Raw genomic sequence first — 72,089 nt, forward strand, 5'->3', positions numbered from 1 at the left:
ATGGATCATGGTCAAGAAGACACGATGATGGGGTCGCACCCTGGAGGCTGTGTAACTGCATGCAGCGTTGGATGTTATATCTTGGAATATCTGATGGAGATGATGGTTATATTTATTCCCCGTTAGGCTCTGTCAGCCTTGGTGGTTTTCCGGGTTTAGCATATATATATATTAAGAGTATGAGTGATTGGCGGGTATCGTGGAGGTGATGTTTAAGATAGATTCACATGGGAGGCCTTATAATTATATTAATTATGGAATATAATTCCACTGCATTCAAATGGTGTCGCTTGCTCGAGATACTAATGATATGTGTTTGGGTGTGGGATTAGACTCACTGAGTAAACTAGTTACTCATGACTCATTTGATATGCAGGTAACCAGTAGGTGGGAGACCTTTACTCTAGGACGGGAAGGAACGGCATTAGCCAGCGGTATTATCCTTGCAGTCGTTTTGATATACTTTATCTATAAGGTTTGTTGACCGAAAACCTCAAGGTTAATCTATAAGATTTTGTAAGATTCTTTTAAATGAATAAGTATACAGTGTATAAGGAATGTTTTTAAAGTACGGGTTCAAAATGATATTAGTCCTTGTCCGGACGAACCAACTATTGGGTATTACTCTTAAGGTTGTAAAGCCTCGGGTTATACCTAATAAGATATGTGTACTTAGGCGGTTGGCCTAAGGTACCTGGATTTATTTCGGGAATTTCGGGTTAGTCGTTTATGTACACATTGTGGCTTCTCGGTTTGGTTTCAGTTACGAGTGATCGGTTGTGCATGTTCTTGTTTGTTTGTTGCACGGCTGGTCGAGTCAACTTATACTAAGACCATATCGGTGGTGTCACACATGCACACTAACCGGTCGCTACGTAGCGACCGAGCTCGAGCCAAGCTCGGTTGCTACGTAGCGACCGAGCTCTTCCGAAACGTCGATTTGACACCAGTCCATGCATTCTCGTCTATCTTTCGATGCTATCTCCCGAAGACCGTAGCGAACTCAGTTCATGTTTTTCGCCATTCTAAGTCATCAATCAAACTTTACAGTAAAAACTACGAAAAGTTCGTTCTTTATCGAAAAGAAATCGTAATAAACATTTTGAGTCGGAAGAGGGCCCAAAGGGACCTAAGACACGACTCGAGGCCTAACTTACGATTTCTTAACCAAAAGCTCGTAAACCGTAGGACGGTTTACGCTTGGTGCGCAAGGAAAGATAAATGTCAAGTTTCTGTGGATAAATACAAAATTTTGAAGATAATTACGAAGATCAGAAAAAATAGAATATCTCCATTTTATGCTATGACGGCATAAGGGCAGAAGAGTAAAAGCGTAAACCGACCTAGGAGCGAGTATATAAGGGAGTCCTAGGCGAGAGGCATGGAGGAAAAACTTTTCAGAGCAAACTTAGCACTTAGAACAATTTTAGGCAACTTTCCGTTTTTGATATTCGAGCTGCGACTCAACTAGGTTTTTGTAGTATTAAGGTTTTAGAACTAGGAATCTCGCCGATAGCTCTCGAAGCCCAGGCTCTTACCTTGTTTTTACGCTCAGACGCAAATTCGGAATAAGATCTATTTTGCTCTCTTTTCGATTTCTTATACTTTATCGTTGTTATTGTCATGTTCTGATTGCTTGGCATGTGGTATTAGCAGATATCTGGAACCTCTGGGAAATTAGGGTTTTCCTAGTTTCCTTATTTAAACGGAAATCGACAATGCGAATTTTGGTTCCCACAAAAATGGAGATCTGATTTAAAATGGGACTGCAATCACAACAAAAATAGCCAAGCAAAACAAAAATCCGACTATGCAGAAGATAACATAAATCTTCTCAAAAATAAAATTAAAGTTTAAACTAACTAAATAATAACCACCGCTATAAGGATGGACGAATAGAAAAGAAAACACAATAATATTTCACTCTTAGAGAACTCTTCAAAATTAATGAGGTTTTGAAACCTTAATCTGGGTATGGCAAATACAAACAAAAACCAGTAATAATCATTGTAGAAAATATATCAAAATATAATCTATAATTCAATCATAGATTGAATGTATATCAAATTAAAGTATCAATATTGATCTAATATAAAATGCTAACAGAATCATATGATTGACTCAATTGGATTGAGGAATATACCTATCTCAAACATAGTAGTTTCAATTTTCAATTATTTTTAAATTTTTTAGTTTTAATTAAAATTAAGATAAAAATGTCTTTTCACATGTAGGAAAATGTAGTTATCAAAAAATTAAAAATGTATTTTTCAAATTCTAAATCATAAATGGTATATTTTTCAAATTTACCCAATTTAAAATCTTAGCAATAATTTACGTCTTTTAAAAAATAAATCAACTCAAAAATTAATAAAAGAAGGGACATATCAGATTTTCATATTAGATTTAGGGAATAAAGGATGATTGTTCTCTTTTGACCCAAATGTTCTTCACTGCTCACCACATAAAACCCTAGCTAGATAATCCATACCTGGCCACATCCAACAATTAATAATGGCCACTGCTTCTTCTTTGCTTAGATTGAGTCCGCCTTTGACATATACGCGAGGGCGTCAGAATCATACCACTCTTTTCTACTCAAAACCTCACCTCAAATCAAATTTGTTTCATTTCCAAATCGCCATCAAATACAAACAATCCAATTCGGGTCCTTGTCAGATATGGAAGAATTCATTTGACCAAATCGCAATTCAGATCAAGAAAACGTTAGATTCACTGAAGAAACCCGCTATGGCCATGGTTTTGCTTGGTCTGCTTTTGTTTTATGATCCTAATTCGGCCTTTGCTGCCTCTGGTGGTAAAATCGGCGGTAACTCCTTCCCATCGTGAAGTTCTTCTGCTTCTTCTTCCTACCCCTCTTATTCTGTGCTGAGAACATCGGATCCTAGTGCGAGGTACTCGGCTCCGTGCTATAGACCGTCTCCGTTCAGTGGAGGTCTCTATGTTGGATTTGGTTTTGGTGGATTTTCGAGCTTCTCTTTGATTCTGGTTGGTTTTGCAGCCTTTATTGTGGTGTTTGGATTCCTATCAGACCATTCACAAGGTTCCACTTTAACCGATACTCAGAAAACTAGTGTCCTTAAACTACATGTCACCTCTCCACTCCTTTTTTGGAACTATTTACCTACAGTTAAATGATCTAACACTTCACCCGAATACGGAGTTTGTGAGTAATAATTTGTTTATGTATCGTTTCAGGTGGGGTTGCTGGGTTTAGGGAGGACCTTCAATCGTCTTGCTGAAAATGATGATACATCCACATCGGAGGGTCTCAGCTATGTTTTAACCGGTAACATATACAAACAATGTTAGAAATGCAGCTCTGACTGGATTACAAACAATGTCTAACAATGGCTTTTAAAACATTTGAGATTTATTTAACTTTGTGGTGTTTATCATATTTAGTGAAAAATGTCAATCCGACTTATTACGGACTATCTTTTTCTCGTGCTTAATATATGTAAAAGATGGAGTAAGACATATCTCTGATAAATATCATTTTTTTCTTTCTAACTTTCTTGCTTTTACCTTTTTGATGCTTCTCATTGACCTGCGAAATGTGCGATTCCTAAATGTTTTTCCTTCAACAATTTTTGTCGAACAGAGGCAACATTGGCTTTGCTGAGGTACCCGGACTATTGCATCTCTTGTAATTCATCAGTAAGTCCACTGGTTCTCCCATGATTGATATATTCACCAGTTTTTGCATGGCTCGTATCTCTAGGAGCATTTAGTGGGCATAGATACAGAACTTAACCACTCTGTTTTGTATCATTTATTTTCAGATTGATGTGAGACGGAGTATAAAAGGCGGAGAGAACTAATTTAATCAACTCTCGATTGAATAACGGGGCAAATTCGATGAGGAGACGCTTGTTAACGTGAACAGCATAAAGAGACAAAGCTCAAAAATTTGGACCGCTAGCTGTTTCAGCAATGAATATATTGTGGGACACTTAAAAATTCACAGTGTATACTAGGATAGGGTATTGAATTTAGAAGGCTGTCCCCAAAAACGAATATATTGTCATGTATGTTCATGTAACCATCTTGGTAGCTGCAGAGGGTATCCATAAACTGCAGCCAATAAATGGAACTGCGGATCTAAAGGAAGCCTTACAGAAAATTGGCTCGATACCTAGGAACAAAATAGTGATAAGAGTCTATCTATGAGTTTGTATAACCATGCAAACAAGTTTAATCTTGCAAATGAATGGTGTATTTTGCACCCTTGGGATATGTTGGATAGTAAAGTTAAGAAAGAATTCTTTACATCGCAGAAACTCCTCCATGTGTGTAGTGAACGCCGGCCATTCTGTCGGTGTAGACACCATCTTCACCAATTGAAAACAGTCAATTGCAAACACCACCTCTGAGATTTGTAGGGTCTTCATGCACTCCATCGCCCATATCAAAGCTTCACATTCAGCATGTAAAGCTGATAGACTCCTGCGAATAGACATTGCACCCATCATAGTATCAGTTGATCCACCTTTTCTGTAGACCCATCCCTGCCCCGTGTATGGATCATCTTCCTTCCATGCTCCATCTATATAACACTTGTTGACGCCATGTGAAAAAAAGTTCTCTGCAATATGTAGAGATTCACGATTTCTAGACTCATCTTTCTGGGCTTCAGCCCACAAAAGACCTTCTATCTCCGCCGTCCGGAGAATATCAAAAGGGGTCCTTGTCTGATTCTTAAAAACTTTAGCGTTTCGATTCTTCCAAATATACCACAAAATCCATGTAAAATAATTCAAATCTGGTTCCTTGGGTAACCGCCAGAAATGATAGTCCATATTTGTGAGAAGTGACAGGGTGGGGAAAAATCCTGGGCATGAAGGAATATTGGATAAAGCCCAAGTTTGTAGTGCTATTGGACACTCAAGCAGAACATGATTAATAGATTCTTCCTCAGCGCCACATATTTGACATTGCATATCACATTTTATCCCCTGTGAATGATGATTTTTAGTTACCGGTAGACTACCTGAAAGTATCTGCCAAACAAAATGTTGCAACTTTGGTGAGCATTGAAGCTTCCAAGAATGAGACCTAAGTGGTATAGTGTCTGGCCCCAAAACTCTATCCTGAGTTCCCATATCCGGAAATAATTTATCCGTTCGATAACCTGATTTAACCGTATATGTACCGTGATCCGTAAAATGCCAACTATATGAATCTGGTTTTGGATTATGGCTAATGGCTAAACTCCGTATAATATCCACATCATCCTGGCGAATATATACTTTGAGCAAATCCAGATTCCAAGAAAGATCGACTGGATTAATTAAATCTTCCACCGTAAGTAATGGATTCAAATATTGATTCGGACATTTTGGTATTGCTGATCTCGGGCGAGGAGCAGGGATCCAAGGATCATTCCAGATTGAAATGCTTGAACCATTTCCCACTCTTTTGATTAGCCCTTTATTAACCAGAGATCTAGCTGACGTAATACTTCTCCACCCATATGAGGGAGAATATGATATGATTGGATCCATAGGATCAGATTTCCTATAGTATCTTCCTCTAAAAACTCTTGCGAAAAGAGAATCAGGTTTATCGATTAACCTCCATAGCTGTTTTGCTAATAAAACCGTATTAAAATTTTGAATATCTCAAAAACCAATACCACCATCCGCTTTATCTTTGCACATTTTATCCCATGCAAACCAATGCATACGTTTTGTATTGCCGCTACCACCTAACCAAAAATGGGACACCGTACTGGTAAGTTTTTTTGTAACCGTTTTTGGTAAACGAAAGCAGGACATAACATGAGTTGGCATAGGAGATGCCACCGCTTTAATTAAAACTTCCTTTCCACCTTTCGTTATGAATCGAACTGTCCAATTATAAACCTTATTATTAACCCTTTCATTAAGGAAACCAAAAACCTGTGTTTTAGAGCCACCAAGACTTTCAGGAATCTCCAAATATGTACCCATACCACCAATTGTAGTAATGCCCAAAACCTGTTGTACCTCTAAACGTGCTGCATATGGGACCTTATGTCCAAACTGGAGGGAAGATTTCAGAAAATTAATCTGTTGCCCCGACGCTCTCTCATAGTCTTTCAAAATCTGTAGAATAATCTCACATTTTTGCCTATTGGCTTTGCAGAAAAATAGACTATCATCCGCAAATAATAAGTGTGTAATTGCCGGACTACCACGCGCTATTTTTAGCCCCGTTAATAAATGTTTCTCTTCTTTCTTCCGTATATTCGCTATTAGTGCCTCAGTACACAAAATAAACAAATAAGGTGATAACGGGTCACCCGGACGAAGTCCTCGATTTGGTACAATATATCCTTTTGGTTAACCATTAATCAAAACTTTATATTGTACCAACGTAATACAAGACATTATCGGAGATACCCACCTTTGTGCAAAACCCAGCTTTAGTAGCATCGCCACAATTAAAGGCCATTCAACTCTATCATATGCTTTGCTCATATCTGTCTTTATAGCCAAAAATTTCTCCTTGCATGAATTATTTGTTCTTAATCCATGAAACATCTCTTGCGCAGTTAAAATATTATCTGAAATCAGTCTCCCAGAGAAAAAAGCTGATTGTGTTTCTAATACAAGTTGTGGTAATAGCCTCTTTAGCCGTTGGCAAAGCACCTTCGAAATAATCTTATAACCCATATTACATAGGCTGATGGATCTCAATTACGTCATTCTACTTGGTCTCACTGTCTTTGGAATGAGGCAAATATTGGTCATATTTATCCTCTCATCCAAATATCCAGTCCTAAAAACCTCGTTATCCATACTTGTGATATCTGATTTGATAATCGACCAGGATTGTTGAAAAAATAAAGCCGTCATTCCATCCGGTCCTGGAACCTTTTCAGGATGCATCATGAATAAAGCTGATCTCACTTCCTCCTCTGATGCCCAAGAAGTTAAAAACCTATTTTGATCCTCTGTAATCAAAGTGGGTACCTCGCTTAAAAAATCTTCAAAGCCCGATGGTGGTATCGTTGCAAACAAGTCATTAAAATAATCTATCGCGACTCCTTCTACCTCAGATTCCGATGTTACCCAATTACCATCACTATTATGCAAACCCACAATTTTATTTTGTATACGCCTCCATTTCATCAATCAGAATAATCATGCTCAACATTGAATTAATCCTGGAGTAGAAACCTTCATCGATAACGATACTCATCGCTACACCCAAACCATCTAGAGTTCCCAGCTCTTCGGAACATAATAGTTTCATACCTCTTTTTAATCTTATTTTCGGTTCTATCCTACCCATCTCGTAACGGTAGTCATAACCTTGACAAATGACTATACCACTCCCACACTTGAGGAAATAGACCATTAATGTTATTGCCTTCAAACACGTAAAGCCTCTTGACATCACCTTGTCATAGACTAACCGTATTAATTTCCTTTGAAACGATAATAAAAATCCCTACCCTGCCTTATGTAGAGCATCAAAACAAATAAAGCCAGACCACAACGCTTCGTTACCAAATCCCACCTAAGTAATACATAGCACTGGACACTAATGCAAACAACAGTATCATCTATAGCCCTTTCACGGTTCCCCTTAACTAATAAACATTGTTCAAAAACCATAACAACATGTCCCAACCATACTGATATCAGTGTCGAAATACCTGTATAATAATTTCGAAATCTACCCAAAACATCACACATAACCACCATAATTAAACAAAACACAAACTGAGGGTAACAAGTGAGTCTCTCTCCGGAAACACCATCAAAAACAATAATCTTTTCCTTCATTACCTCAGCGAGATTCTCCACATTATCAGAACACCCAACAGAGGCCACGTGATAACCTATAACCCACAGACCAGATAGATGGGCAAAACGCCTTCTTCTCCACCAAAAACAAACCTCATAAATTATGTAAAACCTTGTTGGGGTCAAAAACGGTCATGACAGAATTAACACCCGAAAACCCTCGGAAATCGTATTTCCGAAAAGATAGTAAAAGAAAAATATGATTTTCGTAAAAATTAACCAATACGAAGTTTTTATGAAGAAGTATCCTTGAAGGCTCAAAGTGGACAAACCAAGCTCGGTCATTGCGCAACTACCGCACATGCACGCTATCCAGTCGCTACGTAGCAACCAAGACCGAGCTCGAGCGAAAGCTCGGTCGCTACGTAGCGACCGAGCGTCCGTCCCGCTCGGTCGCTACGTAGCGAACAAGCTCGGCCAAGCTCGGTCGCTACGTAGCGACCGAGCATCCGTTTCGCTCGGTCGCTACGAAGCGACCGAGCTTTTCCGAAACATCGATACGATACCTGTCCATGCATTCTTGTCGAACCTTCGATGCTATCTCCCGAAGACCGTAGCAAACTTAGTTCATGTTTTCCGCTATTCTAAATCATCGATCAAACTTTGCGGATTGAAACCGCGGAAAGTTCGTTATTTATCAAAAGAAGTCGCAGTAAACGCTTCGAGTCGGAAGACGGCCCAAAGAGACCTAAAACACGACTCGAGGCCCACTCTACGATTTCTTAACCAAAAAGCCCGTAAACCGTAGCACGGTTTACGTTTGGCACGCAAGGAAGGATAAATGTCAAGTTTCCGCGGATAAATACGAAATTTTGAGGATAATTACGAAGATCGGAAAAATGGAATATCTCCATTTTATGCTATACGGCTTAAGGGCAGAAGCGTAAAAAGCGTAAACCGACCTTGGAGCAAGTATATAAGGAGTCCTAGGCGAGAGGCATGGAAGAGGACTTTTTCAGAGAAAACTTAGCACTTAGAGCAATTAGGCAATCTTCCGTTTTTGTTATTTCGAGCTGCGACTCAATTAGGTTTAGCCGTCTTAGGGTTGCTAGAACTAGGAATCTCGCCGACAGCTCTCGAGCCCAGACTTATACCTTGTTGTAAACGCACATACGCAGATTCGGAATAAGATCTATTTTGCTCTCTTTTACGATTTTTATACTTTGTCGTTGTTATCTCGTGTTCTGATTGCTTTAGCAGATATCCGGGACCTCTGAGAAATTTGTGTTTTCCTAGTTTCCTTATTTAAACGGAAATCGACAGTGCAAATTTTGGTTCCCACAAACCTTTATAAATCTAAATGCTGCAGCCTCATACCAACATAGCTCAATTCATTCATCATACCATAACAGTTATCATGTAACCTGTATAGTTTTAGGGTTTGCGTATGAACTCAAATAAAGAACTCTCTTTATTCAACTCTCTTAAGGAAACACTCAAAAACCTTAAGCTTCTCAAACACAAATTCTCTTAGCTCTCAAAGGTATGCAACACTCTTGCAACTCTTTATATAGATATCATATTTCCTAAACTCATTAGGAAACTATCCTAATCCTAAACTCATTAGAATTGGTATATCTTAAAGCCCAAGTTAGCTTCATGTTTATCTCCAACATTCTCCCCTTTAAACTTGAAGTTAACTATGTCTCGAAGTCCAACTAACTCTCTCATCTCCTTGAACTTGATTCTCCCAAGTGCCTTAGTTAAAATGTCTGCTCTTTGCTCCACGCCTGGTACATGTTGAACTTCCACTTGTTCGTTCTCCACACATTCCCTTATGAAGTGATAACACTTGTGAATGTGCTTGATGCGTCCATGAAACACTGGATTCTTCGTGAGTGTTATTGCTGACTTATTGTCTATGCAGATCATGACCCTCTTGCTCGATGTCTCCATGATCTCATCCAAGAGTTCTTGAAGCCATATTGCTTGCTTAGCAGCTTCGGTTGCTGCCATAAACTCAGCTTCACATGATGATAGAGCTACTGTCTCTTGTTTCTGGGAGCACCAAGTGATAGGACAATTATTTAAGTAGAACACGTGACCTGCGGTGCTCCTTCCGTCGTCTTCATCTATATTGTGGCTACTGTCACAGTACCCAACTAGCTCCATCTTATTTGCACGGGTCAAAGTGAGTCCTTGAGATGTGGTTCCCTTCAGATATCTTAGCACCTGTTTAATGCAGCCGCATGTGATGTCTTCGGGTTGTGCATGTACCGGCTGAGAAGACCGACACTGAACGCAAGGTCAGGTCGCGTATGCAATAGGTACCGTAGGCACCCTATGTCTCTCCTAAATTCCTTTTCATCCACGCTTTCTTCTCCTAGTGCTTTTGATAGCACTAAACCCATATCCATTGGCACCTGAGTCGAGTTGCACCCCTCCATACCCGTTTCTTGAAGTATCCTTGTCGCGTATCTCCCTTGATGTATAGTTATTCCTGCTTCATGTTGTACGACCTCGATTCCAAGATAGTATGTTAATAGCCCTAAGTCGCTCATCTCGAAAATAGTAGACATCTCTCTTTTGAAATCGGTTAACTGAGTCTTGTTTGATCCTGTTATGAGCAAATCATCCACGTATACTGCCACCAATAGAAGAGAATCCTTTCCTCGTCTGCGATATAGCGAAGGTTCCTTCGAGCACTTGGTGAATCCAAGATCTTCTAGAACTTTGTTTAGCTTCTCGTTCCAAGCTCTTGGAGCTTGTCTCAATCCATATAGAGCCTTTCTCAGCTTGTATACTTTAGTCTCGCATCCACTAACCACAAAACCTTCAGGTTGCGTGACATATACATCTTCTTTCAAGTCCCCGTGGAGAGAGGCCGTCTTGACATCCAAGTGATGCACTTCCCATCCCTTGCTAGCTGCGATAGAGATAATGAGTCTAATAGTCTCGATGCGTGCAACTGGTGCAAAAACTTCCTCGAAGTCTATACCATGTCTCTGAATATAGCCTTTTGCTACTAATCTCAATTTGTGCTTGTTTATAGTCCCATCTGAGTTGCGCTTGATCTTAAATATCCACTTTAGTCCAATTGGTTTTGCTCCTTTGGGTAGATCCACCAATTCCCACGTTTTGTTCTTGATGATAGATGATATCTCATCTTCACAAGCATCTCTCCACACCTTTTCTTCCATAGCTTCCTCAAAGTCGTATGGCTCCTCGTTTATAAGGAGAAGAAGATGTTCTCCTTCAACTTCCGCTAGATACACGTAATCGCTCAGATAGCTTGGTGGCTTAGTGATTCTTGTTGATCGTCGAAGATTTGTGTCCTCATTGTTCGCAGTCTCAAGCTCATCGAGATCATTAGTACCCTCGACCACTTCATCCTCCTCTGTCTCATTGTGATCGCCATGTTCCTCTGTTTATTTTCCACCCTCGTTGTCTCTCAAACCTTGGTTCCCAAAAGCACCAAACTCAACTCTGAACTCCCCTGGTTCCTCTGTTTCTGTAGCAGAGCTATTCCACTTCCATGTTTTGTGCTCGTCAAACACAACATCCCTGCTAACTACTATTTTTCTACTCTTTGGATCAAGCAGTCTATAAGCTTTGGAACCGGGTTCTGTTCCGAGGTGAACAAGAGTCCTAGATCTATCGTCCAGTTTCCGGAGGTGTGGTGCATCAACCTTTGCATAGCCGATACAACCAAAGATTCTCAGATGCTTTATGCTTGGTTTCCGACCTTTGAACACTTCGTATGGTGTCTGAGAATTCAGTGTCCGTGTTGCCACCCTATTGATGAGATACGTAGCGTGCCTTATCGCCTCACCCCAGAGATAGTTAGGTATGCTCATGTGCTTTAAGATACTCCTTGTCATCTCCAACAAGGTTCTATTGCGTCGTTCTACTACTTTGTTTTGCTGTGGCGTGTAAGGAGCGTATAAGTGTCTTTGAATTCCTGCAGCCTCACAGAACTCATAGAAATCCTTAGATGTGAATTCTCCACCTCTGTCCGTTCGAAACGTCTTGATGTTTGTCTTCGCCTCCTTTTCCACCATTGCCTTAAAGCTCTTGAATTTTTCAAAGGCATCACTCTTTTCTTTCAAAAGGATTGTCCACATATAGTGAGAGTGATCATCCACAAGTACGAATATGTACCTATTCCCTGCTGCTGTAGCTGGCGAGATTGGTCCGCATAGGTCTCCATGAACGAGTTCTAGGTTTTCCTCTGCTCGATAAGTGGTTGCTTGGGGAAAGGCTTGACGTGTTTGCTTCCCTAACAAGCAAGATTCGCATGTTTCCTTTTCCACAGCGATTTTAGGTATTCCTAGGACCAGTTCCTTTCGTATCATCAGCTTCACTGACTCAAGACCAATGTGACCTAACCACGCATGCCATCTCGCGGAATCACTCTGCACCTCCATCTTCAAGCACTTTGTGTTGCCTACCTCCATCAGTACCTTGTAGAGGCGATTTCTTGATCTTTTTGCTCTTACTATCAAATTGCCGCCTTTATCATGTAATGTTAGATAGTCTTCTCTCATCCTTATATCGCAACCCGCTTCCGTAGCTTGGCCAAGACTAATAATATTGCTCTTTACAATCGGAATGTAGTAGACATTAGATAGTAGCTTCTTTTCTCCGGTTTGTGTGACAAACAAGATAGAACCCCTGCCTTCGATGTTGATTCTTGAATCATCACCAAACCTTACCTTCCCTGTAATAGTTTCATCAATACTCTTGAAGTAGCTTTTGTTTCCTGTCATGTGATTGCTGGCGCCGTTATCGAGATACCAAATTCTGTCCCCATCCATGCTTGACTCAAACACCTTAGGTTGCACGTTTTGTTCATTGAGATATACTACTTCGTGCATCATTAAGCCATCAGCTTCTTGTGTCTCATCTTCTCTAGTTTCTTGTGTCTCCTGCAACTTGAGCAATCTGTCGGGACAAGTGGCTGCAAAGTGACCTATTTTGTCACACCTGAAGCATGTAACCTTGGTCGGATCCCTGCTATCCCAATATGATCTGCCACCACGTCCCCGTCCTCTGTAATATACTCGTCCTCCTCGTCCTCTTCCTCTGTACTCACCATGGTAATCACGATTTGACTGTGTTTCCATGTTAGCGTACATCAGTTTCTTTGATTGTTGTCTTCGTTCTCTCCTTCTTCTTCTTCTTCTCGTATACGTTCTTCATAGGTTTTTAAACGTCCTATGATATCTTCAAAGCTAGTTCATTTTAGGTCAAGGATTTGCTCGAGTGATGCAACGATATGTATATACTTCGTTCTCGGTAGACTTGTCAAAAACTTCTTAACCAGCTTCCTCTCTTCCATGTTTTCTCCTAATGCTGCTGATTTTGATGAGATCTCAGATAACTTCCCAACAAATTCATCGATGCTTTCGTTCTCCTTCATCTTGAGACGTTCAAATTCAGCCATAAGGGTCTGTAGTCTTGCTTCTCTAACCTTCTCTGCTCCTATGTGTCGAGCCTTAATGGCATCCCATACCTTCTTTGCACTTTCCAGCTCACCGACTTGCAGAATTAGGGCTTCTGGAACAGACTGAAACAGAAGCGCCGTTGCCATGTCGTTTTTGTCCACTGCGTCTGATTCATTCTCCACAACCTCCCATACTTTATGAACTTTGAGAAGAAGTTTCATCCTCATAGCCCACACCGTATAGTTCATTGTGTTCAGCATAGGGCAAGAGATCGACGATGGCCCTCGTTCCTCTTTTGTCTTGACCGCTACTATATCTCCCATGATCGCTTTCTTGCTCTGATACCAAATATAGTTTTAGGGTTTGCGTATGAACTCAAATAAAGAACTCTCTTTATTCAACTCTCTTAAGGAAACACTCAAAAACCATAAGCTTCTCAAACACAAACTCTCTTAGCTCTCAAAGGTATGCAACACTCTTGCAACTCTTTATATAGATATCATATTTCCTAAACTCATTAGGAAACTATCCTAATCCTAAACTCATTAGAATTGGTATAACTTAAAGCCCAAGTTAGCTTCATGTTTCTCTCCAACAACCTGTCATCAAAAGCGTTTTTATACCAAACCGAGATACTGTTCCACAGATAGATCCGACCGCTAAGCCAAACACCAGTCCATTCAACTATCAACTTAAACCGCCAGCATCTTAATATACATAAATATTTTGAAATATTACTCACAGTACCCCAATATTCTAATGCATAAACCATAAAAAAAAAACACAGACCAGAGACTCACTAACAAAACAGAGCAGAGCTTCAATATGGTTAAATAAACCAACAGTTTTATTCCATCTCCCTGACATAATCAGAGGCAACTTAATATAGGAAGCCCACCACTTATTCATAAATTTAGATTAACGAAAACACCCGCCAAAAAACCTAAACCTGATCTGGTTTAGCCTTCGTAGGCACATTCTTTTGGAGAGCTGGACCCTTCTCTCCCACCTTGCTAAGATGCTTTGCCATAACCCTCTTCCTTGGAGATGCAAAACATTGGACAACTCTCTTCTTCGCATTCCCGCCCATCAAAGCAGCATGGATCTTACCATTCTTTTTTTTTTTGGCCCTGACGTCCTTTCTCCCCTACTATCTCCACATCCTCCTCACCTTGAGGAGCTTCCTCTACATCAAGAGCCTCCTCTGTCACCATCTCCATTTAGGTTTTACACATCAAATATTTAGATAAATGTAAGATGATTTGAATAAATCATTTTTCTTATTTTGATTCCTATGCTATGAAATCCAATAATGTTAAATTGTTGATATTTAGCTGTAGGAAAACAAGATTCTAACCCAAACATTCATGGAAAAGGTGAGGCAGTATAAGGTGAGGCAGCATTCTGGGGACCAGTTTTTGTTTTTTTGTTTTTAATTTAAAAACTTTTATATAAACTACTTTTAATTAATTTTAATTACGTTTTAATTGATATTTAAATAATTCATTTAGTTATTATTTTGTAAAATAATCAATGTAAAAACAAATATTCTAATTAAAGATGTCAGTGGTCAGTGGTCGGTAATTCACGACGAACACGATGGTTGGGATTTCTCGAGGGACCATGGTGTTCAGAATTCTCGACCGAACACAGTGGTCGGAATTCCTGACTGCTGTCGGAATTACCGACCGACCACGGTGGTCGGGAATTCCCAATGGTCGACGATTGTTAGGATTTTCCAATGATCGACAGTGGTCAGAAATTCCAGACAGTCAATTGTTGACGATGGACAGTTGTTGGGAATTGCTGATGATCGTCAAGAATTCGAGAATTTCGACAAACATCAGTGGTTGGCAATTTCCTATGAGTTTCCAACAAATGTTTCCTAAAGATAAACCTATCAGAAATTCGAGAGGAGTCGCTTATTTTCTTTTACTCTATGATTATGTCTTCAGGAAGTAGCTTACTTTTTCACTCTCTTATATACAGAGGCGAATCTAGGATTTTTATAAACTGGGTGCACCCATTCATAATAAAAGAAACAAAACATATGAAGGCATCGAACCCAGGTTTTCATGGGTGCACTATCTAAGCTTTTACCATCTATTCTAGCATTATTATGATAAATTTTCTCACAAAATCAAAACATAAATATAATTACGGGTGCACTTGCACCCTTAGTGTTTCAAGTGGCTTCGCAGTTATATACCAACCCAGCTATACCTTGATTTTTTAAGTTAAATTTTATTGGTAAATCGGTTTATTTGAACATTGTATATGTATAACTATGACCGAGAACAAAAACAATTAATGAAACAACAAATTATTACACATTTTAAAGTTTTATGCTTAGAAGAAATGGCATCTGATCTGAAAAAGCTGGATCAGAATACTTCCCAGTTAAGATCTGATCTGAAACAAAATGGTTTGCAGCTTCGGTATAGTGAATTCCATCCCAGTTTATGTACTCAGAACTATCATTGCATGCTTTGGCCGTTACTGTTGTCCCATCTAAGACTTTAGTTTGGCCACACGAAATGCGGCTATCATAATTTAGAGGTGCTCCACCAGTTCCACAACAGACCTTTATGGGGTTTTCAAAACCTGAAACAACCAAAACGTGTTACTTAACAAAAAATTTCAAGATTTTTAGATCAAAACTTTTTGATATGGAGATTATATAGCGATGAAATTCTTACCGTATTGAGAATAGTTAGCGATGAGATTGGATTTGATCAAGAAAATATCAACGTAAGTAACATTTGAATCAGGGAATTGGGCTTGAAATTTGTTCGAGAGGGCATGTAGTTGAAGATTGAACAGTTTGGCTGCTTGGTTATGGGAACTAACACATCCAAACTGATCAAGCTTTGTTGAATCTGTCCCAAATTTGGCAATATTTTGAGCCAAACATCCTAACGGTCCTGTGTTGTGTATCCAAAAGTTTCTAGCTCCTTCTTCATACAGCCTCTGCCGAAGTAATTAGTATTTAATTTTGTTAAAGCCTATTAAATGGATAGGTGAAACAACAACGTGATTTTTTCATAATTTTTAATCAAACAAGACATTGTCATATAAAAATCGTGTAATATAAATATAACATATCTACTTTCACCAAATGTATATATACTCTATCAAAATTATGTTAAAACTAGATGATTTTTTCGTGCTCATGCATGAATATATATTAATAAAATAAATATATTATAATGATTGATTGATATTTTATTTTTAGTTTAAAATTATTTTATAATTTATATTATAATATTATATTATTTTAATTAGACATGTGAATTTATATATAGTCGTATTTGTTATCACTTAGATATATTGAATTGCATTTACTTATCCGAATTCAACTATAATATTTTTTGTTCTCAATAGAATAACATTTTGATTAATTTTGTGATTTGCTTTTAAATTTTTATTAAATTAAAATTTTAATTAAAAATTACTAAATAAGAAAATTGTAATAGTATTTAAATATAAAAATTTAAAATTATTAAAGACATCTCTGTAATTAACCAGTATGAGAACTAACGTGAGTGCAACACATATGAAACCGACTTATCAAATAATATTTTAGATATTATGAGTTTTTGTTAAACTTTTAGTCTCCTGTAAAACATACTTTACCTTCATATGATTTTTTTTATCAGAAAAAGATATACATTTAGTTTTCCATATAGTAATAACAAATTCATCTTTGAAATATCTTATATTTCGTTTTACAAAATTAAATTCATCTTAATTATTTCAGAGTTTTCTTTTGTACCCGAAATAATGATTTTACCTTTAGCCCAGCTTCAAAAGTTTCAAGAGTGGAAGGAATAGAGGCAAGAACTTGGTCAAGAGTCTTGGAGTAAAAGGCACCAGCAATATCATTTTGGCCTATGTCAATCAGGTATAGTCCTTTTGCATAATAATCAGATGGTGGCAAGTACTTTTCATATCTCCTTCCTGTCAAATTTATCAAAAAAAAACTCTGCTTTGTTTATACATCATATAGTATGACACCTAACATCCCACCAACAGCATTTTCAAATTAGCCCCACCTGTTTTAGCAAGTAGTTCAAGTGCCCTAGATTTGAACCGAATAAATTGAGAGATTTGAAGATCAAAGGAGAAGGGAGAAACAGAGGTCGGGTTTGCGGGAAGAATGGTGGATCCGGCTGCTGCAAAGTTACACCCTTTTTTGAAATTCGGTAAACCTAGTGAATCCAAATAAGGATTTAGAAACGGCATGTCCATTGCATCCACTGCAAAACATCAAAACAGTTGAAATGATGTGAATTCCAAATCGAAATAGCTGTTTCAGAAGAACAACAACGTTTTGTTAGCATTTGTAAAAAATTGTTTATACATAGAAAATCTACAATAAGGCGCCCGTCACAATATCGTCCTGAGGGAAGCTTGAAGTAAGTCTGGCCATACGGTGGATTAACATTTTCAATCCCCGCTGAGATAAGATTACCCGTATCGGAATTTGAATCCCCAAAGTTGACGATTGCCGGGTATTTTAGGATTATAGAGAGAGTTGACGACAAAAAGGAGATGAAGATGAAGAGAACAACTGAGAGCTTGTTTACAGTGGGAGCCATAGGGTTGGAAACAAACAATAGTCATATAAGTAATATAAGCGAACGATAGAAATAGTTCACTTATCGCTCTTTTTAATATATTGAATAAGAAATATAACTAAAAAACAAAAACAAAAACAAAAATATAAAAGTGTCTGTAACAACCATGACGACGTTAGAAGACGCTCGAAATACTGGGTTGTAGTATTCAAACCTATAAAACCTTATTTCGTAGAAACAATATATTGTAGAAGTTTTAAATTTCTTTTGTACACATATGTTTTCGAAACTAATTTTAGATATATATATATATATATATATATATATAATACTAGGTTGCTTCGAGATTGATTCGGGTTGCTTCGTAATGAAGGCTTATCGAGATATCATAAGCTTTATTTTCTTTTGACAAAAATGTTTTTTATTTTATTTTATGGGGATGATTAGTTTGGTGGTACCCGACGGAAGAAAGTTGGACATGACTTTTATGATAAATATTAGGTAGAAAAGTAAAGACTTCTTAAATATTTCAATGAAACATGCCAACTATATGAAATCAATTGAAGGTTTCTTTTTATGTAGCCAAGCTTTCTTCCAAATTAGGAACAAGAAGATACCAATGGAAAAACGTAGTTAAGTTTTGTGTGTTTCCGCGTGTGTTTGAAGTAATAAAATGTGTTTACGATAAGATCATTTTGTTAAAACCAAACGTACTAATCTGTTTTTTTTTTGCTTTTAGAAACACTATATATACTATACTCTTTACGATTTAGCTATTAACAAATAAAAAATATAAATTGTGCTACGTAAATACGTAATGAATATTGTCAGAAAGTAATTAGTGAAATTTGTGTAAAGATAGCTACTATCGTTTATATGAAACGTAACATGTTGAAGATTTATCAAAAGGAGACAGTAAACTGAAAAAACCTTACTTAGATAATCTATGACAAGACGTCCATCGCAGAATCTTTGGGAAGAAATTTTGAAGTAATTTTGGCCGTTAGGAAGGTCAAGATGAACGCCAAGGCCAGCGACGAGATCACCCGTATCGGAATTAGAATCTCCGAAATTAAAAGCAGACAAATATTTTAAATCAACGGAGTTTGATTTTTGTATATAAATGGTAACAAACACGAAGACGACAAAAGAGATTCTCATCTTAGTAAAATATTAACGAGACCTCTGTTCTTGTTTCAAATAGGCTTTTGTGATTTAGAGTTCGTATTTGTATATGTCTTTTTAAATATGTTGATGCTTTAAATTGTGGAAATAGGAAAATACTGTACAAGCAAGATTGTTGCTTTGAAGCTCGCTTGCAAGGCTTACCCATCTCTTTCTCTAATAATATATGAATTCACCCATACATCTAAGGGAGAATTTGAGAGATATCTAAGTAAGTTTGGTAGTTTAATTAAGTGCAGGTAAATGATTTTGACATAATTAGGGAAGTAACAAATGTGTTTTCTTTCATCCGGTTATAATCCTTTGTCTTACAAGTAGCAGGTGAAGGAAAAAAGGTAAGTTCACGTCGTCTATGTGAAATATGTGTATTTATCGGTGACAAATAATAAAAAGTGATGTTGACACAAATTTATGTGACCCACAATTTATGTGACTTTTGTATTTTTTACCACATTAATAAATACAGATAAAAAAAGATTAATGCATGAAGAATTTAGAATTTAATGCTTACCAGATTGCGTGTATACTATTCTATCTCGGTTACGCATGTACTATTGTATCTCACTCAAACCTCTACTGAAAACTATACAAGACACACCACTGATTAATAAAGCTAAACCCTAATCAAGGATGTATAAACTCAAATAGAATGTATATAATATGGTTTACTATACACAAACCTCTACTTAGTAAATATAAACCCTAGACAGAAACTTATAAACCCAAATACAATCTACAAATTGTTTTCTAATATTGGACACTCACACTTACTTGGTTAGCATGTTGCATATCTTCTATTTCATATAGTCTAAACAGTATAGTAAACAAATGTTCCAAATAATCAAATTTATCTAGTGATGTATCCATAGTATGAAATGCAAACAATAAGCTCTCCCCACCCGAAAAAATACAATAATACAAGATACGCCACTGATTAGTAAAACTAAACCCTAATAAAGGAAGCATAAACTCAAATGGAATGTATATAATATGGTTTACTATACACAAACCTTTACTTAGTAAATCTAAACCCTAGGCAGGAACCTATAAACCCAAATACAATCTATAAAAAAATTTCCAATATCGGACACTTGAAGGCACATTTTCAATACTAAACCCTAAACTGCTATCACTAATCCCAAACTTTAACCCCACACCTTCCAAATACTAAACTCTAAACTCTAATCACTAAATCGTAAACCCAAGTATAGACCCTAAACTCAAATATAATGGAATAAAATAAATAGTATAAAACATATTGGTGAGCAAAATAGAACACTCTTTATTAATCGACAAATGAAACTATACATGTTCACTAAACCCAAATCCCAACCCCGGCCTTCTAAATACTAAACCCTAAATCTTAATCACTAAACTTTAAACCCAAGTATACACCCTAAACCCTAAACTCTAAACCCAAATCTCAAAATCTAATATTGACCTCAAACTGACCGCTATTACTCTAAATACTAAACCTTAATCACTAATTACTAAACCCTAAACTCAAATATAAACTCTAAATCCAAATATCAAAATCTAAAATAATACATAATTATGTAATTTTAATTTATACAATATAAATATTATTTATAGTGTAGAAATGTAGTATAGTACACTAATATAAGAGTTTATTTGTCATCTATCCAAAATTGGTTTTAATCATTACACTTAAACCAATATAGTATGAATTTCATATTATAATCAATTACACAAAATGACATAGAAGAAAACTATCAAATTTGTAAATATAAAGATGATTACATTTTTAAGGAATAGTATAGATATATCCCAAATAGTATAGTAATTTTATATAAATAACTACACTAAAGAATATATACTAGACTATTCCTTTCCCGAATATAGTATAGACGAAAAGTTCATCTTCTTTAATTCTTCTTTTGGCAAACATGCTGATACACCTTCACTTCGTTCACCGTTGTTATTCTTCACTACCATATAGAGATTATCTTCATCTCTTCTCCTTTTTTCTGATATGGCGACACTTTTACCGGTCCGCCGTTGTTATTCTTCACCATTGGATCACTAAAAAAAAGAAACGAAAACAAAGTATGAAAACAAAAACATGATGTGAGAATCAATGATTTAAGAGAAGGAGGAAAAGAAATGAAAGAGTTGTTAATGTCTGCTCACCGTATACGTCTTCATCGTTGTTCTTCTCATGAGAAGAAATTCAGTACAAGAAGATGTGTGCATAATGAAAGACCACGTTCATCTTCTGTCTTCCTGAAAGCTATCTAATTATCTTGAGAGGTGTGAGTGAATACAACGTGGCCACATATTTTACTTGTTACATTAATTAATTTTTTTTTTTTTTTGTAGTAGGTTTCACCGGTTGAATATGGGGGCAATATGACAATAATCTATAATGTGTACAGTGTATATTGAAAAAAGAGAGCTTTTAGGTAGCGAGTGAATCTACTCTAGTAATTTAGAGTCCTAAAAAAAATCTACCAGTTCAAAGTACTCATTTATTTTTGGACTCCCTTTAGAATAGCACGTGTTTGGACATGTAAATGTGTTTGGTTCCTTGGATATATCAACCTAACTTACAACTTAATTTAAACCAACATAGTAATAATATTATCATCGATCATCTTTGGTTCATTAAACTACCTAAACCGGCACGTTGTCTACTATTATAATAACCGGTACGTTATCTTCATGATACTATACATGATCCTCTCTTCTTATACTACAAGCCCCATAATACCATAACAGCATTGACGATCATGTTAGTATACAAGTCCTATAATACCATAACTCTGATTGACGATCATGCTTATATACATTGTTGTTTTTTGTCTTCTGCGATCACTACCTGCCAACAAAAAGAAATCAAATTCGTTTTACATTTTTTCAATCTTCAGCCATACGAAACATTGGAACAAATTTAAAATTATAATTATGAACACAATATTGTCTGCATATAAGCTTCAATCAAATAGATCTTACATCATGATCATCATTGACATTACATAAAGCCGAAGTCTATGAAGCGATACTTCACTTCATATCGATTTCGCAATATTATATTATTTATATTTGTTGGGGTCAAAAACGGTTACGACAAATTTAACATTCAAAACGTCCGAGGAAGAAAATAAGAATTTCTCCGAAGAGTATTTTTCGAAATAGACTCTTTCTTACGAAAAAACTTTACGGAAGAAAGAATCGAGATGTCCGACGAAAGCTCGAAACAGGTCGCTACGTAGCGACCGAGCGATCGTCCCGCTCGGTCGCTACGTAGCGACCGAGCTCAGCCAAGCTCGGTCGCTACGTAGCGACCGAGCAATCGTCCCGCTCGGTCGCTACGTAGCGACCGAGCTCGAGCAAAGCTCGGTTGCTACGTAGCGACCGAGCTCGAGCCAAAGCTCGGTCGCTACGTAACGACCGAGCACTCGTCTCGCTCGGTCGCTACGTAGCGACCGGGCTTGAGCCAAAGTTCGGTCGCTGTGTAGCGATTGAACCTTTCCGAACATCGATACGACACCAGTCCTTGCATTCTCGTCAAACCTTCGAATGCTATCTCTCGAAGACCGTAGCAAGCTCAGTCCATGTTTCCCGCTATTCTAATTCATCGATCAGACTTCGCGGATTAGAAACCGCGGAAAACTCGTAGTAAACGTGTCGAGTCGGAAGACGGCCCAAAAGGGACCTAAAACACGACTCGAGGCCCATCCTACGATTTTTCCTAACCAAAAGCCCGTGAACCACAGCATGGTTCACGCTTGGCCCACGAGGAAGGATAAATGTAAAGTTTCCGTGGATATATACGGAAGTTTTGAAGATAATTGTGAAGATCGGGAAAAATGGAATATCTCCATTTTTATGCTATGACGGCTTAAGGGCAGAAGAGTAAAAGCGTAAACCGACCTTGGAGCTAGTATATAAGGAGTCCTAGGCGAGGAGCAGAGAAAGAACTTTTTTCAGAGCAAACTTAGCACTTAGAGCAATTTAGGGAATTTTTCCGTTTTTGTTATTTCGAGCTGCGACTCATTTAGGTTTAGCCATCTTAGGGTTGCTAGAACTAGGAATCTCGCCGACAGCTCTCGAGCCCAGGCTTATACCTTGTTGTAACGCTCATACGCAGATTCGGAATAAAGATCTACTTTGCTCTCTTTTCGATTTCTTATTTTTTATCGTTGTCATTCTCGTGTTCTGATTGCTTGACGTGTGGTAATTAACAGATATCCGGGTCCTCTGGGAAATTAGGGTTTTCCTAGTTTCCTTATTTAAACGGAAATCGTCAGTGTGAATTTCGGTTCCCACAATATTTCTATTAATTATATACATATAATCTAATATAATAGGTTATATTAAATCCTCAATAAGAATAGATTCAAAAAAATTTAACTAACGTGCCCTCCAAACATTATAATCTCTAACAACTTAATTCCTTTTAATTTTGAAGATATCCTTCCTTATATTCCGAGCTCCGTATTTATCAAGTTTCTATCTAGCATTTTTAAGATTACATAACTTAACTTCATATAACAGCTCCTAAAATATATGGAAATCAAAATATTCTATCTCATACAAAAAGGAAATCAGAATATTCTCATGATATACTCATTAAACCTATTCTTTAATACCAAATCACTATAAAACAGCTTATTCCGCCTAATACTTTCTTCATCTCTAACGAAAACAAAAAAAGAGACACAAATGGCTATGGTTACATCAAGCTAAATAAGTTTGTTGAACAATGTTAAACCTTTTAAAACAACTTGGATCGTTGAAGTCAAAGTTCTGTATTCATGGTCACAACCATCTAATTACGCTGGTGGAGACTCTCTTCAGTTCATACTCGCAGATAGGACAGTAAGTGTGTCTATTTGTTAAAATTCATGTTTTAAAAAGGTTGTGATTAATTGTTCTAATTTTATTCTATATAATGTTAATGTAGGGTGTTAAGATTCATTATACCTATAAGAGAGTCTTCTTTCCTCGTGTTAAGAAGCTTCAGGTTGGGCAATGGAGGTTCAGTGAGAACTTCTTTGTAACTCCTTCTGGCGGAAAGTATAGACCGACGAGCCATGAATACAAAATCTCCATCACAAGTCACTCCAACGTCACTAATTCATCCCTGAAAAATGATGGTAGTTTTTTTTATCTTTAACTACTTTTTCAGAAATCATGAATGGAAGCCTTGATTCAAGGCTTCGAATCAAACGCTCAGGTACTCCAGCCCGAAAAAAAGAGCTGAGATACCCATGCCCGAAACTGACCGGATTTGGAATTTAATATATCTTTAATTAAATCATAAAATTTATTAAAAGACAACGAAACCAAGAGAAACTTCCATAATTACAACTCTACCTAGGACTATCCAAACCCGGACCCAGAACCGACCCAAACAAATCGGATATCCACTTCCAGAAATTGAATTCCCGAAAACGTTTCCCCTCCTCTCACTAAGTACTCCACTAAGTGAATAGCTGTAGAATTTAATTTCGAGTTCTCTGAAAACCCTACTCAATTCGAATCCTCAATCGACAATCAAAAACCCAAATCATGATGAATCGAGACGATACGAAGGCAAAAGAAGACGGCTCGAGTAGTGTAGTAGGAGATGAAATGGCAATGGGTTCGTTCTCCGGAGATGAAGCAAACCCAAGGATTATCGACAAATTTGTCGCCCCAGGAACCGACCAAAGTCCTCGAGATGCAAATGAAAGCGAAGAAAATGCAAGTAAAAAAGGTGAAGAGGAAGAATCAAGTAAGAAAAATGAAGGGGAGGAATCAAGAGAAGTAGACGAAGGAGAAAAAGAGAAGGAAGGCGGAGACGAAGGAGAAAAAGAGAAGGAAGTCGGAGACGAAATAGAGCCCCGAAGAAACGACGAAGAAGCTGATGAAAGGGCGATAATTCCATTTGGACGACAACATGAAACTGAGTCGCATGCAGATTCGGTAAGTATTGAAATTGAAAACTTTTACATAGATGATTTGAAAGATTAGATAAGTGTGGAAAACTAAGTGGAATTTAGAGTTAGTGATTGCTGAACTAAGTCGAAGTTTGTGAAACTATATGTTGATGGTTGTAAGATGTCGTACGTGATCCGGTTCTCACTTGAGTGCAGGTTGTAGATGACGAAGAAGAGGGCATGCTACCGCTGAAGTTGCACTTTCCTTCAAGCCAATATCAAAAGTCTTTAAAGCTTTCAGGAAAGTGTTACATTGACACGGCGATAAGAACTATTCAAACGATCCTAAAAGAGAAGGAGGTGGAATGGTTCATAGAGCACCCACAATTCCAACATTTCTTCCATATTAAAAACCGAAAGCAGAAGTGGATGGGAATGTGGGTTCTCGTTTTGCGATCAGCTTGTGTTGCGAAGAAGCATGAGTTATGGTTTGTCGTTAATGGCGTCCCAATCCGATATTCTCTTAGAGAATTAGAACTCATTTCTTGTCTATACTGCCATTAGTATCCTCCCAACCATGAGAGGTTGGGTGGTACAACATTCATGAGCAAGTATTTTGGAGGGAGAAGGGTAACATACGCTGACCTGGAGAAGCAGATGTTGGCAATGAAATCAAAGCCATCTGAGGATCGTAAGAAGATGGCCGTTCTGTTCTTCTTAGCCAGCATCCTTGTCGGAGGCCGAAAGAGTGGTGAGGGAGCATCACCTGTGGACAGTTTCTTCCTGAGTGTTGTTGATGACCTAGATGCGTGTGTAACGTTCCCTTGGGGGCGGTATGCATTCGAACATAACTTGAAGGATGTCTCTAGCTTTTTGAAGAAATGTGACGGGGTTGCGGCGACGAGTTGGGTTTTTACAAGCTTTCCTATCCCTCTGGAGATATTCTCAAGCTCTCTTCAACATAGTTGTTTAATTGATGTTAATGTCTTTTTGTTGTGTGTTGGTAGTTGTTGGCCTTTGAGGCAATTCCAAGCTTGAGGAATCATTTCCGAGAAGATGTGAATGGTGCAAGCAGTGGTTGCCCGCGGATGTGCAAGATGCAGTACAAACGGAAAAGTGGAACCAAGGAATTCAGTCTGAAAGCTGTGAACGATAAACTTGGTAATAATACAATGGTAATTGATGTTTTATGTGTAGTCTATTTGAGGAGAAGGGACTTATGAGACTTATGAAAACTTGGTGAAACTAAGGTAATTAGTCTTTTTTGTGTTTTTACCACAGGATATTGAGAGTATCTTGGTAGCAACAGCAGCTGAGGAGGAACTTCTGGAAACCATAGGAATGGACAAGGAGAGTTGTTGGGCCGATGACGCCGATGATGCAGCAGTTTATCGTTGGACGAAGATAGTACGGAAAGGGAAGAAACAAGTTTTCTTTGAAGAACAGTTCCGCATGGATTTTGAGTCTCGCACAGGTCAGATTGAAGGTCCCACCAATCCTATCGGAGGACCATCGAATAATGCACAATCTGGTCAGGCTCATGCAGATTCGGTGGAGGCTACTGGAGCTACTCCTGGAGCTGAGGCTTTAAAAGCGATGGAAGGTCGGCTTATGAATGCAGTCCGAGATGCAGTTCGAGATGCTATGAAGGGAGTGAAGGAAAAAGTCACTTCATTGTCTACGCAGCTAGGTCTTCTAGAAGAGGAGGTGAAAATTCTTAGGTTGAGTGTTCCCGGAAGTGACAATCCGGCGGTCCAAGATGATGGTGATGGTAGTGACAATAGCGAGTCGGAAGAAGAGGATGGTGATGTGGGTGGGGATAAGGAGTTGGAGGAAGAGGATAGTGATGTGGGTGGGGATAAGGAGTCCGAGGAAGACGATGGTGGTGACAATAACGATCCAGACGAAGAGGATGGTAGTGACAATAATGTTGAATATGCCATTCTCGATATTTCAAAGGATATGCAGAGGGAATATGGTGATGTTGACATGGATGGTGATGATGCGGAGATGTATGCAGATGCTGTGGAGGCCGAGAAAAAATTAAAGACTAAGGCAGCAGAGTCTGTAAACACGAAAAAAAGAGGTCGAGAAAAGATGATGGCAAAGAAGCAGTTCCTGTGAAAAAGGTTAAGGTGGAGCGTGGTGATAATGTGAGGAGTCCCATTCAGCTAAGAAGCAGGGCAGCAGAGGAGAAGACAGCAGAGAAGAGGACCAGAGGTGCAAAGAAGCAGAAGGCAGCTGCTGAGAAGGAGGCAGCAGCTGAGAAGAAGGCAGCTGCGGCAGCTAAGAAGAAGGCAGCTGCTGAGAAGGAGGCAGCAGCTGAGAACGAGACAACAGCTGAGAACGAGGCAGCAGCTGAAAAGGAGGCAGCTAAGAAGAAGGCAGCAGCTAAAAAGAAGGCACCAGCTAAGAAGAAGCAGACGAAGCCGAAGACAAAGAAAGTAGGTAAGAAGACCGAATGAATTCCGTATGTGGTTGTTTTAATGTGGATGAACTCTATTCAGTTTGTATGACTTTCTTGTTTGATGTTGAAGGATATTCATGTTGAAGACTGGTATTTAAGACTTATGTTATATATTGGGAAACTTTAGTAAGTTTCACTTTCAACTTAGTGTAACTTCGTGAATTTATGATATTTCGTAGATCGTGAAAGAGGGAGAATAGGGAAACTTTAGTGTAAGTTTCACTTTCAACTTAGTGTAACTTCGTGAATTTATGATATTTCGTAGATCGTGAAAGAGGGAGAATAGGGAAACTTTAGTGTAAGTTTCACTTTCAACTTAGTGTAACTTCGTGAATTTATGATATTTCGTAGATCGTGAAAGAGGGAGAATAGGGAAACTTTAGTAAGTTTCACTTTCAACTTAGTGTAACTTCGTGAATTTATGATATTTCGTAGATCGTGAAAGAGGGAGAATAGGGAAACTTTAGTAAGTTTCACTTTCAACTTAGTGTAACTTCCTGAATTTATGATATTTCGTAGATCGTGAAAGAGGGAGAATAGGGAAACTTTAGTAAGTTTCACTTTCAACTTAGTGTAACTTCGTTAATTTATGATATTTCGTAGATCGTGAATGAGGGAGAATAGGAAAACTTTAGTAAGTTTCACTTTCAACTTAGTGTAACTTCGTGAATTTATGATATTTCGTAGATCGTGAAAGAGGGAGAATAGGGAAACTTTAGTAAGTTTCACTTTCAACTTAGTGTAACTTCGTTAATTTATGATATTTCGTAGATCGTGAATGAGGGAGAATAGGAAAACTTTAGTAAATACGAAGAGTCTTAGTAAATCAGAATCTCAAGCAAACAACAACAACATAAGAACATAATCTCAAGCAAACAACAACAACAGATAGTAGAGTAATGTCATGGACCGGACGCATCTCATGGAGTGGTGGGATTCTGACGGGTTAGATTATACTTCAGTTCAGCAATCTCTGCAGCCATCGCATCCACGCGCTTCCTTAACATTTCAACCTCTTCCTGGACTCCGAAGACCCATGGTTGACGGAAATGGAAGCCATCATTCTAGACGTAAAACGGTAATGTATCAAAACCTGAAAGTATCAATAAAAAATCTGGGCATTTTACATAGATTACCTCATAATTTTTGCAAGTGAAGTATTTTCTCCCCGGTAAAGTATCAAAATCGGTTGGATACTTCAGGTTCCGAGACACCTCGTTGATGATTGTCCCCCCACAAGGGCATCTGGTCGTAATCCCACACTCGGCATCCGCCACGCAGCCAAGCATGTTGGTGTCTCTCTTCCAAGCCTTCATCTGCCTATAGTCCTCGTCTGGATGAGTCATGATTCTGAGTAACCTAAAAATCTAGAAAGAAGAGAGACCGATTGTAGAGAGAAATCTAGAGAGAGATTGAATAGTAGAGAGAGAGATTGGCTGAGGTAAATGGCGGGTTTAATACACGTCTACGTCGCCTCCGCATCGATTTTTTGAAAAAATGGGTGGGAAAATTCAAAAAACTGGGCGGGATTTTCTGGTGAAGGATTTTCGTGCTAATAGTTTCACTTAGTTTGTAGTTATACAAAAACCTTTAAAGTTTTACTTTTCTGTTTTTTCCGATTTTGTTAGTTTTACTGTACTTTTCTATTTTTTTTTTTTTGATTTTGACGGAAAATTTTTTTTTGCAAATTTTATATAATTTAATTAAAAATTGGGTTTTAAAATTAATACCCATGATTGACCCACTAAATCTTAGACGGGTAAAATCCCAACCCATTATTAGTGGGTTTGGGTAAACCCATAGGTAATTACCCATGTTAACATCCCTAGCTCTAATGCTATGCAGTTTTGTCATAACCCCATCGAAACAGACGAACAGGCCCTCAGTGGTTTCATCAGCAACGAACATCTCCACTCGATATCTGACAGGCAGTTAACATGTATTAAAGCTTAAAGTGAACTATTTTATATGGAATTTATTTTAAATTAATAAAAATAGTTTCACATATACTTTTATGTATTTCTATTCAAACTGTTTTTTGTTATTTCTAACATGTCGGAACTGTGAAAATATTCCATATTTTCTTTAAACATGATAACTTTAGATTTTAACTGTTTTTTTGTTTTCTGATTTATCTAATCAGAGGAACACAACAAAGAGAAACAAATTAAGAAAAGAGATTAACAAAGATTTGGTAATAACGATCATGGACCTGGACGGGATCATCTCATAGAAGCAGACTGTAAACTATGAATCGAAGACGCTTGCCGTTGATTCCAATACTCCAGTATCATTCTCGATACGTGTCCGAGAAGTTGAACTGCGTTTTGTGCGGGATGGTAGCGTTCGCGAAAATCTGTTAAAACACAGAACCATAGCTTCACCGGCTATTGGATTCGAGATCCCACCTTGTTTTCTCGACACAATGTGTACTGTTTGTTCAGTTAGAACAAAATAAACACAGCCAACAGATAGAAATCATGAGAGAGAGAGAGAGAGAGAGAGAGAGAGAGAGAGAGAGAGAGAGAGAGAGAGAGAGAGAAAAGCATGACTCATCAGATTATGATATTCACCTAAATTAACCAAAACAGAAAAATACTTAAAAAAAAGAAGATAATAGATTTACCGTACTTGAACGCTCTTGACAACAGGTTTATTTAGACTATTCATATGCTTCTTAACTTCGAACTGCTTAGATACGCCGGACCTTGCAGCGTACGATACCGAAAAGAAACCCCACAGTCATAAACACAGTAAGAAACTTCTAGCTACGCTCTGCTAAGATTAATCCATAATAATTTTAATCATCTCCAAATTTGGAAAATTTAGAACTCTAGCAATTGGAAGATGATCAGGTGTTTGCTTACCGGAATTGCTACGACGCCGGAGCTTTCAAATCAGCAATGAGGAGAGATGAATTAGCAATTCTGTTATGCAGAAGCTTTTGGAATAATATTATTGTGAGCAATGGAATGATAAATTTGGTGGAGGCAAACTCACCTATTTATAGCTATAGGTTCAGAGAACCAAAGAGAGTAGAGGATGTAGTGAATGAGAATTTGTGGAAGAAAGACGTAACGACTCAATCGAATATTCATACATAGATTCTTCTAGACTATTCAACTCACTCATACTCCTGACACTCCTTTATGGTGAAGATGCTCAGAGATTAAAGAATAAGGCGAACCCTAAATTCGATGTCGGCTGTGGCGAAGAAGATGAAAGATCGTCTGCCTAACTTTGATAGAAACGCGGCATTTCATCAAGGTGAAGCCAATATATGTGGTTTGGGCTCGAAGAAGAGAATAAACGGCCCAACAAAATTAAAGCCCGAATGAACGAAAGATCGGATTAAATGATGCGGCGCGGTTTAAAAAATTAGGACACGTGTTGTCATCTCTTTACCTTATTTTCTGACGTGGCAGCAGGAAAAGGAAAGAATAGTGTTCTTTATAGTAATAGATAGATCTTTTACATACAACCAAATACAAATTTCACATATCTAATATTTAATTTCTTGATCCGAGTACATAATTGAAGTACAGGCTTGATTAGCATTAGATGAAATATAGTTGAATTAATATATCATAATTTTAACTTATATTAATAGTCTATTGCATTATGGATGCATTGACAACTTTTGAATTCTTAACCAAGTTAAAATTGGTTAAGGAAACACGTGTTGTGATATTTGGTTAAGAACGTCAACTGAATTAAAATAGTTCTTGTAGTGTTGTTAAATGATATTTAAGGCCAGTGGCAATCCTTGTAATCATTTAGAAAAAAGTTAGAATTGATTATTAAATGTATTTCAGTTTTAATAGTTTAGATGAAGCTTATTAAGTAAGCCTGGATTGCAGAATGTCCAAATGGATCAATCACCAGCCAACAGATTCTTGGAGTCACATTATAATACAAGTACAACCACTGTTAATTTCCTTTCCCATAAAATAAAAGATTATTTTAAACCCCAGCTTTAATCTCCTTTGCATTTAACAAGAAAGCAAATGAAGATAACCGAAATCTTTACTATAACCAATAACGCAGATAATTGATTTCTGTGAACTCTATCAAAGATTAAAGGCTTAAAACCTAGTTAGAAGATAATTTACTAGCCTTTCTAAACCAAGCATCTCAAACATTTTTTCATAATCAATTTTTTTTCTAAACAAAGTACATAGGCATCATCAAATTGTCCAAACAAATCCTCAAAAACGAAAGCCTGTCAGACAACTATGCGACTACACAGGTAAGTTCAAGACCTAACCAGATAGCGATCCTCTCTAGTGTGGGGGCCTCCGAGAAGGTTCTGAACCGTTAATCACACTCAGATCGCACGGCCATAATTCATCAACCAGGTTTGAGGATTTGTTGATACCACTCAAATTACCCTAAGGAGTGTTACTCTCATCAAAAGAGGTTCAGATGTAGTACTTAGGGATCGAATCCACAAGGAGCTAGGGAACAATTAAATCTAGTGTTTATTAATTCTAAGAGTTGTAAATGTTTAAATGAAATAGCAATAGTAACAAGCGAAGTAAATAGTAAATGTAACTTGGTTGGAAATGATATTAGATGCAGGGCCACTATTCAGGTGTTGGAGATTATAATACCTATAGATGCCTATTTGTTGCATGCATGATATGTTAGAGCTCAACCGCTTAACTCAGTGATCAGCTGTCGCATGTTTCAGTGGTTAACAAGCTAGATCTCGTGTCACAACGGTTAGAATGTTGACAACGAAAGAGTGTCGATCGATGGTCCTATTGGGACGTCGAACGATAAACCTTTGCCTACGTCGACCGATAGTCAGTTGAGGACATCGATCGACGGGTTCTAGCCAGGCCTATGCGCGAGTATGATATGCCCTATTAAGATACTAAATTGGCGGTTAGCCCTCTCTAGCAGTCCTAATATAATAGATAGATGTCAGGATGGGATAACAAGGGTGCTTGAGTATGCAATCCTATGATCAAGTTCTAGTTAGCAAGGCTAAAACAAGCAATGAATACAAATCTATCATGAATATCACAACAAGGCAGATCTATAGTTTGGGGCTAATCCCGCAAACCTATCCGAACCCTGGATCTAATAAAGGAACTACTCAGACATAGCAAAGCAATTCATAACAATGAAGAAATGAAAATTCATAGTATAGATGAAAAGAAATGAAAACAAGGAGTTCCAATCACAAGTGATCTTCTCTCTAAAACTCTCTCTTCTCTCGCAAAGTAAAACTGTAACAAAACGCTCTTCCCCCTGCCGTCAAAACACTTAGGCAGTATATAATCTACTAGGTTAAAAACTCGTCAGGGCATTTTCGTAATTTGGCTTGGCCTTGGGTTTTAAGTTTGCTGGATCCAAAATGTCGCGTGTCCAATGTCTCGACATCGATCGATGGTACTAGTGTACATCGATCGATATTAATCTTCATCTGTCGAGGCATCTCTTGGTGTCGATCGATAGCACTGATGCGCATCGATCGATTGTTCTTCCTCTCGTCGACCTCTACATGGTCAGTTCGGGTGAAATGTCCTTTAAGCTCCAAAATGCTCCAAAGTCATAGCTTTACTCCGAAATGCACCTAAACCTGAAAACATACCTAGAAGAGTAGAAAACATAGATATATATATATATAGTAAAACACTTATATACCATGGATGAAAACTGGTCAAATCCAAGGTATATCAACTCCCCCAGACTTACCCTTTTGCCTGTCCTCAAGCAAAACATACAGGCAGTCTCTCTGAAAGAGGTTTGATAATATTAGGGACTACAGATTTTAAACCATAGAAATCTTTTCCTCAACAATTTTGCAACAACATTTAAAAAGTCCTAATTACAGAAGCACACTATGCAATATCCTAGCTTAGCAACCATTTCTAACCTAACACAACTCAGCAATTCACGTCTGACATCCCTCTACTGACTTCATTTCTTAGCATAAATATAAAGTGAATGCTTTACCTTGTGAGTATCGATCATAGGATGCAAGGATTTCAGACAAGTATCTGGAGCTGCAGGTAAAAGTTAGTTCCTAGTTTCTCTCTCTCTAATTTTCTCTCTTGAGTCAAAGTCTGCTTCCATTGCAGGATCAGTGACCAAGATTGGACAGGCTTCCATGAATAAAAACTTAATGGTGGTTGCCACCAAGCTCTGTTCACTTCTTTTTGACATATATCCAAGAGTTCTTTGCGAAAGCGAGCCTTGAAGATTGCCGCCTCCAAGTCCCGTTTTGAACTCTTTTATTGGAGACTTTATGAATCAAGCCTTAATGGTTTTAGCCACCAAGTCCTGTTCAGAGTCATCCTAAGTAAACAATAGATCTTATATTTATTTTTATTTTTATTTTAAATATAAATCACTAACTATTCTAGGGTCGAAATTTAGAGAGAGAAAATGTGTTAAATAATCTACACAAGGTGTTACCTTCCACACCTGTCTGAAGAATCCAATCCCATGTATACCAAGCCCCAAGACAAGCGATTATGTTAGGTTCAGTTTTGGAAATCAGCTTTGGTTACTTCATACGGTCAAGGCAAGTGTGTAGTTGATAGGTTGATCTGCTTTAGCATCTATAGTGCTATCTGCAATCAGTAAATCTAAAATGGTGCTAAAGATTGGTTAGATATTCAAGTTTAAATCAATATAAGATTATAGTCCCTATTTTCAATAGGTAAGCATAATTTATTAAAATTCCTTTTATATAAGAATAAAATAAATTATATCAGTAAATCTCCCCCCAGACTTAAATTACACTGTCCCAGTGTAACTCAGCCGAAGTTATGCTGGAACAATTCATGATGTACAAAATATAACAAGTAGGGAAGATACATCTGACCGGATTAGATATCGATCGATGGGAAAATGTTGCATCGATCGTCGTGTGTTTGTCTATGTCGAGCGATGTCGACGTCTCGTCGGTGGTCGATATTAATGTCCTCCTACTTGGGTCTCCTAAATCTGAAAGAAATAAAACAAAAGTAAATAAATGCTAGCTAATATAACTAAAATAAAATACCTAATAGTGGGTTGCCTCCCACTCAGCGCTTGGTTATAGTCATTTAGCTTGACTGTGGTAGTGATTGGCTATTTGGTGGAGGAACAGCTGCTTGTTGGAAAACAAGCATCCACGTCATCTCTGCACATTCTGGACCAAGATGCAATGAAACTTCTTGTGGCCTCATCATTTCTTGTCCATTTGTCATCAATCTTCTCAAGTACATTGGAGATGTTCTGTAGCCTATCTTGAACGTTGTCAATGCTGACCTCGTGCCAGCCTATGTTGTCATAGGTGTATCCTGAAAATTTTGTCAGTTCCTTTTGCATTGACTCTATCGTTTTGTGTATCAGCTGCTCGCCGGCTGGTGTAGAATCGGCGTCGATCGATGCGATTAAGTGTTCGGTCGATCTCGGCGACTTACCATCGAGTGATTTCGCTCGCTTCCTGTCGATCGATGCTGATATCTGGTGTTGGGCTGCGAGTTGCCTCTGAATAGCTTTGACTTCTTTCTGTAGCCATTCTGTGTGGCTGTCTAGTCCACTGAGTCTGTTGTCGAATGGAAAGTAGATGTCATCGCAGCGTTTGTCAAGTCGTTCCTCCATGTTGTCTATAGCAGTGTAGATCTTGGATGTGATCTTGTCAACCTCTGCTGCTGTGTAGGGAAGTAACTCCACAGGATTCTTGCCATCGATCCATGGCCCTCGTAGCCTGTCGGTCGAAGATGAGTTTGCCTGCAAAAAATTTTGATTAGTAATGTTATCAATATCCCTTTAGGCATGAAGTATTTGACTAGACAATTTATTTATATCTAGCATGATTGGTGATACGAAGCGGTCATGCATGATTTCGTAAGTCTGCAACCTATTATCCATGGCTGAGATCTTAGCGTCGAGCGATGTGATGGTACACACATCGATCGATGTGGCTGGGTGCTGGTCCTTCTTGTGAATGGTGTCCAGATCTTACTGTAGTAGCTCGATTTTAGTGCTCAGCAAGTCCACGTTGTTGTTGAGAGGGTAGTACACGTCGTTTATCCTCGTGTTGATGTATGAGACTTCCCATTCATCCTTGTGTTCTGCTGAACATTGCGGTTCTGCAGCGATCTGGACTGTCGGAAGACTGACGTCGATCGATGGTGCATGTGGTGCGTCGATCGATGCTGAGGTCGTGGCTTCCTTCTCAAGTTGATGTCGTAAACTCTCAATTTTTGTCCTCATTTCTACCATACTTCTGAAAAGCTCATTGTAGCCTCTATCTAAAGGTTGATGTATATCTTCTACCAATGATTTGAGCTAATCTCCCAGTCTTTCCTGAGCTTCACAAATACCAGTCACCATCTCGTTGATTTCATCTTTGGTGTAGAGTTCTGGTGCCAGTCTTGTGAGTGTGAAAGTAGTGGCATGTTCTGGAAGGCAGATGTGGCTCTCTTGTAAAAGAGATGCTCTTTCCAGTAATTTCCTGATGTCGTCTTGTGTGACAGGTATCATCTCACCAGCTACGCCTCGTGCGTGTACACACTCATCTCTGTAGACTCCATATTCGTCCCTTCGTTCCCAAGTGAACTTTCTGGCTCCGTACATGTCAAAAGCGCGGTCTCCAAATTCATAATGTCTGTCGATCGACGTTGGGTCATCCTTATCGTTCGACGTTGGTGTTATCCTGTCGATCGATGTCTCAGTTGTCCCGTCGATCGATGCTTGGCCTTTTGGTTGGCGTGATAGATCTGGGTTGATTTCTGTTGTGGCGCTCCTACGTGTTTGTTTGGATCGGTTTGAATGACGTCTGGAGTGCCACGTTGCTGTGAGAATAGGTTGTTAGGTCCATTGGCCACTTGAAGGATATCTGTTATGTCCTCTCTGGACACTTGTAAGATCCTTCCATCTATTGCACGTGCGTTGCCATCTGGGTCCCTGAAAATACCAAATTCATCAGGTGTTAGAAAACCGTAATCAATGTTTTCATTATCATTCAATTTAGAAATAGAAAGATTAGGGTTAAGAGTAGTATCGATCGATGTTGATACAGATGCATCTATTGAGGGCAGAATAATTTCTGCAGAACTTGTGTTCTGGAGATTATTGCTCTTCATGGATTTTCCTGTTGATGTAGATGGAAGAGTGTTCATCTTTTCTGCTTCTGTGTCTGCTCTGGTGTGTGGAGGTGGTTTCAGGGGTGCAAAACGTGTTAAATAGGTATCTATAAACCTAGTTGGAGAGGGAATATTCTCCTGCTCCTGGATTTTCACTGCGGCGCGAATATCGATCGATGTTCCTGTATGGGTGTCGATCGATGTGAGCGGTTGTTTTGCTGGACGAGGGTGGGTATCGACCGATGTGGAGTGCACTTCGTCGAACGATGTTGGAAACGTGTTGGTGAACTTATGTGTTTCAAGTCTTTCATCCTGCAAAGACATTTCTATTGCACGTTCCTTCCAATAATCCTCATCGTATTCCTCTGTATGTTCCTCGTTAGGTGAAGTAATTACAGTGTCAACTGCAAAACTTTCATGGAAACCACTGTCTGCCCAACTGCCTATGGAATAATCATCACGTCCTCTCTTGCTTGGAGGTTGGAAGGCAAAGTGTGGGTAACAATGATTAGGTGGAGCGAAATGGTCAACCGGCTGATCAACGTCGAACGACGTGTTGTTGCGGTCATCGGTCACCGTTGACTCATTGGAATCGATCGATGGAAAAATGGGGATGTCGATCGATTCTGAGTACTATGTTTCGTACTCCGATTCGTACTCTGCTCCACAATGGCATGCGCCAATGAAGCCAAGTTCTTTCCCGTAATCCACAGAAATAATAACCTTTCTCTTAGGTTGGATAGGGTCGTAGTGGATGTTGGGGTCTATCAGCGTCAAACACAATTTGTTTTTGTTCATGTCACATACAGCTCCTACTGTAGCTAGGAAAGATCTTCCAAGCAAAAGTGAAGAGTTCCAGTTAAGCTCGATGTCTAGGACATGAAAATCTACCTGGACAAGGGCATTACCAATCTGTACCTCCAGATCTCTTATGATACCTCCTGATCGTTTTTCTGAAAGATCCACAAAGGGAAGGATTCTGTTGAAGGTTCGATGGTCAAACCAAGCTGGTCTGCCATGATCCTAGGGAGGATACTAAATGATGCTCCTGTGTCACACATTGAATGGGGAAATTCAACACCCTTGACTACGCATGGTATTGCAAACTTCCCAGGATCACTCTTCTTCGTCAATGTGATCCTGTGTTTCATTTTCTCTCTAACTTGATGAAACATTCTCCTAATGTCCTCCTCAGTTACCTTTGTTTCTCTGAAGAACATCCACAACCGGTGTGTGAAGTAAGCTTCATCAAAAGCTTTTTCGATTGGGATTCTGAGGATTCTTTTAGTGAAACCATCCATCTCCTTATCGTTAGCTTCCCTCTTAAGGTTCTTAGGAATTTTCTCCTTTCTTTTCCTTAACCTTCTCCCTTCAGTTTCCTGATCTTCTTGAACTGGTTCTGGTGAACTATTTAAAGGGTTGGGTTTTGGTTCGTGTGGGTTAGCTAATGGTTTAGGTGGTGGTCTGAGAGCGTTGATATAGTCATTATCGATTGAGAGTAACCGCACTCGGTATGTCAGAGGTGTCTGTCGATCGATGGGAGGTGTGTTGTGACGATCGACGTTGGACTCACTCTGTCGATCGATGGTTGGCTCAACCGATCGATCGATTTTATCATAGAAAGGGGAGGGTGGGTGAGGATGCTTAGCTGCGAATTCCTCATGAGTTAGAATTCGAACCGCATTGCATTCAGTCGATTCAGCGGACGACGTCGATCGATGAGTGGAGTAATCCGTCCATCGATCTTCGTCATGGTCTGTCGATCGATGCAAGTTCATCAACATCGGTCGACACCATTGGGATCCGCCGAGACTCATGGAGCTTTCGATTTCGAAGTCTCCTTCCTCAAGCTTTTCATGTCTCACCACTTGCCTTTATCAGCTCCTGCCTCTCTAGCGAAAGCTTCTTGCCTCTTTATAGTCTCGCCAGTCTGAATTACTTGCGTTTCAAGTTTTCTCACCTGAGTCCCTAAGGTCTCGATTTTGGTGTTCAGATTGTTGTAGGCGGAGTCTATTTTACCGTTGAAATCCACGGTGATTTGTTGTTGTCCCAACAGTACTCGATCAAGCATTTCTTCGATCTTGCTTTCCTGAGTCTGGGGTGGTGGATTCTGGTAGTAGGAGTTTGAGTAGCTTTTGCTGTTGTTGAAGGGTTTTTGAAATTGTGAACTCTGGCTACTTCTTTGACCATTTTCAAAGAAGTTTTTGTTTCCGCCCTGGTTTCCAAATTTCTGGAATCCGGTACCTCCGATGTAGTTCACATTTTCTTCTCCTTCTGTATCTGCTACTTCTCCTTCAGCTAAACAGACTTTCTTCCTAAGAAGCTCGTGCACCGCATCTAACTTAGCTCTTACTTCGTCCATATGTTCCTTCCCGATAGAGGCTACAGACTTCTTCCGTTCAGAGTCAGTGTTTTTGGTGCTGCTGCTGTTAGCAAGGTTTTCGATAAGTGTCTCAGCTTCTAACGGATTCCAAGTAGTGAAGTTTCCTTCACTCGCCGTATCAAGAGCCATTTGATACTGTAAGGCGAGACCTCGGAAGAAGGTGCTTAGCAGCTGCACTTCGTTAAATCCGTAGTGTGGACAGGCTCGCTGGAAGAACCTAAATCTAATCCACGCATCTTTGAAGGACTCTCCATCCTCCTGCGAGAATGTGGAAATTTTGTTCCGAAGTTCTTTAGCGCGCGCCTCATCGAAGAAGTTTCGTAAGAAAGCATTCTTGATGTCGGCCCAGGATGTTAAGGATCCCGTGGGTTGCTGCCTAAGCCAGTGCATCGCTTCTCCATTCAGCGTGTATCTGAAGCGCTTGCACAGCAGGTAATCTTCGGGGACTCCTTCCATCCGAATAGCAGCGATTAAATCCTCGAACCGTTCTAGATGGTCCATAGGATGCTCATGCAGTAACCAAAGTAGGGTATCTGCGACACGAGAGTGTAGTATTGAGGCTTCAGCTCGAAATTCTGCTTCTGGATCTCCGGAAGTCGAATGGCTGATCTGTTGGAATAGTACTCATCTGGGAGATTGTAGTCGGCCAGTGGTTTCGATCGAGCGTCCTCGCCTACAGGTTGAGCAGCTCCTGTAGTATCAGCATCAGAGATTACAGTCCCCTGAGCGTCTATTTTGTGACCTGTTGCATTACGCAGATGACCGTCCTGGTCATACAGGTTTCCGTTCTCGTCCTGTGTTAGAATAATAATGTTTACCATTTTTGACGACACGGTATCGATCGACGTACGCGGTGTATTATCGATCGTTGTCGAACGATTAGGATCGATCGACGATGAAGGTCTGGTGTCGGTCGACGGTTGGTTGTGAGTATCGATCGACGAGGAAGTTGTTGCGTCGAGCGATGTGGAACGTTGACCTCTACGGATGGTGCGTTCCAAATGAGCAGGATCGTCTGAGAACAGAAAGTCTTTCTCCTTGTTACTTCTGGTACCACTAGACATGCACCTGAAAAGACAAGAAAAAGATTATATTAGAAAGAGGGTAGAGAAAAGAATAAGAATCAATAAAACTAAATCTAATGGCGATCAAAGCTCCCCGGCAACGGTGCCAAATTTGATACCACTCAAATTACCCTAAGGAGTGTTACTCTCATCAAAAGAGGTTCAGATGTAGTACTTAGGGATCGAATCCACAAGGAGCTCGGGAACAATTAAATCTAGTGTTTATTAATTCTACGAGTTGTAAATGTTTAAATGAAATAGCAATAGTAACAAGCGAAGTAAATAGAAAATGTAACTTGGTTGAAAATGATATTAGATACATGGCCACTATTCAGGTGTTGGAGATTATAATACCTATAGATGCCTATTTGTTGCATGCATGATATGTTAGAGCTCAACCGCTTAACTCAGTGATCAGCTGTCGCATGTTTCAGTGGTTAACAAGCTAGATCTCGTGTCTCAACGGTTAGTATGTTGACAACGAAAGAGTGTCGATCGATGGTCCTATTGGGACGTCGAACGATAAACCTTTGCCTACGTCGACCGATAGTCAGTTGAGGACATCGATCGACGGGTTCTAGCCAGGCCTATGCGCGAGTATGATATGCCCTATTAAGATACTAAATTGGCGGTTAGCCCTCTCTAGCAGTCCTAATATGATAGATAGATGTCAGGATGAGATAACAAGGGTGCTTGAGTATGCAATCCTATGATCAAGTTCTAGTTAGCAAGGCTAAAACAAGCAATGAATACAAATCTATCATGAATATCACAACAAGGCAGATCTATAGTTTGGGGCTAATCCCACAAACCTATCTGAACCCTTGATCTAATAAATGAACTACTCAGACATAGCAAAGCAATTCATAACAATGAAAAAATAGAAATTCATAGTATAGATGAAAAGAAATGAAAACAAGGAGTTCCAATCACAAATGATCTTCTCTCCAAAACTCTCTCTTCTCTCTCAAAGTAAAACTGTAACAAAAAGCTCTCCCCCCTGCCGTCAAAACATTTAGGAAGTATATAATCTACTAGGTTAAAAACTCGTCAGGGCATTTTCGAAATTTGTCTTGGCCTTGGGTTTTAAGTCCGCTGGATCCAAAATGTCGCGTGTCCAATGTCTCGACATCGATCGATATTAATCTTCATCTATCGAGGCATCTCTTGGTGTCGATCGACAGCACTGATGCGCATCGATCGATTGTTCTTCCTCTCGTCGACCTCTACATGGTAAGCTCGGATGAAATGTCCTTTAAGCTCCAAAATGCTCCAAAGTCATAGCTTTACTCCGAAATGCACCTGAACCTGAAAACATACCTAGAAAACATATATATATATATATATATATATATATATATATATATAGTAAAACACCTATATACCATGGATGAAAACGGATCAAATCCAAGGTATATCACCTGTCTCTTTAGAAATCAAGGAAACAGAGGTACGAGCCTATAGAACAGATCCTGTTCAAGTAAGGTCGTGACTTCTACCCTCGAATCTTCGTTATATAAACACATCGAGCTCTCTTTGCATTAACGATGTGGGACGATATAAACAACTCCAGACGCTTATCGCCACCGTTTTAAGCTCTAAGCATACGTCATCGTTTAGTTTATCTCAACTAGATTTTTTAACCACGCTACGCTCGGATAAGATTTTATATGTATTTCTTAATTCTAAAAAAATAATGTACAATATTGTATTACATTATTTAAAGAATATAAAATAAGACTACATAACATAAATATATCTTTTAAGTTTTTTTGGGGAAATCATTATGTTGTTTGATTGTTGTACTTGATTCACATATTTGCATAGATATTTGTGATAGATGAATACCTATATTTTTATTATCAGTAAATAATATATATTTATTATATAATATAAGAAAAATGAAATTATTTACTTTTTAAACAAACTTGTCTCATGTTGGGGACTTGGTTTTAGACTCGGTTATAGACATATCATATTCGAAGGAGACATTTTTACAGTTATCAATTTTCTTAACAGTCAAGAAACAAATCTGAATATCAAAGCAATATCTCATACGATCTCTTTGTGGAATAACTGCTCTGAAGAAATTGAATTTAGGCATCAAAAAAGACCGGAAATGGATGTGCAGCTGTGTTATCTAAGTCAGTTTTACAAATTACTATTCATAGTTCATATATCATTTATGTCCATCCTATTTTTTTATCCATCCTTTCTTAAAAATCTTGAAATAACTTATGCTAATTAATAATAAATTTTTGGCTGGAAAAAAAAAAATCAAATTTGTCTAATTATCGCTTAATTTGTCTAACTGATATACATATTTCTCAATTCTAAAAAAAAGTATAATATTGTATTACATTATTTAAAAAATATAAAATATGACTGCATAACATACATATATTTTTTAAATTTTCTTTGTGGAAATCATTATGTTGTTTGATTGTTGTACTTGATTCACATATTTGCATAGATTTTTGTGATAGATGAATAACTATATTTTTATTATCAGTAAATTATATATATTTATTATATAATATAAGAAAAATGAAATTATTTACTTTTAAAACAAATTTGTCTCATGTTGGGGACTCTGTTATAGACATATCATATTCGAAGGAGACATTTTTACAGTTATCAATCTTCTTAACAGTCAAGAAACAAATCTGAATATCGAAACATTATCTCATACGATCTCTTTGTGGAATAACTGCTCTGAAGAAATTGAATTTATGAATAAAAAAAGGACTGGAAATGGATGTCCAGATGTGTTATCTAAGTGAGCTTTACAAAGTATTATTCATAGTTCATATATCATTTATGTCCATCATATTTTTTTGTCCATCATTTCTTAAACATCTTGAAATAACTGATACTAATTAATAATAAACTTTTTGCTGGAAAAAAAAATTAAATTTGTCTAATTATTGCTTAAATATTTTATTAATATTGTGTAAGAAGCTTTCAAGTGATATCATTGTTTAACTTTTATCAGTTTTTTTTGTTAATTTTTAGAGTTTTTTGTATCTAAGATATATATATATCCTAAAAATTACCATCAAATCAGTTTTACTTATTTATTATTTTGTTTTAATGAAAATACACTTTTTAAATAATTTAATTTAAAATAAATTATATATTAATTTACTGTATTCTAACAATTTGAATTTTATTAATTTTCTTTGGTGGATAACTTAAAAAGTTTTAATATGAATCGGGGAAAGCAAACTTATGTTGTTATATTTTATTTATTTGTGTATATAGAATCTAGGGAAAATTACATCTTTACCACTTTTATGGTACCACTTTTTATTTTTACCACCACTAATGACACATTTTCAAAAATACCTTCTTCATTAAGTGGCAAAAGACTCTTACGCCCTTGTTATTTATATATATAATAAATCATTATTTAAATAAAAAATATAAAAAAATATAAAAAAAGTTAAAAAGAAAAAATAAAAAAATAAAAATAAAAAATAAAATGTAATTTTTTTTTAATGTTTTCGAATTATACTTTTTCAAATTCGAACTTTTTTATAAAAAAAAATTTTGAAAAACGAAAATTATGTTTGAAACTATTTTTTAAATTTTTTTTATATATTTTTAAATATTTATATATTTATTAGAATCATAAATTTTACATTCCAAAAATCCTACCCCCTCAACTCTAAACCCTAAGTCTAGATTAGTCAATCCTGAGGGTATAATTGTATTTTACCCTTCATTAAAAGTGATGGTAAAAGTGGTTAGTGTAAACAAGAAAAGTGGTACTATGAATGTGGTATTTGTGGCAATTTCCCTAGAATCTATATATAATGCTAGTGTAATAAAGAAAGAACATTATTTTTTTGTAACTTCAAAAAGATACATTATTACAATTTGAAATTAATCAAAATTGAATAAAATGGTAATTAAATATTTGTAAATCTAATTGGTTTTTTATCTTGTTAAGTTGGGTTCTCATGAAAAGAAATCGATAGGTTAAACAAATGTTTCAAAATTTGTTGTGTTATTGTTTTGTCTATAAATTGCAAAATTTATTGAATTTTTATATTTAATTATTTCACCCTTAAATAATATTTTATTAAGACATTAGAGAACAATGTTTTGAGTTGTTTTGTCAAAATTGTACAAAAATCTATGCTTTTTCATATTTGTCACAAAAATTTATATGTTAAACTTACTTTTACAAATTTCTTAACTTTGTCACGAAAACAAAAATCTATGCTTTTTCATATTTGTCAATGTTCTCACACTTTTAAAGAATATATTAGCTTAGTCGCTTACTTTTTTTTTTTTACAAAACAAAGTATCGGAGTCTTGAAAATTAAATTCATATTATTGTTATTGTACATAAGAGTTTGTGATTACATACTTAGTGATTCTTGTATATGTGTCCAAGAAATTTTCAATGGCTTAGTGGTAACTGCCTTATATTTATGTCATACTAACCCGGATACGATCATTTCCTTTGCATTGTTTTTTTCATTTTTTACAAAAATATGAATGAGATGACGTGGCAACTTCGGGCTCTCTGATTGGCTGATTTTCTTATCCTACGTGGACAGCCTATCTAAGGCTTATATTCCCCTTTTATTACTTACTAGAGATTTTACCGCGCTACGCGCGGTTTATTTGTCTATAAAATTAATGTTTTAACGGATGAATTTTTAAAATTTTCCATATATATTAAAAATTAATTCTAAATTTGATTATAAATCCAATTGTTATCAAATATTTTCATAATTTTAAACCAGTCAAAATTCGATAATCACATTATTTATTCAAATTTTACATTTTAAAATCATTATTTAATAAAAATACATTGAAAATGTAAAAAAAAATGTCTTTTTAAAACAATTCTTCTCTAAAATATTTATAATTTTGAAATAGAGGGAATATAGCTTAAACATCAAAGTTTTAAATAGAGTATTTTTATTTTGTGTTATATTATATCATTTATTTGTTTTGATATGATATTAAAGTTTTAAAATTTGTTTGGTATTTCTTATTTTGTAAATATGTATTTGCTATAAAATTGTGAAACGTGTAATAGATTTCATTATGAACAAATTCCATGTTTAGATACTACATAAAAGTACATTAGATACATTTTGCGCATTACATTACACATATGCAGATATATTTGTCATTGGTATTGTGTAGAAAATATATAACCTTTCAATATTGTTTGTATGTTACAGTAGAAACATACTTCCATTATTATTATTTTAGATTCTTAAGTTAATTATTAAATAACTTATGTTGGAGTTGGTATAGCGAGAATCAAATGCATCGATTGATAATGGTCTAACTTAATTGACCTTTACACATATTTATTTGCTATTTTGACAGTATAGGTAAATTTTTTTACTATTTTTTTATTTTAATAGTATTTTACTTTCTTATAATTATTAATTTATATATATATATATATATATATATATATATATAAAATTTAGCATTTTCTTGCATGATATACTGCATGATATACTGAAAACTTGTGTTGTTATGGCTTGTAAACAAAATAAACCAAAACATTACAAACCCATTCTAGTATATTTAGAATTATTTAATATTTTTATTGATGGATTATATAAACAACCAACTTTTCATGTTTTTTAAATTATTAGTATTAGCTTAATATAAAATTGAAAACTCTGTCAATGATTTGTTGTTTTTATTGTGGTTACCTGGAACGATTAATTAGTAAAGAGCTCAGGTTACACAGAGAATGTGGATTTCGTACAATTACTTTAAACTTAGATGAGTTTTAAATCAATGTTATGTTACATTATCCCAGACACGGAATTATTTTCACCAAAACGGAAAGCCTGATGGCATATATGTCCGCCACCGACTATAAACAAAATGATATACTTTTGATTTTCTCTAACTCTGGGGTATTTGCTATGAGAATAAGGAAAATAGTGGGACTACAGGAATGATATATAAAGCTTCAGTATCTCTGCGAGAGTTGAAAAGAACTTCGAAGTCACTTTTTATTTAATCACAGCAATGGTTGACTCTTGATATAATCTGCTGGAAAAGATATCTTGCCTGGCAAAGAAAGATGGGCTCAAAAGTTTTAGAGTAAAAGTAAAAAATCTACAAATGACATAAAAATAGATCACCTACCTTGTTTGTTTCATATGCCCTACTTACAGATACAATATATTCATAAATTCCTATTCCTTTTCGCTAAAACTACATTAGACAATAATAACTCAACTCCGATACTAATGTTATATATGAACAACATATAAAGTGTAATCTCTAAATGTCAAGCTCACCTCACCCTCCCTGAATCTTCCATGGCTTCATATATGCTCAAATAGTTCACCTCCAATAGCATATTCCATGACAAAAGTGATATCCATTGGTGTCCAACCCACCTGATAAATCAAGTGAGGTGTGGTAATTGGTTAATAATCTCTCTTGCCACATTTTCATCGATCTACATACCATACCGAAAAAATACTCCATATTTTACCTTAGAAAACGGCAATTACAACAGTCATAAACAACTTGCATTAGGCAGATGCACATAAAAAGTTAGCAGTCATGAACAACTTGAACAACTAATGCCACCAAATTTTAACAGGTACAAATCATAACCTGCTTGGGTTGTTTCATGGATATATGCTATTCCAACAGATGTTTTCCCTTCAAATTGGCCGCATCACATTTGTAAGCTCACAATCCCGGTATCTCTCAACTTCTGGTCTTCTATTTTCTCTGTTACACTTTAAAAAAAAAGACGTGACTTTAAGCCAGAGATCCTTGCACATCTAACTATTCCCTAATACAAATCAAGAGAAGCAAAGTATACCTCAGTTTGGTCATCCAACTCTTTTTTTATTCAGCTGAATCATCTCAAGTTCAACCTGTATAACAGAGAACCAAACATAAAAATAAGAATCTTAGCTGTTTTCTGATATGTAGTGTAACTACATATAGCATATCACCTCGTCGACAAAGAGCTTGGGCATTTACAAAGTTCCTTTTATTACTTCCTTCTCTGCTCTAAAAATTGAAAGCCAAGTAACAGCACAACCTGGAAAAGAGGACATATGCAAGCGAGTTGTGTATGATCACAGTGATGAACTTTAGGCAAATATTAAAAAAAGTGAAAGAACATGATTGGAGGGCTGAACAGAGGAACTTGATAATCAAAAGGACGAATTTGGAATCTTACTTTAGTTGCTGTTGAATCTCCGTGGCTGAAACTCTAATGCCGAGATTTTGCTTGAGCTTTGTGTTTGTATTTGTATTTGTATCGCATTCTGTGAGATTGGCCCATAATCACATATACGAAGAGCGTACAAAGAGCAAAGTCAATCTCTCCGGTCTGAACTCGAAACAATAATCTCCCGGTGACGATCTCATCCTCCCAGCCAAGTAACGATCCCGACGGAACAAAATCCCATGTTGTAACTTGTCGCCCTTCACGCCGAGCTTGAATATTTAGGAAGACGAAGCGAGCCCAAAGAACTGAGAGCTTACGATTGTGAAATCAATATTTCGGGTTTGAATTCCAAAAAAATAACCTCCTCATGTCGATCTCATCCTCCCCGTAGATTATATTACAAACATCACCATGGTTGAAGAAAACGACTACCAGGAACGTTGTAATAGATTCACAGATTTTGAAACCGTTTGGATATGTTTAACGATTTTATGGAATAAGCTAGGAAGATTTGGTTTGGGTGAATGATTTCAAGAAGTGACTTATATAGGTGGAGAAAAAAAAGAAGGTGGAACGAAACCATCTGAGCTAAAGAAAAGAGTAAAGATGAGTTTTAAATGTTTGAGGGTGGGGCTGTGATAAATACAGAGAAGAAACAGTTATTTTTATGGATCTGAAACAAAGACAACGAAGTGGAAAAGACAGCACAGATAGTTGGGTTTAGATTTACAACGCCGTTTAGGTTGGTAATAAGTGGGCCTGATCGTATTAGTGTGAGCCCATACGTATGACCCTGTTTTAATTTGTGAAGAGTGAATACGTATGATCCTTTTTTAATTTGTGAAGAGTGAATAATTAGTTGACGTGGAAGTTTGGTGGATGGTGATAGGCTGATTTAATTTGCCTACGTGGATAGCTTCAAAACACTTCCTCAGTCCCTTTTAGTATTGTGATATGATGAACTGAATTACTAGAACAAAAAGGTTTCTTTCTCTCAATCAGAATCGCATTTTGCTTACACTTTTGAATTTGATTTTCTAAGTGGGGTGTTTGACCAGAAAGCTACAATCTTTGATTTCAGCTATCGGTTCCTAGAAACTGATTAGGGCTGTCACTGTAAGAAGACGGGTTAATTCTTTCCAAAGTTAAACAAAAATTGAGTTACAAAGAAAAAGTTAAAACTAAGACCAGTACAAAACCCCGGTTACTCATGCTTGGGTCGTTCTTTTTAGACAAATTCAGACGCTAGTTAGAATCAAGATGATTGAATTTCAATTTGAATTTAAACGAACCAATGCTATAACAGAACATTTCAATGTTCTTGGTATTACTGAGAAAATTTCAATACAAGACTCAAAAACTGAACTAAACCGGAACCATACCAGTAATGGACCACCAAACCAATCAAAATCTCTTTTCAGGAAAGATTAGCGATAACACGTTCACATTTATCTTCCAATATCTTGACAGCTTCAGTGAAGAGAACATCCGGCGGCAGTGATCCAGTAGATTCAATTTTAACTGAAAACACACACAAATAACAAAACTCAAAATACGTTTTCCTTTTAAGACATATCATGAACTACAGAGCAAAATGAATGTTTTGTTTCATATTTTCTTACAGATGAAATGGTTCTTGACACGTCGAAGAGCCACATTCTCTATCCATTTTTTCCGCTGTTTTCCTTCTCCCTTTACTTCTTCTCCATAATTTTCCCTCATGCATTGCATACACAACGTGCAGTTACGCGGCCGTGCTACCCTTTCCCTGTTCCTACCTGTTTTCCATTTTTGCAAAGTCAATATAAAACACTCAGAATTGCAGAGAATCTCCTATTGTTTGAAGGAATTTACTTTACCATTGCCCAAGTCTTCAATGTCAAAAACTTTCACCGGGCAGGCTTCTACGAGTCGTTCAGCATCCTCATCCTCAACTTCCCTTAGTAGAATAACCTAAGATATGTTACCAAACAAAAAGCATTACACGAAAGATGAAGATGAAACAAGAATAAAGCTGAGGTAAAATAAACTTCTCGCCTCAGGAAGCATTCTATACCAAGCCGTCGCTACTGGCGACCACTTTGCATGTGTTTTACCAATGCCCTTAACAGCATGAGCTTCCGGCTCAATCTCCTACATATAGAAGACAAAGTTTAGAAGAGACCAAGTGTTTGATTCATCTCTAATTGCAAAATACCTACATGACCAGGGCTGAGTTTTGCGATCAATATGTCAGGATAGCTCGGAGTGATTGGATTATCAGTGAATTCAGGGAAGGACTCTTCTTGGCTGCGGATGAAGGAAGTGTAAGTTTTAGGCTTTGAGTTGGAATCTCCTGATTTTTTTAACCAACGCACTCCCCTTTGGTAATCAAATCAATTCCTTTGTTAAAACTACAACAACGAAAGAAAAAAAACAGACAATAACATTCTTTAATGAGAGATTAGGAACTTTGCCGATGCTCTAACAAAAGAAAACAACATTACCTTTCTTACGTCCTTCACTTTTTGCACATTTGGTATGGAGTTTGAAAACAATGGTGTTCTTTTCATTTGGCTGGTCGTTTTCTATGGACACAGAGATAGAGAACTAAACTGAGATACATATAAAGAATCAAATGCCACATAAGGTCTTCTTACCAGATATATACTCGAAGAGCTTAGGATCTGCAGCAATAGGTACAAGCCCCATCCTCTGAGCAAGAACTTCATCTTGAACAATGGATGTGTTGTTTGCTATAAATACTTTTTCAAAAGCCATTGTAGAAAGCTGCATTGTAAAAGAAAAAAAAAAAACCCCTTAAAACAAAAGACTAAAGAATCAAGATTCAGAGAGAGACAGACCTCAGCTAGAAGGATCCTTCTGAAGGCATTGGCGATAGCTGCATGCCGTCATTCAAAATTTCGATGACATCAACTTTGAAATTCTCAGAGAATTTTTCAAGTTTCACACTGTTGTCTACTCCCACACCGTTATAGGCACCCGAGTAAACGACACTCGCCGTCTACAGGAAAACATTAGAGACTTCAGGCTTTCAAACAATCATCACACATATGATTTGGATTTTGACAAAACAGACCAAACCCATGATCTGGTATTCTAGACCAAAAAAACTCACAAACGCTAAGCTGTTTGAAAGTAAAATAGAGAGAGAAGGAAGTGGGTACATGAATAGGAGCGTCGTTTTTTACAGAGGAAAAGAGTTCACGGGAGTTGCAGATGCGGAGGAAGTCCGGTAGGGATTTCTGGGAGATCCATTATGTTGAAGTTCTTAGTGAATGTCTTTTCTTCTTCGGTAACAATCGTTTTTACCTCGCCTTCTCCTTCTTTGGTTGCCATCTTTCTTTGCAGCGGAACTTCGGTTCTGAGTGAGCAAACCCCAAGTTTTAGGGTTTAGATGAGAGAAGTGGGAGAGAGATGAAGAGAGTCAGGAGGAGGGGAAATAATTGAATAAGGTTTATCTACACATGTGTATTGTTTTCAACAATTGTCCCTTTTGGGCATTGGTTAATTGTGTTTTGGTTTGGTTCGCTTTGATTTATATGGTTCGGGTATAAATAAATAATTGAGAATCGATAAAAACTTGATGAAAATCTTCTATAAGAATAAAAGATAGAATTCTGTGACAAAAAAAAACGTGTAGAATAGTGAAATTGTGAAGGTGTAAATTACAAAACTATCACTCTGTAAGAGCCATGTTCGTGAAATCACCACCATAGCTGTCCAAATTCACTTGTACAAGCTTAACAAACCACATATATATTTTTATGTCTGTCAGCTGACACCTCTTCCAGACAAGTAGATCCGCCTCTAGACTTAGCAACTTTTAAAAAAATAAAAGAGTAAACGAAATTAATCTAAGAATTGTTTAAAAAAGGTTTTTAGTATTACTATTATATATTAGTTTTGATAAATTTTGGGAATAAGTCAATTTGGTTCAATGGTTAAAATGACATAGGAGGTTGGTTACCCATAAACCTAAGTTCGAGTTGTTATCGGTAAGCCAAAAGGATGGTTCCACCAAAATATAGGCTGCATAAAATGGTAAATAGTTGAAGAGAAAGAAGTGTGTCAAACCTAAATTCGAGTTTGGTCTTCAGTTCGAACGGGTCTCTGAGGGTCATCCCGTTTGCTACCGCACTCTGAAGGACATGACCAATCCCGCCCACTGTTTAAATGGGCCTATGTGGGCCTTGTGAATAATGTGTTTAGCTACATTTTTCTAACCTGCCGAAGACACAAAGCTTTTAGTCACTTTCACATGTTATTTTGTGAAACTTCAAGAAACAGAAGTCGAGTAAATGGACAGAATCCAGTTTCTCAGTGAAGTCTACGTTCATCTTCTGCACCCCCTCTAGGATTAGTTTCAGCTTAGCCTCCTCTTCGCTCTTTGGAGTGGCTGCAAGATCATCAAGAAACTTGTTTAAGGAAGCCGTTTTAAGTGTCCAGGTTAGAAATCCTAGCTGCAGTTGATTGAGCCAACTAGATGCATCCCCAGAGAGAGAATGGAGTAAAATCTTGCAGGAAATGTAGTCTTCATAGAATCCATTGATCTCAATGTCAGTAACCAAATCCTTAAACATCCCAATACAATCCATCGGGTGCTCGTGAGGAAGACTAGAGAAAGGTTTCCCAACTAAAAGAGAGATATATGCAGGGTGTGGCTGATATTCATTCGTCAAGAATCCTAACAATGAGCCGAAGACATGTTAGCGTAGAACTCATCATGCATGGTGTAGTCTCCAAGTGTCTTCTGTCTGTCAACCTTTGTTTTATCAGCAACATAAATTTCATCAGGGATTACAGCTCCTTGTGCATTTAACTTATTACCTGCTATATTACCATGTGACCATCTAGATCATGCAAGTCTACCCGCTTATCATAAATCAACACACGCTGAGACGCCATCCATATCTTTCCACAAGCAGTGTCGATCGACATTGGATGAGTCTCGTTCGACACTTGGTTATCTACGGGGTCAATCGCTGCTCGGAGGTTGTCGATCGACACTGACCTCTTAGATTTATGGTTCACACGTCAATCAGCAGGCTCTTGTTTTGAAAGACCTAGAAAGCTTCTTTTCACTGTTATTCCTGGTACTAAGATTAATATATCTGAAACCCAAGAAAAGAAAAGTAAGTAAAACTTCAAAATAAAAACCTAGTATAAATCCTACATTAGTTGAATGGTGATCAGAGTCCTCGGTAACAACGCCAAATATGATATGCTCAAATTAACCTTTAAGATAATCTCTCAAATAAGAGGTCCGTAATAGTACTTGAGGATCAAATCAATATAGACTATGTTTCACACAATAAACTTTAGTTACAGATCAATCTAGACAAACAATAGAAAACCAATAAACAAAGCAATAAGTAAATAAACGGTTCTAGTGATAAGAGAAAGCACTAGACATAGAAAATCAACCAAGAGATTCAAAACTACAATCAATGGTGTCAAGGGTTTAATAAGAACGATTCTAGAACTTGAATGCAATAAGTAAGTTATCGAGTTCTCGCTTCTATAAACTATCAGATGTATAACTGTAACCTAATACGAAATCTTGTTACGTATCTAATGAATCAAGCAAGAAATACATCATATTCTATATTATTCAAATAAAATCCTAGACCAACTCTCGGTGTGAACGAAAATCTATTTCATCAGGATTAGGTCCAGGATATTGTGTGTCCCAATTGTCTTATGATTCTAGGTTATGGTAATCAGTCACTCTCATGCTATTCCAAATACTTTAGAAACAAGTATGATATACAATCCTGATGTAGAATATGATGAATAACCCTAGCATTCCTATGATTAGCAACTCGACATTAAGGTCCTGAAATCACTAAATCTAATAAGAGGTCTACTCATATATGAAAGAAGAAAGACAAATCAAAGACTGAATAGAAATAATATATAAAAACAGAGAAGCTTCAAGAGGACTCTACAGGAGTTTTTCTCTTCTCTCCAAACCTAAAACAAAACTTAGAAATGGTAGCCGTCAACAATAGCTTAGAAAACGTATATATAGGGTTTGGACATTTTTGAGGTCTTTTGTAAATAAGGGAAACTTTAGGAAAAATTTGTAATTTTTGAAACTTCATTAAAATCCATCGTTTGGCCGATTTGAAGGAGTGTCGATCGACACTAGTTGATTCTTTACTGCTTCCTCACATGGGTCAGACGGACCACTCTTCAGTAAAACGACCATAACTTTTGATAAGTGATCAAGATTAAACTCAACACGGTGGAACTGGAAAGCTAATTCAAAGCTATATCTTTTGTCAAGACATAAGCTCATGCGCACCGTGGGAAGGTCTCCGTCCATAGTTAAATTTCTTACGTGTATGTACAGTTATACATCTCAAATAGCTCTAGAATCTCCAAAGTATCCCAAAACGTACCTAGACCGTTATATAAAACAAAACAAAACAAAAATGACTCCAAACATATAATATAGACTTTAATTATGACTTATACCATGGTCTAAAAGTGGTAAAACCATGGTATATCACTCAAGATGGAAACTTATGGACTTAACAATCTTCTAGAGCATAATATCAACGGTTGAGTAGCTGCCTAATTGAAGATGGTTTTCGTAAATATGAGATGGATCATACATTAGTCACAATCAAATAACATAAAGATATGGTGGTGGTACTTATCTATGTTAATGATATAATCATGATTAGAAGTCATGTAGATGGTGTTAACTGCACAAAAGAGGTTATCAAAGCAACCTCTGATATCAAAAACTTAGGAGAGGTATAGTACTTTCTTAGGATTGAAATGAGTAAACTTGATGCTTGATTGTTTTGTCACAAAGGGAATATGCCTTGGACTTAATATCAGAAACATGAAAGCTTGGTTCCAAACAATGCAAGACTGCTATTGAAAAAATGATAAGGATAAATCAAGAGGAGAAATAGCTAGGATGAAAAGCAAGACCCGGAAGGTTTCACCCATAACCGCAATGCACCAAAAGAAGAAGACAATGAAGAATAAGCCCCGAGAGACTAAGGATAGTGGATTTAGTCATCGTCTTTGCTCCAGTCTGCTGTGAGATTTCAAACAAAGTCATACATTGAAAATTAGACAATGGAGAGTTTAATATATAAAGAGATGTCCAATTCTAATTAGTAAGAGACCCTTTGAGAAGGAATCCAAAAGTAAATCTTTGCGGGACAGTCTTTTAGGGTCAAAGTGAACATTATCATATTAATCGGACAATAAAGAGTTGGAAATAAGCTTTCACAAACCCAACAATTGGTATCTGCGTGGTATTACAAAGATTTACAAGAATACCAAAATACCTGTCGAGTAGGAATGAGACTCTTCAAGTCGGAAGAGGAGGTTTGTGGCAGAAACCAGTCAGAAGATCATGGAACCTGTGATGTTATGGGAAATACATCCTGAACGCGATTGGGTGCCAGATGTCAAAGACGCGACAAGATAGGTGCCAAAAATTTTGCCTAAAAGGGATGAGATGAGTGTGGTCCTTAGTTTAAAAGGGAGAATGTGAAATATCAAACAAAGTTTACATAGGAAATAGATAAAGGAGAGTCTAATATATAAAGAGATGTCAAACTCTAATTAGTACGAGACCTTTTGAGAAGAAATTCAAAAGTAAATCCATGTGGGGCAGCCTCTTAGACCAAAAATGAATAACATTGTACTAATCGGACAATAAAAAAATTGGACATAGACTTTCACGAGCCCAACATCTGCGTTTGGAATTTCATAGTCTCTTTAGCGAAACTCTGATCTTAAATTTAATATTTCAATGAATAGTAATACATATTTTAAAGTGACAAAAGGAACAACACAATTTTCACAAACGCCTTGTTCTTTACTTTTAATGAAAACTAGATTTTGACCCGCGCTAAAGCGCGGGATAATTTTTTGGCAAAAACTTTATATAATCACATTTTCTCTTTATTCAAAATAGGTCTGAGCATAAAATCCGTAAACCAAAGTCTGTACCGAACTTAAACCAAAGAACCCGATCCATATCCAGTATGAAATGTAAAAAATCTCAGAATAGGTCTTGTAGGGTGGTACGTCATATATCCGAACCCGAAGTGTTATTAGCCGAACCCAAACAGACAATCCGAAAAAACCAAAAAAAAAAAAAATCCAAAATAGCTCTGGATCTTGCATATTCCTAGATACACCACTACAGTTTCGTGAATATAAATATTTTTATACATATATCAATTATAGTTACTATATTTAATTAATATACTAATAAACTTCAGTAAATATAGGGTAGTTACTAACAAAAATATTGGAAATAAAAGTAGGTCCAAAAGTTAAGGGATGTTACATTTATCTCTAATGAGATATGAATAGGTCTAAAAGTTAATGACAACATTTTTAAGTAGATAAAAATTAGGACTCTGTTTTAATAGATTAGATTCTTTTTAGGAAATGTTTAATTCCTGTAAAATTTTAAAGCTCGAGTATTGAGGTTATAAGCTTGACTTTCATTTTTAAAAGCGAGTATTTATTTTGGAAAAAATTAAAATTTTAAGGTTTTTTTGTACAAAATATTTTTAACACAAACAAATTTAATTTTCATAACATCAAACGATCATTCTATTACTCAAAAAATAGTGGTTTGAAAAATCAAATCAGAATATAATAACCAACATAAAAAAAATACAAGTAAAAAGATCTTGCCGTTCTATCTAAAGAGTCAACAATTGCATTATGGTCTCAAATAATGTAGGAAAGCTTGAATTAATGAAATCGTCTTTGTAGCCCTACCATTATATCGTTTATATATGCAAATAACTTTTGACTATGTAATTCATTTCCATCAATTTCTAATGAATAGTAAACAATATAATCAACTTCTATAGCATAAGTTGGTAATAAAGAAAGATTTGCATGTGTACTATATTTTAGTTAACTCACAAAACCAAAAGTTGACTACACAAACACAAATAGTATTTCCCTAATCTGCCAATAAATAATTAAATAAAATTTGACAGTATCCTGCTATACATTGAAGAATATAAGTATACTAAGTTAAGATCCGCCTCTTGCGCGGAATGAACACTATATATATAAATAATTTCATATACAATATTATATGTTATTACATATTCTGAAATAATAAATATAAATATAATAATTAAAAATCATTAACTATTACATATATAATTAAACATGGATCACAAAATTTGAATGTGACATTTTTAACAGTTTTAGTAATTTATAGTCATTTTAAAAAAATTTAAATATAACGTTTACAGAAAAATCTAATTTTTTTATTATATGGTTATTGTGGTTGTTTGATTTATTTTAATAGTTTAAAATTAAACAAATATGATAGAAGATACAATAATTTTTATCAAATCTTTATTATTCAAAATCATTAATTTCCATATATACTTTAGCCACATTAAGAAATTCCATAATTTTTATTTAAGAAAATTATAAAGAACATTAATAATTAATTTATAGTTAGTTCAATAAAAATCTTATTATAAAATAAGATGGACCAACCTATTTCTCTAATGATTCTAAAAATCATTCTAGTGATGACACATAGCTACAAAAAAAGTTGTAATGCTTCTCATATAATATATAGGGGATTAAAAAACAATGAAGATTTCGAAATTAAAATATTAATTTTTAAATATATGTTCAACGCAGATATCAAAATATAAGTATGTATTTTCATATGATATATAGTTTAATTTAAACGATATGAAATAAATATATATATTAACATGAAGACCTATTAAAATAAAATTATTTAGTCATATGATTTTATAATCATTGTATCTTATTATAGAAAAAAATTTAAACCTTGATCATAAAATTTTATGTGAGACTTTTAACAGTTTTAGAATTTATACTCGTTTTGAAAATTCAAAATACAACATATACAAAAAAAAAATTAAAATTTTTATTATATGATAAATGTACTTGTGTAATTTATTTTAATAATAAATAATTAAAAGAAATGATAGAAAGTATACAGATTGTTAGCAAATCTTTGTTATATACAATCATTAATTTTCATATATATCTTAATTACATTAGGTAGTTTCGTAGGTTTTATTTCAGGAAATCATACATAATAATTTCAATTTGATAATTGAATGGTCAATAAGAGACATACTATATAATATAACATTCCTTAGTAATTTAATTTTGGACTAACAAAATTTTCAATTGATTCTCAATCCGCCACGTAAGTAAAATTAGCATTCCAATTACGTGACAACTCAGCAGGGCATTTTTTTAATTAGTACAAACTACATGTTATAACTTTTTAAATGTTTCTCTATTGATATATATGGGATTACATGATTCAAATAAACAAAACTGACATATATGTGTTACTATTTTCTTGCTATAAACTTTATCATCACCAAATTAGGAAGATTCATTTACGGTCAAAATAAAAGTAAAACATTGAATGAGATTTTCCTCAACCAAAAGTCAAATAATTTTTTTTCTTATGAAGTGCTAAAACATTACTTAGCATCTTTTCTTCTCAACATTACTACACCAAAGAAAATATAATGGATATTGCAAAATCTTTTTTGGCTTTTATTTTGGTATTAACGGGAGCAATTACATTGTCCAACGACAACGTTTCAGCTGTATCTGTTATTGCTTAGTTTGATAGGTAGTGATTCCAGTGAACATGTATTAGTCTGATAGGACTTGAATTGCTAGCCTTTAATTTGAACTTATCTTTATGTATAAAAGAGAGTTTACTCTCTCCTGGTGAAGCCACCTCAGCATCAAGGTCACAAATTCGTGCTCTGTGGTGTCGACACCTGTCCAGGCTACTGATACTCTGCATTCCATTTAAAAATTGTTTGGCTGTCGGGTTTTTAATGGGCTTGGATGAACTGTATGATTTGTATGTAATAGATAATTTTCTTTGGGCCGATCTCAATAGAAATGATGGGCCCGTATCCACAACATCTTCACATTTTTAGGGTTCATCTGGTCATCGAAGGTCTGGTTCCGTATACCATCAATGGTGATTCTGAAATTGCATGTGCGTTGACTCTTTCTCAGTAATCTCAAAGTCGGTGGTATCTGTTCATGTCGTTTCGGTCTCTATTCTTAACCTCGGAACCCTTACCAATCGAATTGATTGAACGCCATTAACAAAATTGTAACTCTTCATGCCCACTACAACCACCATCTTGCATTCAATGATTCTTATCCTTCATCCAGGCGGTGATTATCTCCTATAAAAGGGTAAGCATTCAGCCGTATAGCAGCATCCTCACAGTTCCTGATATATCAAGGTATAAAGTTACCTCATCTATTTTGCTCAGATTCTGGGAACTAAAGTTGTTCCTTTCTTCAGACGAGCCAACTTTTCCCATGCCCCCATTATCTCTAGAGACAATCTCCTATGGGCCTCTCAAATCTCCTATACCCTCATTGCTTTAATGAAACATGAATATCCAATTTTTCCCTTTTCATTTTTGAAATTATTAATTGAAATTATAAAAATTTTGAAATTTTGAAATTTTGAAATTTTCCAAATTTCGGATACTACATGATACTGTATAGTTTTACTTAGTTGTACTGAGTTATACTTCGTTCTGCTGGGTAATATTGATGTTAAGTTATACTGAGTTATACTGGGTACTACTGAATGTAGTTATACCGAGTTATACAGAGTACTACTGAATGTAGTTATACCGAGTTATACTGAGTACTATTGAATGTAGTTATACCGAGTTATAGTGAGTTATACTGAGTACTACCAAGTGCAGTTATACCAGATTATTAGTTATACTAAGTACTACCGAGTGTAGTTATACCGAGTTATACCGATTGTACTGATTACTACTAAGTATTACTAATACTACTACTAAGTTAGTTATACAAAGTTCGACTATGTTATACTGCATAATACTAAGTACTACTTAGTTAGTTATACCAAATTCGACTGAGTTAGTAATATCGAGTTATACTAGATCCAGATCTGAAGAAAATAAATAAAAAACACGAAACATACTTTGCAAAGGGGAACAAGAACAATAAAATCCCAAAATCATAAAAACCCAGATCTATAGAGAACAAGAAGAACCCTAATCATACAAAATCCAGAATCTTAATTTACAACCCTAAATCGAAAAAAAAACTCAGAATCTCTCATCAAATCAGGTTGAGCCGTCGCCGTTCTTGATATCTTTTGCTCGGTAACTATGGAAAAGTGAAGGTTTTGTTTGGTATTCATGGAGGACGACAGGTTATGAAGAAAGAAGAAGGAAGAGAAGTGATTTTCACAGAGAAGAACAAGAAAATCGCAGAGAAAAGAAAGAGAAGAAGCGTAAGAAAAAAGAGGAGAGAAGAAAATGAAAAGAAAAACTGTAGGCAGCTTTATTTTATTAGATTATGTTATAAAATAAAAGGGCAAAACGGTAAATATTTTAATTTTGACATTAAAAATAAATCAATTTATTAAAGAAAATAGACTGGGTCCTTGTCAGATTAAATTATGAGATTTGGGGGCACCAGAGGAATTGTCTCTCTTCGGACACATGATGAATTGTATTTTTAAACATATTACGTTTGTTGATTAGGTTTGTTGGTTTTTCAGTCTCAATATTTATTTCACCCATAGATTCAATTTCGTTTGTTGATTAGGTTTTTCGGGCTTCTCCTCCCGTGAATACGCTCACTAGATCTTTGGTTGAAGTTGATGAATTAGATTCCAGCAATCAAAGCATTGTATCAAGTTAAGCCAACCTTAAATCTCATTGGAAAAGTTGCGAGTTTTTAGTTTAATATTCTAATAATCGGTCTCTTATACTTCTTCTGTGTAGACTGATCTTGAAACAAAAACTATTAGACATAGTAGAAAGCAAGAGCTGATGTCTCGACAATGCACTATATTTTTTTTTAACCTCATTTATATCGGTTTTAGTTTGTGAGGCAGTAATCAGAAGAGAGATCATGAACAAGGTGTTGAAAACGAGTGTGACAGCTTAGGTGAAGCTCAATATGCTCAAGAATCTCACCGGCACTCTGCTGTTGCAGGCTCTTTAGGTGGATTAAGCGCTCACACCAGAAACATAGTTCTTGATGTATTCATAGCTATTTGCCAATATCCAGCTCAAACCATGGAGAGCTATCAATGCATCAATGATGGAGACCATTAACGAGAAATATATCCGTATCTCTATCACTACGCCAACTACTCAGGTAACTGATCAAATCTCTCTATTAAGTTCTTCAATTTGATTTGACATATTTATTTATCATGGTTTACATTTTCAGGCTGGGACAGTGGAAGGAGGAACGCAGCTTCCGTCTCAGTCGGTGTAGTCAAACCTGCTAAGCGTTAAAGGAGCTACAACAATTTGATCTTAATCTTGCCTTTTCAAAAACATTGAGCGTTTCAACAATGTGGGAAACACAGAGCGTCAAAGTCTGTACCATTGCCTTTTTCAAGTTGGAGGAAGCAAGAGCATGTAAATTTTATACATTCCAAAACCAAAAAAGCAGCTTAATTTGGATTATATATATAATCCTATGAAAATCTATTCATCGTAACACACATATATTTATTCTTGACTTTAAATTTCTGATTGTGGCATTAACCGGTGTGTGCAGAAAAATGTATAAAGGTTAATGGTTTCAACAGATTATTGATCAAATTTATTAAAAGTAATAAAAAAATCTATAACAAAAAAACTTCTAATAGCTTTTCAAAAATATGTGTAAGTCACGAAGAATAATTATAAGTTTATAATATAATTTTATCCTGATTTCAAAAATCGACTCTAAAGTTCAAATCCATAACAAAAGTAATATTCAAAAAAAACAAACTGCACCTTGATAGCCTATAACCATATGCTAAAATATTTTTATTCTTTTTATAATATTAATTCATATATGACAGTATTTTAACATTTTCTACTTATATGTATTAAAATAATATTTATATAGTAGTTATGTCTATAGCATATTACAACTTTTTTTTTAACAACAGTATATTACAACTATAATGGAATAAGTCACATAATCTTAAAACATTTTTAAAAATTAATTGAGAAAATAGAATTAAAAATAATAATTATAAAAATAAATGAAAACTGTATTTATATAATAACACATTAAAGAAACTATATGCAAATAAGTGTAGTAACTTCATGAATTTTCAAAGAGAGTTTCAATATAACTAATTTAATACTGATATGAAAATAAAATGTTTGTAATTATAAATTTTAAATTGAAACGTAATAAAAAACGATAAGATATAAGAGTTTTAATGAAAGTATAAAATATAAAATAAACCAATCAAAATATCTATATTACCAAAATAAAGAAGAAAATATTTCTATTGAAATCATCTCAACCATCAAAGTATAAATTTACTTAATTGCAAAAAAGTAGTGAAAAATCATAATAAAACCCCATAAAATAAAGTAACCACGAAAATAACTATTCAAATTACATCTATAACTAAACCTTCTCAAATGAGAAAAAACTATGAACTTATACATACTTAACCAATGTGTTTTTCTTTGCTTTTATTTTAATTGTAACATGGAGAATTTAAAATATCTGAAAACCGTTCAGTTCAGATGAATAACTGTAAAAGTCAGTGTATGAGATTAAGTAAGAAAATCTTTACTAAATCTAATACAATTAAAAATTATTATTAGTAAAAAAATAAATAATTTTGGCTTTGAAACAAAACCACAACAAGACTAAAACATCTTCACATATTAGCAAACAACAACTGTGCCAATTTATGGATCATCATGAACGGAAAACCAACATGTCTCGGGATGGCAAATGCTGAGATAGACCAAATGTTCCTTATGCAAAGTCTCTACATTAAAAGAAAAATGTTATGGAACTAATATGATCTTTACAATACCACCACTTCTCAATAATCTCGAAAATTGATATAGTGATTGTTATTACTATAACATACAAAAATTATCCACAACCCAATCCTTCTGAACCTAAATATTACAAACCACAAATAACACACCAAATATGGAATCAAATTTTCATAAAAAGAAACAACATGAAGACCATTTGAAGCCCACACAACATAACAATGACACAACTCTTTAGAAAAAAAAAAAACTATTGCAAACAAGCAAAATATATATTATCACATATAATCTATTTTTTTCACGTAAAACTCTAAAAATCATTATCATATACATCTCTTGCAAATGTAAACCAAAAACAGCCCCAAAAAATCATACAAAAAATAATAAATCACAAATAAATTATATTCCGCCCGTAGGGCGGGCCGACCCTAGTGAATGATATTACTTGATCCGACCAAGTTGACCGTTTAGACTTTAGGTATTAAAATTTCCTTATAATGCTTGAGTCCCTGACCAATGACGAATAAGAAAATACTTGTATAATTTAAAAAATTACATAAAAGTATTAACAAAGAAAACCCTGGCGAGTTTACAAAAGTATTGATCCAATTTTTTTGAAAACCCTGGCCTTCTCTTTCACGACATATCGTGAGCCAAAAAAAACCTAAACTGTAAAAAGAAGAGAGGAAGAGACGACAGAAGATATGGATTCAAGTATTGATCCAATTTTTTTGAATACAATAGATTTTAACTCAACAACTCCTTGGTTCTCTTGGGGCAACTGCTGAGGCTGATGATGGTTCATCTGATGGAGAAAAAAAGAAGCAAGGAAGCAAAAGAAGGCTTACTAAAGTTGCTGATCATGAGTATGATAGTGATATTGAATCACTCCTCCACCAACCCAAACAAACAATCCACCTACGAAACCGGGAGAGCCTTAAACTCAAAGAAACCAATGTTACAATCTACTCTAGACGGTGGAATTGGATCGTCTCATACAAGTATGAATGTTGCAATAAAGCTTCTTTAATCAGTAAAAGAGTAGGGACTAGAAAAAAATTTTCTCTCTCACATTAGACAATGCTACAAGTAATGATTCAATGCAAGATATTGTGAAATCTCAGCTGCTTTTGAGGAATGATTTGCTGTGTGGAGGTGAGTTATTTCATGTCAGATGTGCAACTCACATAATTAACCTCATTGTGCAAGATGGTTTGAAGGTTATTAAAGATTTTTTGCACAAAGTTAGAGAGAGAGTATTAAGTATATAACAGCATCAGAGACGCGTGAGATGACATTTGGAAAATGTGTGGATGCTGATGGTATAAACGTGAACGCTGGTTTGATAATGGATGTGAGGACAAGATGGAGTTTGATATTCTATATGCTTGAAAGAGCCCTTCGTACCGTGAAGTGTTTGTTAAGTTGGAGATATAAGATAGGAGAAACTATAAGTTTTTGCCTACAGCTGAGGAATGGAGCTGAGCTGCGAATATATGTGTTTTTTTGGAGCCTTTTGCTAAGATTACTAGTTTGATGTCAGGTTCAAACTACCCAACATAAAAATTGTATTTTTATTAGGTATGGAAGATCCATAATTGGCTCCGGATAAATGAGGAAAGCGATGGTGAGATTGTCCAAAAATGGTGATACCGATAAAAGAGAAGTTCGTTAAATATTGGGAAGAAGTCAGTGATATTTTTGCAATGACAGCTGTCTTTGATCCACGCCTGAAGCTTCCAGTTGCAGAATATTGTTTAGGAAGGCTTGACATGAGTACACGTGATGCAAAAATGAAGAACTTGCGTCTGAAGCTAGAAACTTTGTTTGAATCATACAATAAAAAATCAAAGTCAACCTCACCTTCTACAGAGCCTTGTGAGATATATCAACAAAATGTTTGTGGAGGACAAAAAAGAACGTTTGAGAACTGTGATGTAAGTTTCATGTTTCTTTTTTTTTTAAATTAATTCTGAAACTTAAGGAATATCATCTTTTACAGTTTTTTTTTTAAAAACCACTACAAGATTTCTTTGCGTTTCGTAAAAATATTGTTGCTGCGAGTGGAAAGACAGCTCTACAAGCTTATTTGGATGAACCTGCGCTAGATATGGATAGCTTTGAAAGTGGATATTCTCAAGTGGTGGAAAGATAATACTCATAGGTATGGTGATTTGCCAGCAATGATTTGTGATATGCTTAGCATTTTGATCAAAACAGTGGCTTCAGAATCCTCCTTTAGCATCAGTTCGAGAGTTCTGAACATACATGAAACTTCCCAAATATGTGGGAGCTCTCATATGTAATAGGAATTAGCTACAAGGATTTGAAGCTTATGAGTATGGTGAATTATTCGCATAATCATATATTTTAGTGTACAATGTTCTTTAAACCTTATATAACTTTGATTTTCTTATATTTCCAAAAGATGAAATGGATGGTGAAGAAGAGACTGGTGAAGTTCAAGAAGAAGAAACTTGATAATTATTTTGATTTGGTGTTTTGATTTTATTTACATAATGAATTTTGTGGCACTCTTTTTCCCTTGTCAGATTTTGTCTCAAATGGGTCTTCCCGATAAGGTTTTTAACGAGGCCATATTGCTGAATTTTCTTATTGTTCATTTACATTAGCATTTGATTATTTGGATTTTCCATTGTTACTCAAAACACTTAGCGGTCTTCGAAGAATCATATGTTGCTTAGATGTTGCTTGCTTTGTTAGTCAATGAATGCAACTCTCACAAATCTAGTTATGTAAAAATAATGACAGCTTATTATGGTCTGTGTCAATCGTCTATATAACAAACAAGAAACTTATATACGTTTGCGGCTAGAGGTGTCAACTGGGCGGGCCGTCCATGGGCTAGCCCAGTCCAATTCACTTTGGACGGGCTATGGACACACCCAATTAATAAATGGGCTAACTGGACAATAGACAATTTGGTCCATGGTCCAACTGGGCAAAGACCAAATGGATAATGGGTGACCATGGGTCTCTTAGAAATATACTTTTATGATTTTGACAAAAATATAGTTTTACAATTTTAGCAAGAAAACATTGTTTTAGCGGAAAACGTAATTTAACAATTTTAGTGATTTCACCATTTTGACGAGAAAATTAACAATTTTGGCGCGAAAACGTAAGTTCAAAATTTTGATGGGCAAAACATAATTTTACAGTTTTGACGGAAAACCGTAATTTCCGGTTTTGCTTCGGTAAAACATAATTTTTAATTTTATAGGAAACATGATTTTACGGTTTGGCAAAAAACATGATTTTCATGTTTTGATGGGAAAACGTGATTTCTCAGTTTTGGCGGGAAAACATAATTTCACGGTTTTGGCAAAAAACATGATTTTCTAGTTTTTTGCGGAAAATATAATTTCTCGGTTTTGGCGAGAAAACGTGATTTTTCAGTTTCGGCGGAAAAATTTGTTTTTTTAGTTTTAGCGGGAAAGCTTAATTTCCAGTTTTGTTGCGGGAAAACATAATTTTACGGTTTTTGCAAGAAAACTTGATTTTATGATTTGGCGGAAAACGTGATTTTACAGTTTTGATGAACAATGTGATTTTCCGGTTTTGCGAAAAATATAATTTCACGGTTTTGGTGGGAAAAAGTGATTTCTCGGTTTTGGCAGGAAAACATGATTTTTTTGGTTTCGGCGGGAAAATGTGATTTTTTGGGTTTGGCGAGAAAAGGTGATTTCTTGGTTTTGGCGGGAAAATATAGTTTCTCGGTTTTGGCGGGAAAACAAAAATTTTCGGAGGATTTTAAAGGAATATTATGGCAAATTTGGGGACATGATTGAGGAACAACTAGATAGGAGTTAAGAGATATATTGGGAATCCAAAATTTTGGAGGCAGGGGATCTTATCTAGGTCTTCCAGAAAAGTTGGAAGGATCCAAGATACAAGTTTTTAGCTTTGTGCAGGAGCGGTTAAATAATAGAGTTAATGGTTGGACTTTTAAGTTTTTCACAAAGGGAGGAAAGGAAGTGATTATTAAATATGTGGTAACGGTATTACCAAACCATGTGATGTCTTGCTATCGTCTACCTAAGGCAACAGCTAAAAAACTGACAACCGTGGTCGCACAATTCTAGTGGAGTACAGGGGGAAGGACAAAAGGCAGACACTGGAAATTATGGGATAAAGTGTGTCTTGATAAGGAAGATGGGGGACTAGGTTTTAAGGATATTACGAATTTTAATACAACAATGCTTGGTAAACAGTTGTGGCGCCTGATCGAGAAGCCAAATACATTATTTTCTCGGGTTTTCAAGGGACGGTATTACAGGAATGCATCACTCCTAGAACCGATTCGCTCTTACTCTCTGTCATATGGCTGGCGGAGTATCGTTTCTGCTAGATCTCTGGTAAGCAAAGGACTAATCAAAAGGGTGGGATCAGGATCATCAATATCTGTATGGAACGATCCATGGCTCCCAACCACTCGCCCGAGACCAGCAAATAAAAATCGACACATTTTTGACCCAGATCTCACAGTGGATTCTCTTATTGACTCTACTTCGCGAACATGGAATTCACATGCACTCAGGACTTTGATGGATCCCCAGGATGTGAAAATTATAGAAAGTATACCACTGAGTAAAATCAGATGGTTGACAGGGATGGATGGCATTTCACAAACAATGAGAAGTATACAGTTAGATCAGGATATCCGATCGAACGAATTTATCCAGACAGGGAATAACCACTTTTGCTGTTTGGACCCACAGTGGATGCTTTGAAGGCTTTCTGCTGGAAAATATGGTGTCCCCCAAAGTTAAAACATTCTCTATGGCAATTGGTTACAGGTTGTATAGCAGTCAAGAAGAATCTGAAAGCGAGAGGAATACAAGGAGAAATATGTTGTGCACGTTGTGAAGCGGATGAGGAATCGATCAACCATGTGTTTTTTGAATGTTCTCCAGCAATTCAGGTTTGGGCTCTCTCTAAGATACCATCAAACCCAACTATGTTCCCAACGAGCTCCCTCTTTACAAACATGGATCATCTTTTCTGGAGAGTCCCTCCACCGATTGAGGATCATCAATTTGCATGGATACTTTGGTATATTTGGAAAGGAAGGAATAATAAATTTTTTAGTAATCTAGGCATGGACCCAAGAGACACTCTCAAATTGGCAGAAACATAGTCAAGACTTTAGGCTGATGCACAGGTTTTGAACGAAACCATGACAGTATCCTAAGTTGAGGTTATGACTCTTCCTTCAATTCCGGAGAGATGGTGTTTTACAGATGGTTCCTGGAAGGAGAATGAAATTTTCTTCGGGCAAGGTTGGCTGAGTACTTTAAAAGGTTTTGATGGGCTGTTGGGAGCAAGCAATGTCCGGGCTTGTCTATCTCCTCTACATGCAGAGATAGAAGGCAATGGAATGCATGAAAAACTTACTCCAATTTTAGGTTACGTTTACAACGGATTGTTCTCAGTTGGTGAAGATGGATTCGGAACCAGAAGAATGGCCAGCATTTGCAAGTTATTTGGAAGATATTAAATCCCTGAAAGAAGGTTTCACACGTTCGGAGATTATCTATGTACCAAGGACGCAAAATTCAACAGCAGATAGCCTAGCACTCAGTGTTAGGAAGCAACCGTCATTTGTCGTTCATATGGATCAATATCTACCTACTGCTTCACCGAGTCAGTATGAGTCTGTAGTTGATTACAAAAAAAAACAAAAATATTCGGTTTTGGCGGGAAAATGTGATTTTATGGGTTTTAGCGAAAAACAAAAAAAATTACGGTTTTGGTAGGAAAACAAAAAATTTATAATTTTTGAGAGAAAGTGTAATTTTAAAAGTTTAGATTAAAATTTATAAATTAATAATACTATCTTAGCAAAAAATGATATTGTGAATTTGAGACTTTGTTATGTTTAACTTAGACATTACTTGTTTTACAAAAAAAAAAGGATATTCACAGATTTTATAAAATTTAATTAAGTACAAATAAATCAATTACAGATTTTATACAATTTAAATAATTACAAATAAATAGATTACAGATTTTATGAAATTAAAAGTATAAAACAATTCTGAATAAAATGAATATGTAACATATAAATTAATGAGTGCATTTCTATTTAGGACACATTTTTCATTCTTTTCACACTATAAGACACATGTTGTTGGATGAACACTTTTTTCCTAGCCAAGCTGAATTCAGACTAAAATGCCCCTAGCTGGAAGAAAGAACACATCAAACAATTAGGTGTTTGGTGGGGACCATATATTCTCTTTATTTTCTCTTGTTAGTGTAGACCAAACTGAATAACTTTTCTGGTTTTTTAGATGAATTATTAATGTAAGTTATAGATAAAATAGACATAGTCATTTGTACTTTATTTACCTCCACCATGTTTAATTCATTATTATTTCAATTTATGATATGTAAATAAATATATAATAACCAAATAGAAACCTAGTATTTTCTTCTTATTATTTTGATATCCGTATATATATATACTTTATACTTTAATATTTAACTAAATTTACAAATTATAATTTATTAGACACGTGTTTCATGGACATGGACAGAAAAGTATGTTTTCAAATTTTATGTTTTGTTTTTTTTTAAGATATATATGACAAAAAAATATAATAAAGTAGTTTTTTTATTATCTATACTGTGATATCCACTTTGATATAATTTTGTGATATTTTAATTTTCTCTATATATTTTCTATTTTAATTTTTTTATATATAACCTCTACAAAAAATATGTGGACATGCATGATAAAAATGTGAATGTTAGAGATGTGGATGTGGACATAAAATTTGTAAATGAAAAAGATATAGACATTGTTGCTCTTGCTCTCTCAAGCGTAAGGGTCTGGATTATACAAATTAAAGGATGTGGACATGGACATGGACATAAAATTTGGATACATATATACATGTTTATTTGCATTTGAAAGGGTCTGGAATATACAATTAAAAGTTTGTGGCTAAATCAAGAGAACCATAAAGCACATTTGAAGAATTTTGGGGTGAAAGCGTGAATAACCAAAACTTAAAGGACCACAGTTGCAAAAAATCAAATTTCACCATTGTTGCTCTTGCTCTCTCGAGCGTAAACCCAGCTCACCGACTGGTAGCAGAGCAAACCGGATGACATCGTTAGCTCCACAAACCTCTCCATTTCCACCCCTTCTTTGCCGTTACTCTCGAGATGAGAACAAAACCTCCAATATCGTTTTCCGGTGGGGATGATGATGAGAGCAGGAAAAAGGTAATGAGAGAGGAATTAGGGTTAGGAGAGAAATCAAACTCGCGGCGAGACCTCTGGAATCATGAGATTACGAAATTGAAAATATAGGAGAAAAGGGTTCGCGAAATTAGGGTTAGGAGAGAAAGAGAATAAAGGATCTGTTTTGAAAACTCAAAAAATGTTTGCTTTATCAATTTATTTTTAAAAGAAAAAACATAAAACTCTTATAGCTGGGGAAGTGAGAGGAGTTAAAGTTAGGAGAAAGTATAGTTAGTTAGAGGGTATGTAGGACATTGCACAAGGAAGAAGTGTGCATCCAGCATTAAGTGTCTTAATATGTAATTTGAAAGACAAAAAGTGTCCTAGAAAGTAAAAAGTTCTAAATTAATTACCAATACAAATCATTGTGGGCTTGACCACTTTGACATGGTCTGGTTTTTAGCATTTTTTGGACCATTGTTCAATATGGACTATCCAATATTATTCATAACTGAAATGGTTCACTATTTTGGACCATTGTCCAATATGGACTATCCTATATTATTCATAACTAAAATGGTTCACTATTCATGTGTTTCTAATTATGTCCAGATCAATGCATCATGATGATAATGGTATCATTATTTTATTGTTTGCCGATTCCAAACTTAGCTCAAGTTTATCCATTTACCCTGTGCATTAGCTTGTCTTTCAGGAAAGCAAAAAGTTTACATTTTGAGCCACTAATATCTTCCGGTATTCCCAAATAGGTTCCCATCCCTCCTTCATTCTGAATGCCAAGAGTATCTTTTATCTGATGTCTATCATTTGCGTTGATATTACCAAAGAGTAAAGAGGATTTGTCAAAATTAATGCATTTACCCGATGCTTTTCCATATCTTTTGACTACATTCATCGCTTCTTCACATTAACGGGGCTCCGCCTTACAGAAGAAAAGGCTATCATTAGCAAAGAGAAGGTGGGACACCGAAGGACACACACGTGTAACACGCAGCCCTGTTATCTTTCCTTGGTTCTCTGCATGATTAAGAAGGCTAACGAGCGTTTCCGTGCATAGAATAAAGATGAATGGAGACAAAGAATCTTCTTGACGTAGACCTCTCTCCGGGACAATATTTCCCCTTGGTTGCCCATTCATGAGCACCTTGTATTTGACCGAGGTAATGCATCTCATTATCCAGGTAATCCAGATTTCAGAAAACCCATTTTCTGCATAGCTGCTTCAATGAATGACCATTCCATTATGTCATATGCTTTAGTCATCTCCGTCTTAATGATCATCCTCTTTTTTCTTCCACTTGGTTTAGTCCTCAGGGCGTGGAACATTTCTTGAGCAATCATAATATTATCTGAAATCTGCCTTCCAGCAACAAAAGCTAACTGGGTTTCGGAAATCCTATCAGGTAGAACTTTCCTTAGTCTCTGGCATAAGACCTTAGAGATTATCTTATAGCTGACGTTAGACAAACTGATGGGTCGGAACTGAGACATCTCATTAGGTCTAGTCGTCTTTGGGAAAAGACAGATATTTGTGTCATTCAAACCATTCGCCATCTCGCCATATAAAAGGAATTGATTAACCATATGAGTTAAATCATCTTTCACAATATCCCATAATTTCTGATAAAATAGAGCTGTCATCCCGTCTGGGCCAGGAACCTTCTCTGGGTGCATAGCGAAGTGAGCTAATTTGACCTCCCATTCCGTGATCTGAGCTGTAAGCTCGTCATTATTGGACTCCGTAATCGTCGTGGATACCTCGGAAAGGGCTTCATCTATGTCTTCTGGGTTTGACGACTCAAAAATTTGTCTAAGATAGCTAGTAGCAATGGCTACAAGTCCTTCCTCATCATCCACAATATATCCATTTACATCTAAAAGTTGTGTGATCTTATTCTGTGCTCTCCTTTGCTTTGTTAATGCATTGAAAATTTTTGTATTTATGTACCCTTCTCTTAGCCAGAATGCTCTGCTTTTTTGTTTCCAGAACAGCTCTTAAGCCTTAAGAGCATCAGATAGTTCCTTCAATGCTTCTGCTATTTCCTCGGTTGTAGCATTATCATTCGAGTATAGGCCTTCCACCTTCTCTTTGAGCTCCTCCACTTGTTTTCCTGAATTAGAATTGTGCAGTCTTCTCCACTCGCCCAACGCCTTTCGGCAGCTCGAAATATGCTCCATAATACTTGCACCTGGAGGAAGATCTGGTGATTTCCATCCATCAAGGATTACTTGACTTAGTTCCTCATTATCCAGCCACCTTTTGTCAAATTTGAACTTTTTCACCTTCCTTATTGGTTTTGTGAGAATATCTGCAAGGATCGGACGATGAGCCGAGCCCCAAAGCCGCATATATTTAACATTAGAATGGGGAAACTTCTCATGCCAATCCTCATTTCCAACAGCTCTATCAAGACGGCATCTAACAGTAGCTCCTCGAGCTCTCTTACCCACCCAAAATAACATATCCCCAGTAAAAAGAAATTCCAGCATGCCCCAATCGCTTAACATCTGTCTAAATGGGAGAAACGAGCTATCAGGGTGTTGTATTCCTCCTGGTTTCTTATTATGTCCAGTTATTTCATTAAAAACACCAATCACGAACCAAAGTCCATTTCTTGTTGTTGAAAAACGCGTAAGACGTTCCCAAACCTGTTCTCTTTGTTCTATTACAGGGTCTCCATAAACAAACGTCATAAAAATTTGTATTCCATCAATGAGTGCCTCAATGTCCATCATTCTGTTATTTGAAAATAAAACATTAACTTGAAATTCATCCATAAAGAAAAGAGCTAATCCTTCGCTGAGTCCAAGTGGCTCAACAGTAAACAAATGATCAAATCCTAAGTCAGCCTAAATGTTTTGCAACAGCAGCTTCCTATTCTTCGTTTCAGAAAGGAACACAAGTCATGGGCGATGCTTCTGACACATCTCCGTAAGGCGTCGAACTGT

At 36.2% G+C, this 72,089-nt stretch overlaps 2 protein-coding genes, 1 long non-coding RNA gene and 3 pseudogenes across 5 annotated transcripts; 2 read left to right on the plus strand and 4 right to left on the minus strand.

Moving 5' to 3' along the window:
* Window positions 1–742: 742 nt before the first annotated feature.
* LOC103848264 lies at window positions 743–4,142 on the plus strand (annotated as a pseudogene).
* An 11,293-nt stretch (window positions 4,143–15,435) lies between these two features.
* On the minus strand, window positions 15,436–24,151 carry LOC103848263 (GDSL esterase/lipase At1g54790). 3 transcript variants are annotated; one of them, XM_033288227.1, is made up of 7 exons: window positions 23,920–24,151; window positions 21,124–21,811; window positions 18,723–21,015; window positions 17,263–17,466; window positions 17,001–17,167; window positions 15,907–16,177; window positions 15,436–15,811 (listed from the first exon to the last, which is right to left on the minus strand). In XM_033288227.1, exons 3-7 carry the CDS (start codon window positions 18,946–18,948, stop codon window positions 15,543–15,545), a joined length of 1,137 nt encoding a protein of 378 aa, XP_033144118.1. In that variant the 5' UTR covers window positions 18,949–21,015; window positions 21,124–21,811; window positions 23,920–24,151; the 3' UTR covers window positions 15,436–15,542. The 3 variants fall into 3 exon arrangements, with proteins under 3 accessions (XP_033144118.1, XP_009123459.1, XP_009123458.1); XM_009125211.3 differs by having other exon boundaries at window positions 18,723–21,811; XM_009125210.3 differs by lacking the exons at window positions 18,723–21,015; window positions 21,124–21,811; window positions 23,920–24,151 and adding an exon at window positions 17,571–18,618.
* A 359-nt stretch (window positions 24,152–24,510) lies between these two features.
* LOC103872228 (uncharacterized protein At3g43530) lies at window positions 24,511–27,322 on the plus strand. The gene is made up of 6 exons (XM_033287514.1): window positions 24,511–24,903; window positions 25,074–25,304; window positions 25,422–25,766; window positions 25,865–26,032; window positions 26,139–26,924; window positions 26,987–27,322. The coding sequence occupies exons 1-6, from the start codon at window positions 24,511–24,513 to the stop codon at window positions 27,320–27,322; spliced, it is 2,259 nt and encodes a 752-aa protein (XP_033143405.1).
* A 781-nt stretch (window positions 27,323–28,103) lies between these two features.
* On the minus strand, window positions 28,104–31,892 carry LOC103848262. The gene is made up of 4 exons (XR_004456539.1): window positions 30,325–31,892; window positions 30,192–30,251; window positions 28,461–30,099; window positions 28,104–28,388 (listed from the first exon to the last, which is right to left on the minus strand). It is a non-coding gene; the product is annotated as an uncharacterized LOC103848262 (long non-coding RNA).
* A 9,354-nt stretch (window positions 31,893–41,246) lies between these two features.
* LOC117133260 lies at window positions 41,247–41,353 on the minus strand (annotated as a pseudogene).
* Window positions 41,354–44,456: 3,103 nt separating this feature from the next.
* On the minus strand, window positions 44,457–56,304 carry LOC103848119 (annotated as a pseudogene).
* Window positions 56,305–72,089: the final 15,785 nt, after the last annotated feature.

Source organism: Brassica rapa, chromosome A03 (genome assembly GCF_000309985.2).
Source record: "Brassica rapa cultivar Chiifu-401-42 chromosome A03, CAAS_Brap_v3.01, whole genome shotgun sequence".
Lineage (NCBI taxonomy): Eukaryota > Viridiplantae > Streptophyta > Magnoliopsida > Brassicales > Brassicaceae > Brassica > Brassica rapa.

Excerpts from the sequence above, each read along its gene's own strand:
- LOC103872228 (XM_033287514.1), top strand. The coding sequence starts at position 24,511 with ATGAATCGAGACGATACGAAGGCAAAAGAAGACGGCTCGAGTAGTGTA. Across the intron at positions 25,305-25,421 it reads GGATGGGAATGTGGGTTCTC|TATCCTCCCAACCATGAGAG; the intron begins GTTTTGCGATCA and ends TACTGCCATTAG. Across the intron at positions 25,767-25,864 it reads GGGTTGCGGCGACGAGTTGG|TTGTTGGCCTTTGAGGCAAT; the intron begins GTTTTTACAAGC and ends GTGTGTTGGTAG.
- LOC103848263 (XM_009125210.3), bottom strand. The coding sequence starts at position 17,808 with ATGGCTCCCACTGTAAACAAGCTCTCAGTTGTTCTCTTCATCTTCATC. Across the intron at positions 17,168-17,262 it reads TGAACTACTTGCTAAAACAG|GAAGGAGATATGAAAAGTAC; the intron begins GTGGGGCTAATT and ends TAAATTTGACAG. Across the intron at positions 15,812-15,906 it reads CGCTAACTATTCTCAATACG|GTTTTGAAAACCCCATAAAG; the intron begins GTAAGAATTTCA and ends TGGTTGTTTCAG.